The following is a 72,089-nucleotide window of genomic DNA, read 5'->3' on the forward strand; positions in this document are numbered from 1 at the left end:
TTGTTCGATTTTCTCTATTATAAATAACTTTTTTTTCATACAACTGCCTTTAATTTAAATAACCCAAACAATCTTCATTAATAAATATGGAGAAAATCTAACCTTTTTCCATTCTACAACATTATTAAAGTTTATTGTTATTATTGCTTATCAATGGATGCTTATCAATGATTGCTTATCAGTGATAAGCAATAATAATATTTAAAAAATATATTTATAATGTTTTTCTGATAATATCATAAACACATTATAAATATTATTTTTTGCTTATATTTAGCATTTGAAGTTAACTACGAAAAAGTTTTTAAATAAATCAGTTAATATCATGGACAAAATTGTGAAATCCTATGAAAAGGTAAAGTTCCTTAAACACACACACACACACACACACACACACACACACACACACACACACACACACACACACACACACACACACAGATATATATATATATATATATATATATATATATATATATATATATATATGTAAGTTAGTAAAAAACACTTTCCTAACTTTTTTTTTCAACTTAAAGTTTCACCATTGCTGGATCATCAGGAAGAGTTCAGGAAGAGTTGAACTTTTCCTTATAATCCAGAAATGGTGAAACTTCATGTTGAAGAAAAAAGTTAGATAAGTGGTTTTTTAAGAACATTGAGCACTCTATTTGTAAAATACACTAACAGAATTTACATATATATATATATATATATATATATATATATATATATATATATATATATATATATATATATATATATATATATATTTATAAATTATGTGTAGTGTATTCTACAAACAGAGTGCTCAATGTTCTAAAAGAACAGAGCAATAATAAATTAGTAAAAACACTTATCTAATTTTTGATTTCTTCTACACTGTGTTTAACCATCAGTAGGTTCATCAGGAAGATTCTTCTTGATGAACTTATTGATGGTGAAACACAGTGTAAAAGAAATCAAAAGATTGATAATTGTTTTTACTAGTTTATATATATATATATATATATATATATATATATATATATATATATATATATATATATATATATATATATATATATATATATATATATATATATATATATATATATATATATATATATATATATATATATATATATATATATATATATATATATATATATATATATATATATATATATATATATATATATATATATATATATATATATATATATATATATATATATATATATATATATATATATATATATATATATATATATATATATATATATATATATATATATATATATATATATATATATATATATATATATATATACATATAGATATATATATATATATATATATATATATATATATATATACATATATATATATTAAATAATATTACAAACAGATATCAATATCTATTTCAACTAATCTTAAATGTAAAAAACTAAAAACTGAATAGTTTTTACTTTTTTACATTTGAGATTAGTTAAAATAGATATTGATATCTGTATAATATTTAGAGAGGGTCTGAAGTTTCAGCCAAACAAAAGTTAATGTATGCTTGCAAAAGAGATGAATCAGTGCTTTTTAAAAAATTCATTGATAATAAAATTGGTTTGTTTCATTTTTATAATATGTTAATTATTTTATAACAAGCATAATATTTAGTATTTTATATATTTTTTTACATTTATGTTTATTTATCATAACTTGTAAATATCTTAAGTGAACAGATAAAAACAATCCTAGTGTTATCTGAAAATATTTTAAAATGTGTTAAAACATGTCCTTTAACGTGTTATAACATGTTCTTATAACATGTTATAGCATGTCTTTTAACGTTAAAGGACATATTATTTTTCTTTTCAAATACTTTACATATATTTTGAGATGTAATATGTTAGGTTATGGGATTTTTACTAAAGAGATTTTGAAGCTAGGAAGTTTTGTTAGAATATAAAGGTGAAGTTATATCTCGTGTGGAAGCAAAACTGCGTCACAAAAAGCATTTTATGGAAAAAAAAGGTTGTTTTATTTATGATGTAGATTTTGGCTCTGAAATAATGAGGTATGTAATTTTGTTGATAATATAATTTTTTTATAATAATAATTGATGATAATTATTAAAAGGTTCCTTATAATAATCACCTTAATATTTGAGTTAAACTTAATTAAGTTATATGTGATAAATAATTTAACTACTGCTTTTAACAAATTGAAATAATAATTTTATTCGTTGAAGAAAACTCAAGTTCAAGAAGCTGACTTTTATTAAGTTACATTATGTTTAGTAGGCTGTTGAAAAACAACTTTCATAAACTAGTATTATTATGCTTTAATATTAATATTATTGTTATTGGGTGAGAATCTTATCAACATTCGATGTTTCTATGTCTAAAACTCAAATGATTTTTGATATTATAATTTAAATTGAAATTTAGCATTGATGCCCTTTTTCATTGTCTTTTGGACGTTTTATTAACGATTCAGCCGAAAAGTTTTCAAATTGTAGGCCAAAATGTTTTTTGGTGGAAGGAAAGTATCGCCTTATGTTTTTTTCCAAATGTTTCATTCCTTTGAATACTGAGCTGTGATATGATTATGGAGACAAAATCAATCAAAAAAGGAGAGATTCTTAAATCTGTAAATTTTTTGTAGTTTATGCATCTCTTGTTTATTTTCATAAATAGATTTAATCTAAGATAATTAATTTTGTTGCTGAAGATTTTCTAAATCCTAATCAAAAACTTATCATATTTAGAGAGACTATTTAAAACCGTTAATGACTTGAGAAATTCATTACTTGGAAAGGTTAACTCTTTATACTTTTTGTATTTTAACAAACCTAGTTGTTTTCATTCGGTAAATAATTCTTTTAAGAGCGTAAAAGTTAATAAAATTTATTTATTAAGTTTTGTTTCATTTCACTTTCAGCCTCTTAAACAACATTTGACAAAGGTGTCAGGGGTTTGTATATTTGTGCATTTATTATAATTGAATTTTTTATATTTATATATTATTTTTTTTAAACTTTTTAAAATAAAATTGCTTGTAAGGTTTTGTTGTGTTCAAGTTCTAACCAGTTAAAGGTATTTTTATTGTCAGCTTTTTCAAATAATTTAAAATTTATTTGAAAACTATTATGAATAAAATTTAAATAAATCATATTTAGCATTTACTTTATATTTTTTCCCTCAAATGTCTAGATATCAATAAAAACTATTTTTTTTTAATAAGAAAAGAGTTGCAAAAAATTTTCTAGATTTTCCAAAAATCTGGGTTTTTTTTAAACTTTCAATTTTTCCAGATTTCCAAAAAGTTTTATGTGAATACTAATTTAAATATATATTTTTGCAATGTTTTTTGTTTTTTTTTTAGCTTTTTCAGTCTTACCTATATAAAAAATATATTAAATATTTCATAGAAATTAAGAAAGCCATTAGCTTAGAGCTAAATTAAGAAAAAATAAAGGAAATAAATTTTGTTTGTGTGTATATAGACACACAAAAAATATATGTGTGTATATATAAATATATATACACACATATATGTGTGTATATATATTTCAGTTAGATTAAAATTTTTCAGCTTTCTTTAAAGTAATCATTCAGAAATTTTAGGGTTTTATTTATAAAAACTTTATGAAAACATAAACTTATTTTTATAAAATATTTCTGTCTTTCAGGATGTAGGTTTGAAAGAAAGTTCTCTTGGAACAAAGTAACCAAATTTAGTTTCACTTATTTTCTAATTTTTTGTTATAGTTTATTACTTTTTTTTTTAACAAAGCTTGAACTTAATATTGACAGATATCGAAATTTTGTCAGACTTGAGTTAAAAAATACTTTATTTTTTGAATTAAGCCATTTCTAATTTTTGTTAATTCTCCTTTACCTAATTGATTTGCTTTTTCTACTAATTGATCAGTTTTATAGTTTAATGAGTCAATTGCGTCAGCCCCCGGCTGTGTTATTCAAGGAATCAGAAGAAGTATTGGTATTACATCAGTTGTTTTTTTGTTTACAATGTTTTATTCATTTAAATTGCTTAGGATAATTAATTAATCAATGTTAAATAATCAAATTATCTTATGTTATCAATCAATGTTATCAAATTATCAATGTTAAATAATCAAATAATCATTAACTCAAATATTTATGTCTAGTCTTGCAAACTAGAATTAGAGTACGAACAAATGGTTTCTTTATCTGACATTCTTCTTGTAAGGTAAAATTTAAAAATTAGAAATTTTAAAAATTTACCTTAAGAAAAATTTTAAAAAGTTGTTCTTCAATTGTTTTGTGTCACTAACTAATAATAAAAGTGACATTCTTTAGACCCTCTGAAGAAAAAATTGATGAGGTAATTTTGATAATTTTATTTTTGTTTAAAAGGATGCAATAAATATAAATTAAAATGCCAGACTGATTTTATGTGCAGAGTGAAAAGAAAAACCTAAAGATTGATATAAAAGAGATATGAAGATATAAAAGACAATGAAGCAAAAAAAAGCAAACTCCAATAATGTGGTTCAAGAGTAATTTTATTAAGTTCTTTAGTTGCAACCTTTTTACTGAAAATTATTCTATTAACAAGCTAAATAATTTTTAGATCCTTTAAAATCAGTGTTGAGGAGGTAATTAATTTGAGTTTTTATATTTATATGTTTGTATGTGTGTTTATATATATATATCGTCGCCGCAAAGCAAAACAATCTTAAATCCTAAAATGACTTTTTTGGCAATAAGTACTCCTTATATGCATAAAAATCATCTCACAATGTATGGAACCAAAAATGATTAAATTTAAGCCACAATGAGCGAAATTCAATTATCTTATGTCCGAAAAAAATATTTAAAGAGAACTCTTAAACTCTAAAAAAGTATAAAATCTAAAGGACTTATTTAGAATAACATATTAGTAGACATGAAATTTTGAGAAAATTAATGTACAAATTTTATTTTCAATTTTACATGTCTTATGCTGTTAGTTAAAAGATTTTAATATGACTGTGACTTTTAATATATCTGTGACTGTTGCAACAAGTAACTGTATGGATCATGAAGACGAAGGTAATAGTTTGATAGTTCCAAATACGCTAATAGTTAAAAGCAACATTTTAGATTAGTTAAATAAAAAGTTAGTTAAATATATTTTACAGTTTACATTAATTTATTAACTTATAGTAAATATTTACAGAAGCAGGTAATTAATTTAAAGACATAATTTATGCTTTGCAAAAAATTTTCTCTCCTAAAATAATTAGTTGTAAAAAAATTAATATAGATTATTACAATGAGATGACTTTATTATGTTTTATAGGATGCAGTAAATGTTCCAATTTGGCCTATGACCTATGTTCCGTACCAATAAAAATTTTGAAAAAAAACTTAGACAATGGCGAAGATGTCTTCCTGACATACAATGAAAAACGTATTTTTAGTGGAACTTTTGAAGTTACTACGGAATATAAGATGGTTTATCTTGATGTCAGGGGACGTTGGAATTAATTTATTAATTAGAAGCATGCATGAGAATATATATATATATATATATATATATATATATATATATATATATATATATATATATATATATATATATATATATATATATATATATATATATATGTATATATATATATATATATATATATATATATATATATATATATATATATATATATATATATATATATATGTATATATATATATATATATATATATATATATATATATATATATATATATATATATATATATATATATATGTATATAGTAGTGTAGTGGCCTTCTGGGGCTTGGGGAGGTGAATGAACAAATAAAAAAAATCACGGGGCAGATTTTCTAATGATGCTTTTTTTTTTAGACAAGCATTGTGAACATGTTTGAACCTGCTCTTGCAGCCAACCTCCAACCATTATCACATTTTCATAATTTTGCTTCTCTTTTTTTTTTTTTTTACAAATATTATAATTTAGGCTTAGGTTAGTTTATTTTTTCTAAAGTCTATTATAATTTCACATTATTGTTATCGCACTCTTTACTGATTGAAGGAAACCTAAAAACATAGTATTTTATGTTTTTCTGTAATAATCTTCTTGAAACTTTTTAGATTTTCTATCTTTTGGAAAACTTTTATGTTTTTCCTCCATATATCATTATTTTTGCTTAATACTTTTTGAATATATATTTATTTATTTGATTTATGTTTTAGAATTAAATTTATATATAAATCAATAATATAGTTTCAAAACAATTAACGAACTGCAACTATGAATTAAGTTTAACATTTATTTCCAGGTAATATATAGAGGCATTGACCGCTGTTTTACTGCGCAAGCTCTTCAGCCAACTAAAGTTTATAGATTTACAGTAACTACATTTAGATATATGAGAAATTTATTTTTAGTTTTGAAATGTTATTCTGAAGTGAAAATATTAAATTTCAGGTTTCAGCTTGGATGAGTGAGGGTAGATGCGAAAGTTTACCAAGAACACGTCGAATAAGCAAACAATGTAAGTTGCTTCAATATATCCAAATATTAATAATAATACTATTAATATGGCTGAAACAGTAAAAAAAATTTTTACCTTGAAATCAGATTTGAATTTTCTAACTGTTCCTTTACGTGCTTTCATTTAGCAATTCTTCACTTGATTACCTTTTCAACACACTTTTTGGTGTTATTTCTAGTCAAATTAACCAAGTCTTTTTATTCTTTATTCGTTTTCCAATGTTGTTGTTATTGGTGACTTTTATGTTTATCAAACTTATTGGCTTGGCTCTAGACTTTGCTGGCCCTAAATCTAAAAATAAGTTTTATTCAAAACTCATACCCAGAAGAAAGTTGACAACTACAAACTGGAATGAATTTAAAAAGCGTTTATATACCTAAAAGTACCATCTAGAGCAAGGGTGGCCAAAGTCTTTAAAACCAAGATATTTCTTGTTGTTTTTTCTCTCTTCATTTTTAACACTAAAATAAACTAAAATTTAGTTTTTAATAGATATTTATTAAAGACTTGTTTTCATTCTTTTATTTAGCATACCATTTTATCAATTTTTTTAACCTAACTTAAAAATATTAAGCTAGGTTAATGTTAGAAAATGCCCATTACATATATTTGAACTTGAATTAGTATTCGGAAATCTGAAATTAAAGTATTTGAATATTCGATAATCAAATTATTTGAATAAACATTTTGTGAAAAGTTCAATTAAAATATTAAAGATAATCTGGTAACATTTTTTAATTTTGTTGATTCTTGAGTCATGCACTTTTTTTGCAAAGTGTTTCTGTGGCACAAACATTAGAAATAAAGTTTTATGATGGCTTCCATTGATCATTTTTATATGATCATTTTTATTTCCGATCTGTTTCAAGTACAAATTTTGTAGGTTTATCAGGCAAACATTTATATCTTACGTCGCAAACATTCATATCTTACGTCGAGTTTGTAAAAGAATGATAATCTTATGTTGCATTCGGAAATAGTGATCATTTAGCTTAACTTTTTATTAGTTCATAAATCCGACATTTTATGTCGGATTTACTATTAGGTCATAAACCCGACATTATATCGGATTTATTATTCATAAATTCGACATATTATGTCGGATTTATTAATGACTTATTAATTTTTTGTTATTAAAAAAGTACTGGAAATAAGATAAGATAAATTAAAATTTTAATTTTTTTATTATTGTAGCTGCGTCATCGTCTATTTTAAAAAGAAGAATCTCTCTCAAAGAGTAATTTGAATCTCGATTTAATAAAATTATAGTAAAAATAAGAATGACAAAAGTGCAAAATAAAAATGTTTGTTAAATATATGTAAATAATGTTTACAGTTATTTATTTAAAGTTTATGTTTTCACAAAAGTTTTTTTCTTAAGATGGTATATTGCAACCTCAAAATGTCTTAAGGATGGAGATGAAATCCCGAGAAATAAAGAGGTCCGTTCCAAAAAATTCATAAAGCTTATTCGCTATAGACGCAATCCAGCTAAATCAGGAAGATCAGTTGCAAAATAATTTGAAACCAATTCCAAATCCATCAGAAATTTGGTTAAAACAAACTTATGAATGAAAGCTAATAAAAAGATAGTTATCTCAGGGCTGACGACACTGGTTTCAAAGTGGAGGGGCACTATCATCAATTTTTCAAAAAGACATCTATATCTAGAATTTTCTTTGAAAAAAAAAAGGGGGAGGGGCCCGTTGCTCTGTTATCTCTGGTCTGACAATCAGAAATAGGCTTAAGCGTATTAAGAGATGAAAATTGATAAAGAAACGACACCACCGACAACTTTTTCCAATGAAAAGTTATTCCTGCTTAAGCGCTCTGTTAATTGACAAAATGGTTGAGTCAGTTTGAATCCCACGTTATGTAAGAGCTTTCAGAAACGCATCAAAGGTTATATTTTTCGGTGCATTTTCCAAGGGCAAAAAGCGTGCACTAAATTTTTTAATTTATATAATAATTTATTGATAAAGAAGTTGAATTTAAGTAGGAGTTCTATTTTTATATTCTATTTTGTAAAACCTCATACTAATAGAATGTTTGGGGTTCATCTATCAAGTGCATTCAGTAGCAACTACTTTACCTTAAAAGTTTTCATTTGTCAAAAGCCTTCCATATCGTTAATCATAATATACTAGTAAAAAAACTTGAACACTATGGAGTAAAAAATAACAATTTACTTTGGTTCAAAAGTTATTTACCAATAGAAAACAATTTATAGTGTATGAACAAAAACAAATATTCCCGTCTGCCGTAACTTGCGGGGTTTACCTATTAAATTGTATTCTTTCTGCAGATGACTTCAATCTTTTTTATTCCCACAGATATATTAATACACTATTTGAAACAAGAAACGAACAATTATCGAAAGTTAATGAGTGGTTTATAAGTAATAAACTTTCTCTAAATGTGGATAAAACTAAATTTATTTTGTTCCACAAAGTAAATAAATCAAAAATATTCCTATCAAATTGCCTAACCTAAAAATCAATAACACAAACATTAAAGAGAAAACTCAGTAAACTTTCTAGGCGTAATCTTAGATAAACATTTACGTTGGAGTTCACATATAAAAAGTATTGAAAATAAAATATCAAAAAATTTAGCAATGATATATAGAACTAAACCATTTTTAAACAATATTTCTTTAAAAAGTTTATATTTCTCTTTTATTCATTGTTATTTAATTTATTGCAATATTGCATGAGTAAGTACAAACCATGCAAAATTAAAAAATTGTACTGTAAACAAAAACACGCGTGCAAAACAATTTTTGGAGCTGATAGAACTGTACCTTGTGAGCCTCTTCTGCGTTTACTTGGAACATAAAATATATATAAAATCAACTTGCACCAAGTTTTAATGTTCATGTATAAAACAAACACCAATCCTATTTTGACAAAATAGTTCATAAATTTTCAAATAACAACTTTGTTGTCCCAAAATGTAATTTAAAACTAACTTCACATTCAGTTCTTTACCGTGGAAAATGTTTCCCAAGATTGCAAATACACATAAAACTAGTATAGAGCAGTTTAAAAATGAATCAAAACAGGCATTCTTACTTATGGATTTTAATTTATCCGATTTTAAATGTTTTTTTAAATTAAATCTCAATTACAAAAGATAATTCAAAAATTACGTAAAATTAAATTATTTAAATAAATTATTAAAAATTAATTCAAAAATAAAAAAAAATTCAAAAATTACCTTACTGAGTGTATCAACGTTTTTCTTTTTCATTACCTTAATTATGGTATTACCTCTATGGCGTTTGCTAATTTGTTTACGTAATTTCTTTGAAGTATACTAATTTATTTATGTTATTTCTAAATTGTATATTAATTTATTTACTTTTTTATTTTTAAATCTTAATTTAAGTTTTTAAGTTTTAAGAAAATGATAATATCTTATATACTTTTTCTTATTCACCCGCCAATATTTATTTTTATTTATATGCTTCGAAACTGTATATACTATTAAACGGCAAAAAAAAACAATTAAAAAAAAAGTCTACTTTCCAGCAGAATTTAGCGTTCAAAAATAATGCAAAAACCGTTCAAAAAAAAATTTCCCTTGTTTGATTCCTGTATCAGAATGGCCTGCCAACAGTCCAGATTTGAACCTATTGGTTATTGGATGTTTTTCATGTTGGAAAACTAAAAAATGTAAAATGCAATAACTAAAAAGTTCTAAGGATTTACTGGTCAAAATTTGGGATGAAATCCTTGACGGTATCGGTATTGTCATCTGTTATAAATTTTTAAACAGAGTTCATATGTGTATCAAAGAAAAATGAGAAAAATTTGAAATAAATTAATTTTTTATGTTTAATATTAATGTAAATGTCAGAATAATAGTCATTCATTAATCAAAAAAGTGCTCTAATTTAGCAAACACAAAAAGTATGTGACATTTGTAAATATATATGTAAAATATATTGTAAAATACCATAATAATTAAAAAAACATTTTTAGTACTATAAATGGGTTGATATATAATATTGGTATTATTATAAAAAATGTAATTTAACTTAAAAATTTAGTTAATAAAAATTTTTATTTACTAAATTTTTAATTTCTTCGGGTCTGTAGTTTTTCATATTAAATTAAAATGCTTACTTCATTTAATGTGCAAATTTTTTTTTTTTTTTTTTTGTAGTTATTTTAGGTGCTCCCAGAAGTCCTTACGGTCTTTTCACAGAGCACCGCGGGAGAGAATTTAACAGGAAGTTCACGCCTCCTTCCGTACCAATGTCGCTTGTTGGGCTAGAGCTGGCGTCGAACCTAGGACCTCTGGGTTCTGAGCCAGCACTCTAACCACTGCGCCACGGCTGCTCAAAAGAAAAGACTCGAAAATTTTAACTTGTTTTGAAAAACTACTTACTCAAGAGGAAATTTTAAGGAGAAAATAAAAACGAAAATTTAAAGGAGGAAAGAAAATTTGTTATTTTTCGCTAATGTTTGTTTTTTGTTTAGAATAATTGATATAAAATATCAGAAATGATATATGATATCATTTCTGCTAAATCTTCAGCTTTAGTTTTTTTAATTATTGGTTTCGCATAACAAGTAGGTTAGGTATTAGACAGATGCTGAATTTACTTCTTCATGTAGAAATAAACTGGTTAGTAATTTCAGCAATTCCATTTTTATTCTGGAGTTTTAAAAGATTATCTGGTGATTCTGAATCGATTTAAAGTCATCAAGATTATGTAAATAGCATTGTAAGCAAACAATAATATAATTTCTTTTTTTAGTAATTCTCTAAGAAACAACAGTAAACAATTTTTGGCTGATTTTTGAGTTTTTTGTACTCCAAGAGTTAGTAATAAGAACAATTTAATTTTATCATTTTTTGGTTCCAAATATTGGAGTCAAAATTTGGTTTCAAATTTGAGCCAAATGGTTTTAAAAATTTTTGTTTTTTATTAAAATTGGAATTTTTCTACTGTCAAAAATAAACTAATACAAGTTATTTTCTCAATAAATAATATATTCGAGTTCTTTTGATTTCGTTTCTTTTTTATAAGTGTTATCTAAATGTAATTTAAAAAATATATATTTTTTGTTATTGTTTTGTTAAACGGTGTTTTATAATTAAGATACCTTATCTTATTTGTACGTATGTTTTCTAAAACGGTAATTTCATTTCATCTTATATTTTTTTGAAATAATTGGTTTATTATTATTGTATTGTTAAACGGTTCTCGGTGACAGGATCTTATGATCCTCTTCGAGTTTCCATGTTTTCATATATTATATACGCATTTTACTAGAAAATATCCTTAAAATACTTAAATAATTGCTATATATCAAAGTCTTTACAATCATATTTACAATATGATTGTATAAAAAACTGTTTTGTAATTTTGGAGCTTCACAACTTAATTTTACTCCAGAGCCCAAAAGCCAGCTTGACGCGGCCTTGTGTGAAAATTAGAAGTTATTAAGGTGCTTTTAGAAGTCCTTACGGTCTTATTACAGATTACAGGAAAAAGCCAAAATAATGCTAATATGCAAAGAATTTGATAAAACTTTTCGAGTAAACAAAAAATAAGTAATAGTTATAATTAGAGATGTTATACTTCCTAAAATAGCCTATAACTATGTACACTACCACCTGCAAATAATAAAATTTTCTAAGCAAGTTCTGTTAAAATTGACTCTAATTGCAAATTGAATATCATTTGCAATTAGAGTTATTCTTTCTCACATCTTCATATGTACGCATTTTTTCGTAGAGATTAGTTTGATCGTTTTCATTTACGTTTCCTTTTTTTACGAAGTAGAGCTGAATTAACTAGTAATCTGAATCATAATAATTCATTAACGTCTTCTGTTAGTACAGGCCGTCGACAAAAGCTTCGAAAAGGGAGGGGGGATACAGTCGTCAATTTTAAAAAAAAGTCTTTTATATCTAAACTTTTTTTTAAAAAAAGATAAAAAAATAAAATGATCCTTTAGAAAAAAAGTGGGGAGGAGAACGCTCAGCGCCCCCCTCTCTTTCAGTGTTGTCGGCCTTGTAGTATACCCACGATACACACTTCAATTAACCAGGTGGGAACTCTCAACATAGGAAAGTGTCATCAAATATTCGGCAGCTTCGCCCGAGCGTCTGGCCGAATATTATGTGTTTTGGCAAAACCACTATTTTCACTTGCTTCATCAAAGGTCAATTTGCTGTTGCATGCCTCAACAACTCGCCTACTTTGCCGCTAAAACCTAGACTCATTTGGAGTCGAGCAAACTACGCAGCAATATCAGCACATATTGCAGCTGTTGAATGGGAAACAGTATTTACTGGGCTAAATGCAAACGATGAGTACCAGCTTCTAGCAAACGTGTATAATGAAGCCACTAACCTACACATTCCGTCAACTACCACTCCCTTTACAGAAAAACAGGAGCAATGGGTAACACCAGAACTTATTAAGGCGGTCAAAGCTAAACGCACCTCTTGGGCCAAATACATTAATGCAGGTCGAGATACGCACAAATTTCTCAAAATATCGCATCGCACTGCCTGCAAAAAAGTTAAAAAAATTGTCAAAGCTGGCAGGCAGAAGTACAAAGAGCTACTCGTCAGGGATTCCAAAAGCAACCCTAAACGCTTACACGCATATGTAAGAAGCAAGCAGAGCGTCAGTAACAACATTACATCGCTTGAACAGTCAATAGCAACATCACAACCGATACCGACGACATATGCGCATCGTTAAATAACTATTTTCAATCAGTCTTTGTTTTAGAGCCTAGGTTCAATGCAGGCTCTGAAAGTCGTACTGAAGCAGTTTGTGTCATCGATCCAGCAAGTTTCTCTATCGATATAGTACAAAAATGCCTAAACAACCTTGATGAAAGAAAATCAACCGGCTACGATGGATTACATCCAAGGGTCCTTAGTAAATGTTCAGCTACCTTTGCCAAGCCTCTTTCGCTTCTCTATAAGCGCTCGTTTGCAACTGGTGTAGTTCCTGAATTATGGTTAAAATCGAATGTAACACCTATTTTCAAGAAGGGTAGTAGGCTTAAAGCATCCAACTACCGGCCAGTCTCGCTCACTTCCATACCTTGCAAAATTATGGAAGGTATTTTACAAAAAAGAATAATGGAACACTGCGTTGCTAATGGTCTAATTTCTCTAAATCAGCATGGCTTTGTTCATTGTAAGGGATGTGTATCAAACCTTTTAGAAACTTGGGATATCATGACGGAAGCAACTCACTGCAGACATGCAGTAGACGTCATTTACACAGACTTTGCAAAGGCGTTTGACAAAGTACCACATAAACGCCTTCTTCATAAGCTGAGAGCGTACGGTATTCAAGGCGCTCTTCTTGACTGGATCGCAGCTTGGCTAAGCAATCGATGTCAACGAGTGGTTATAAACAGCATTACTTCTGAATGGAAAGCAGTCACTAGTGGAGTGCCTCAAGGCTCAGTCTTGGGCCCATTGCTATTCGTAATCTTTGTAAACGACCTGCCGGACAGTATTACTCATCATATGAAACTGTTTGCCGACGACAGCAAAATAATAGGGATAATTAAAAAGGAGTCGGACAACATCACTCTCCAAGATGACGTTGACAGAGCAGTGAAATGGTCACATATTTGGCTCTTGCATTTCAACGTTGAGAAATGCAAAGTAATGCATGTTGGGCGCGGATGTAACAAGTCAACGTACAAATACTCAATGTCAAACGTCGACGACACCCGTCGTCCTCTCAAAGAAACCGAAGTCGAAAGAGAACTTGGTGTGATGGTCTCGAATGACCTTAACGTTAGACCGCAAATAGAGTCAGCCGTATCAGTAGCGAATAGAGTGCTAGGGCGATTCAAAAAAACATTTCGCAGTCGCAGTTTTTATTTATGGCGCACTCTGTATCTCACTTACATTCGCCCCCATCTTGAGTTTGCTGTACAAGCCTGGTCACCACATTTAAAATCAGACATTGCCATTCTCGAGCAAGTCCAACATCGAGCAACAAAAACAATATCGACTATTAAACACATGACCTATGAAGATCGACTCCAACGGCTCGGTTTAACAACTCTTGAAGAACGCCGCAAAAGAGCAGATCTTATCGAGCAATTCAAAATCACTCGTAAACTCGAGCTTGTTAGTTTTGTTGTCCCGCAAAACATTTCAAAAAGTAAAGATAAGTATATTCTAAGAGGCCATAACCATAAACTAGAACGTCAGATGGTAAAAAACTGCGAGGAGCGGTATGACTTTTTTCAAATAGAATTGTCGCCCCATAGAATGCGCTTTCGCAAGAAGCAGTGAACGCTCAATCCATCAATGCTTTCAAAAACAACATAAGAAAGTAACTTTATAGATACAATTGCTGCTTTGTCTGTAGCTTCTGTATCTCCATGTTCGTCAGCATAGAGGGGCCTGGTGTAGCACCTCTTCATCAAATTATAAATAGATTATTGTATTTGTATTTGATCACTGAATAATAATAATAATTAAATTTTAGTCGATTTAGTTGATGTTGATAACACTATTTAAAACGCGATTAGAGCTGATTAGCTATAATCTTACGCATACGCAACTATGCATACGCAATTGCGTATGCAATATTTATTATACTGGTATAAATATTGCGTGAATAGGAAAAGCCGCACCCGAATGGTTAACGTTCTTTAGGATGATTCAAAATATAATTTTGAAAAAATAACAAAACGCAGACTTACAAAGTTATTGAATTTGTATCGAAAGATAATGAATTAAATAGTCTGTGTTTTATTAAAAAGTCAAAATCTTACTTTGGATCATCCTTAACAACGTGAACATGTTTGAAATGCAACCAAAAGTTAGTAATGTACCATTGCCTCGAACTTATAATAAAAGTTATAAACATTCTGTTAACGCAAATAAAAAAAGGAAGGGGTGTTGAATGAGTGTTTTATATGTATGATAGGAATGTAAGTTTATTGTTATTAATGTTTAGCTTATTATTGTTTAGCCATGCATATTTATTATAATATCTTAAATATAATATTTTAATTAATTTTCAAATAAAGATATTATTTAACATTTTTATTTGAATCCAACAGCTTTAAATTTATAATATAATTTTTTTTTTTTTTCACTTTTATCCGACCTGATATCTCTCAAATATCTTATAATATCTATAATTACTAGCTTATTTATAATAGTCAAGCATATTTATAATATCTTAAATATAATATTTTAATTAATTTTCAAATAAAAATACGAACAGCTTTAAATTTATAATAGAAATTTTTATTTATTTTTTGACATATATCCGACCTGATATCTCAAATTTTTATTCTAAAAATTATAGTAATAGCATTTTATTTTTAAGAGTTGAACTCTATTTATGAATTTTGGTTTTTCTTATTTAATTTTAAGCTAATCAACTATATCAGCTAAAACACATATTTTGGAAACTCTTACTAACTACTTTCTGAAGATAACCATTTTAGAGGATTTTTTTTGTCAATATATTTATATATGGTTAGCATGGTTGTAAAGAGCTTAATAAGACTTTTTTTTTTAATAAATAAACTTTAAAGTTTTTAAATGCTGAGTATTTAGAAATTATGTATAAATGTTAAAAAGCTTCCCCCATTCCATTAGATTCCTTATATCTTTTTAATCTATATGTAAATTTTCAAACAAATTTGATGTGTTTTGGTTCTTAGAAAATCTTACCTTCTAAAACTACTCTTGAAAAAAGGTGTCCTGTGGCAAGTTTTTTCATTTATAGTGGTCTTAATCCTTTTGCCACTGAGTTAACAGCTATATGACTACACGTAAAATTAGCTATATGACTACGCGTAAAATAACGAACTAGGATCATGATGAATTAAAAGAATATAAAATAAAAATTACTTATCAGAATTTTACAAATAAGACCTTGTTTTTTTTTGTCATAGAATTGGCTTTCAGAATATTAAAAACTTTTAATTTTTATTATCTTAGTAACATGATCAAAATATATCATGTTGTAATTAACAAAAATATATAGTTTTTTTGTGTAACCTTAAACAAATAAAGAAGATCAAAATATATCATGTTGTAATTAACAAAAATATATTTTTTTTATGTAACCTTAAACAAATAAAGAAGAAATACATAAACATATCATTTTCAATTTTAAATAAATGAATGATAGATAAAAAATAAGAATGTTAGCTTTATTAATTCCAAACTTATCTAAACATTTTTCAATAATCTTTTTAGTGTAGTCTGCAGTTTGTTTTCCTTTTGTATCAATGGTGCTAAGATTGACAACAATAAATTGATTGTCTTTAAAGTGTAGGGCATTAATACCAAGGTAGTGACACATATATCTTGTAGTTGAATCAACTTTAAATAAATCCATAGTTTATATATGACATTTTTATTTTCTTTGCGATGCTTTATGGCAAGGTTGCAAAGTTGAATACTCATATTATCTCTGTTAAGTGTTAATCCGAACTGTGAAGCCATTTTTACACAAAGTTATGGATTCATGATGAAATGCCTGGAAAAAAAGTATGGATTCATGATGAAATGCCTGGAAAAAAACATTTCAGAATAAATTGACAAACAATTTTGGCAAAACTGTTTTTTTTATTTTATTTAATACTAATTATGACAAAGAAATTTTGAATACGTTTTACAAAATTAAACCAAATAGCAAAGTACAAAAAAAAAAAGTTTAAAAAAAAAAAGTCTTGGAAAATGAATAGAATAAATGTAAGTCTTTTAGTAAATCTTAACCTGCATGCTATAGACTGTGTTTGTAATAAACACACTTCAAATTTTGGAATAATTTATATGACGCAGAGCTTGCCATATGCAGCGCAATTCAGTACATTCAAGCTTTCACTAGTTTAAAATTACGTTGCTGTTGGCTAAACAATTTTAAACTAATAAACTTGTAGAAGCTAATAACGGTTTGTTAGTAAAGGTTTATATGCTGATATAAAATTTAAAATTCCCAAAGTCCGGGACTCCCTAAAATTATAAGGACAGGCAGGACTCCAAATTCCAGGTAAAAACAGGAACTCCTGGACTTTGGACTCCCATTTTTCATCCCTGCATATAACTGAATTAAAAAGACCTGGTATCTTCTTTTACCAGCATAGATAGTTCAGTACAATTAACAATATCTTTTTCAAAAAATTTTTTTACTGTTCTTGAGTCGACATTTTATCACGTCATAAAACCTATTCAATTAATGTGTTCTGTTTGTAACTTCAGCATAGCTGTTCTCCTGTAACAGCATAGGTGTTCTCCTGTAATAGCATAGGTGTTTGGCATAGGTGTTCTTCTTTTAGCATTTTAACTTATCAGCTGCATTTTTCCTATTACTGTACAATTTAAAAGATTATCGTCAACTTTATGATTGTTTTGTTTCTTATATGCTAAGTGACTGGTCTCTGTATACTTTAACAGGAAGAATGTTTCCTCCTGTTGCAAGTTTTATACTTGTGCTATCACCAATAATAGATATTTTTTTAGCTTACAAGAAACAACTCTGTCAGAAGTATTTTGATTTATTGATGTAATTAAGGCATAGCAGTTTTCAGCAGTTGTTTTTTTGTTGCAAGGTTAACAAATACCGTTGCCAACATTTTGACAGCATTCTGAGCAGGATGAATTTTTTTTTTATAATGGAATTATCTCAGATTATCATCAATAATCATCAGATAGATAAATTTAGAAAGATTATGTGAACAACTGATTTTAGTTGTTCTAGTACTGCTTTTAGTACTTTTTTTAGCCTTAGCTCAAACAGCTCAATAGCAATTGTCATCTTTTTTATTTATTTTTAACTTGATGACAGTCATTTATTCAGAAAGTCTCCAAATCTTTACTGACTGCTTTATCTTTCTGTTTTAAAATACAAGTTATGCAGCTTCAGCAAATTCCAGGCAGATAAGATTTTAGACTTAAGGTTCAGACTGAGTTCAGATAGTCTTTGATCAGATAAATCAATAGACTGTTTTCCTCAAATATAGATATTTTTTTGCCTTAATTAACACAACCAAAACAGATTTGACTCTGAATGAAATCTTTTCTGAATGAAATCTTGCTTATTGCTGACTCATTTTGAACCAAAAATGTTTTTGTTTAGTTTTTTCTGTGAAAAAGTGCCAAGAAAGTGTTTGTGCCACTCTACAAGTACAAAATTTAAAATTTTTCAATACAGAATGCATTATCATTGTAAAACTCTTTGTATAAAGAAGGTTGGAAAGGAGAAGAATCTTTTTCATAAATGGTATTTCCTAAATTAATGCTGAGTACAACACTGATAGCATTTATATAAATAATTAACGCATGCAAGCCTAATACAACTTTTTGTATTTCACTTGTTATGCAAAAGTTTATCACAAAGTTTCTACTAATATAACTAAACGCTTTATACAATCAAACAGAAATAATGTTATCAAATGTGATATTTAGAATGTAATTGTGTAAAATTAGAAAATAATTAGGAAGTAAATCTGTTTCTCCAAAAAAATCAAGTTGGTTGCAATGTTTCATGAGAAAAAACAATGTAGTGATTTTTCTTGCAAAATTTTTATCTAAGATGGCAAAACAAAAAACCAAAAAATGTATATAAATGTATATATATTTTCATTCACCTTTACAAAGAAATATAAAGCTTAAAATGAAGAAGCTTGTAAAGGTATAATCACTGTTATTTGATTACATCCAGAAGAATTCTTATCTTGTTTGTATTTCTTTATATTTTTCCTAATCGAAAATGTACATATAAATAAAGAAAAATGTAAAGTATATTGAAATATACACATTTTAGCTGTCTTGACCCATAAAACACAGGTCTGTATAAGTCAATTCTACCATTTCTGTACTTATTTCTTACTTTAATATTTTTTAGTAGGCGTTAAAAAAACTATGCATATTGTCTACCTTTTAAAGTTATGAATAAAAAAATAATTTATAATATAGTTGACTTTTAAATATTTTATACTCTTCTGTAGTTGTTTCACAATCCGTGGTTCAGATATAAGTATCCGAAGCAGTTATTCTAAATAATATTTAAAATACCAGCTTGATATGTATTGATTAATTACAATTGGTATAAAAAATTTAAAGAAATTTTAAAGTTAGACTTGAACGTATATGAATTTGACATGACCCTTATAATATGGGTCATGGTAAGTCTATTTCACACCTACCATATCTAAACTTATTTTTTATATAGTCTTTTTATAGAGCCTTTTTATTTCATTAACTTTTAGTAAGTGGTTGAAAATAAAAATCAGTCAAATCTTTGTTTTGAGTAAACAATTCTTGTTCAATACTACAGAACTTCTATTTGTAAAAATGTAGACCTCTATAAAAAAACGGGTATGAACTTAATTTTTTTCTTTATTAAGTTTCTGTTAAGTTTTTATTAAATTTTTTGTATTGAACAATATTGAATTTAATCTAGGTGAAAGTTTTTTAGTAGTAAAGTCTAATTTGTCAACTATTTATGCCACAATGAATGATGGTAAAACACTAAACACTGTTGTATCCAATATGCTTAAGAAAAGAATTTCATCTCAATTCTGCTATGTTTGTCTTGCAAATTCTAAGGAGATTAATTTGAAACTATTGGGAAAAAAAATAAAAATTTAAGCAAGCAAGTTTTGAAACTTGGAATTTGCAGTCTTTATTTATGGATGCGCTGCATGGAGTTGGTTTTTAATACTGCTTGTAAACTCTTAGCAGTAAAGCAAGGAAGAAATATTCACAAAAGAGTTAAGAATTTATTGAAAGCAAAAAAAAATTCCAGCATTTATTCAAGATACAATTGAAAATATGGGTTTCTTTTGTCAGTAAAGGAAGTGGCACAACCAAAACTGAAAATGTTGCTTGCAAATTTGATAATTATCCGATCGTGACAGGGGGAAATTTAAACTAGGATATCACAATGATTAAGTTGTTTCGAGATTTATTTATTGATATGAATAGCACAACTTCAAGACCAGATATAAATTAACTATTCTAGGAAGTATAAAAAGAAAAAGAAAGACCATGAACTAAATGAAGAACCATACTGATGAGCTGTTCTGCAATGAATTAAAAAATGGCTATTTTCATAGCCACAAGTAAATAAAAACATCTATTAGAATAGAACGTTGAGGAACTTTTAAAAAACCAAAAAGCGAAGAATCAGATCATAGCAGATTTTTTTATTATTTTCAATGACATTTTATTATTAAATTGTGTTTCTGATTTAATTCATAAAATTATATAAATATCGGCGCTTTCGGTTTAATGAAAAAAATTATCCAGACTAATGTAGCTTTAAAGATTAATCTAAAATTAGTCCAGATGAATTGAAAAAAATACGAAAAACTTTTTTTATATAGAAACCTAATATTTTTCTTTTAAATATAAAAATAGAAACAAAAATTCGACGTCATGAAAATCAGTTCAATATGTTGAATCCTTTATTTAAAAGCCTATTTCCTCATTTAGTATTTGAGCAACGCATCGTGAGTTTTTTTGCTTCAAATTGTTTTAATTAAAACTAAAAAAGGTCCTTTTTTGTAAATGATTATAAATAAAAAAAAAAAATCTATAAGTTTCATAAAAAACTAAGTTTTTTTTACTTAAGAATATTTTAAAAAGTTTTTCGCTTAATAAGTAAAAGTAAAGAAAAAATTTATATGCTAGTAGTTGTAGCTATTTTTCTTTCATTTCCTTCACAAATATTTTATTGCCTAAATGTCTTTGCAACAGTTAAAATAATTGCAGTACCAAGCAAAGTCTTCACTTAAGTATAGCATTCAAGAATCTGAAATTTCACAAGTTTGCAAATTAAAGCTAAAGTTACGATTCCATAATATACTGCAGTTATATTATTTAACATGAATTCTCAATAGGTGTATTACAATGTAAATAAATTTTAAAAGATTGCTTGTAGTCCAAAGTAAGATTTTTGGTATTTTCCATTCATAGAGCTAACCACTTCAGCCACTATAGTGTGTTGTTCGATAAAAGTTTTAACACTATTTAATAAATAAAAAATTTTATAAAATGGCAAATAAATGCTATAAATCAAAATAAAGAAGATGTTGCTGCAATGCAATTAATTAATATATATATATATATATATATATATATATATATATATATATATATATATATATATATATATATATATATATATATACATACATGTAAGTATGTATTAATTTTTTTTTTGAGAAACATCAAAATGGCGCAAAATAATACATATGCAAAGAAGTGTGAAAACATTCTTTATAGCCCAGAGTTCATGTTGAGTTTTAGTGAATGCATTGGAGTAAGTTGGAAAACTCTTGGACGTAGGTTAAATATTGAAGAACATTATTTAAGTATGATTGATGAAGATAATCCTAAAACTGACGAAAAGGCGTATTCAATGTTAACTACATGGATGCAAATGAGTGATAATCCAACATTTGAGGAGTTAAAAACAGCTTTAAGAAACATGAAGAGAATAGATTTAATAAGAAAAATTGACAAATTTACAAGTAATTATTTTTTAACTAATAATAATAAACTAATTGATAATTTTTTTGTGTGCAAAATATTTAGATTTTCTACAGAAAAAACTCTTATTCAATGATAGTGATGCTATTAAAGACTATTTAATTCCATGCTATGTTCATGCTACGACAGTCGAATTACAAAATCTATTCAAATAAAACTAAACTAAGTTGGTTATAATATTACGGACTTAAGAGCATTATCTAAACTTCTTGAAAACTTTTCTAATATCTCAACAGTGTTATACTAGTGTTTTGTAAATTATTAAAATGTGATCATGTATCCTAAAATATTCTGAAGTATAGTTTTACAGTGATAACTGTTTCAAACTTAATAAAATATAAAAAACTATAAAACTCAAAAATCCATTGTCATCACCAAGTTCTCTAATATTTGTGGTCTATGAAGTAACTTTTCTTAGCTAAGTCTTATCTCTTTCAAAGTTCAGACTTATTGTTGGTGGTTATTTTCCTTTAATTTGTAAAGACTCAAATAGTCACATGCTTGGTCTGGCCATTTATATTTGCAAGAATTCAACCATTTGTTAGAAAACTAGGTTTGAATTTACAGACTATTCTTTTATGTGCCTTCGTTTAGTACTACTTCACTCTATCACCTTTCTTGTTTTCTATACTGCTCTCTTTTATTTTAAGACTATTATTTTGGATATTATTTCTGATCAAGTTAATCGAGTCCTTTCTTTTTATTCTTAAGCCAATATCATTGTTTTTGGTATTGTTAATGCTTATCACACTAAATGGCTTTGTACTAGTGTTAATGACTTTGCAGAATTCCCCTATCATCATATCTCTTACAACTACCCTTAAGCTGACTTGGGCTCTTGCCATGATTTTCTTTGTTTCTGCTGATAAATTTGCTTATTATGTAACTCCTTGGATTCAGGCTGGCATGGAATCTTTTATTCCCTCTTGACAGTTCCATGTCAGTCTTCACTCTTCTCCATGGTTTTCCTCTTATCGCGCTGCTGCAATTTTCAATTGTAACCATTACTTTCATATTTAACGTGAAAACAATTCTTTAGAAAACAGACATCTGTTTACTATTGCTAGAAACCAATGTAAAAAGGATTAGTCTAAGGCTGAAGCCCGCTATTCTCAGATCACAAAATCTCGTATTTTATCTCAAATGTTATGCTCCTGAGACTTCTGGAGAATCTTTAACAGTGTCTTTAATCTAGGCAAATCTGTTATTCCACCTCTCTTGCATGCTTTATATTTTGCAATCTTGCCTAAAGACGAAGCTGAGTTATTTGCTAACAACTTTTCATCAATCTCATCTCTTGATTCCACTAATCACATTTCCTAACTGATATAGCCAACAAACAGGTCGATCCATTACTTGGCATTCATATCTCTCCAGCTTCTCTATCTAAAAACTCTTCTACAGCTTGTGGCCAATACAACATACTTGCTATAGTCTTGCAGAAGTGTTATTTGAAGCTGTTTTCTATACTTTCAAAACTATTTAACAAGTGCTTATCAGAGTCATGTTTTCCAGCCTGTTGGAAAGTGACGTGTGTTTTCCTTATTTTTGAAAATTCTCGATAGCGAACTCGTCCAACTACCTTCCCATTAGTCTTCTTCCTATCATTAGCAATATTTTTAAGTTTTTAATTAACAAACATTTAATCTCTCATCTTGAATCTAATAAATAATATCATCAATATGGATTTTGATCTTCTTGTTCTTCTGCTGATTTGTTAATGCTAATAACTTATAGGTTTTATCCTGCATTAGATAGATGTTGTGAGGCTAAGGCTCACAACATCTATCTACATTTATAAAGTCTTTATAAGCTCTCTACACTTATAAAGTCTTCGATAAAGTTTGGCATGCTGGTCTTCTCCATAAGCTCTCTTTTTATGGTGTATCAGGTAACATCTTTAAGGTTATTGAAACCTTTCGTACCAATTATAGTATAAAAGTTATTCTCAATAGACAGCACACTTATTCATTTCCTTTAACTTATCCATATCCTTAGCCCTATACTTTTTTAAATTTACATCTAAGGTGGTATTGTATGCTGAACATTTTACCATTTATTCTTGTCTTGATAAGAAGCCAATACTCTCTGATTGCTTTAAGGGGCATTTGAGCTTGAAAAGGATCTCACTTCTGCTCTAGCATAGGGCTCTTAGTGGCTGGTGAACTTTAATTCAGATAAAATTTAAACTAAATTTTTTTTGGCTTATCTTTTTCATAACAATCTAGATCATCCTATAATTATTAATGGATGAATAAATAAATATTTATGAATGGATGAATGAATATTTATGAACCATCTGCTAAGGTTGTATCTCTTTATCATGATGGCCGCTTTCTTCTTCTGGTTTCTATTCTTTATTTCTATATATCTCCTATCCATCCTTGTATTAAATACTGTTACCATATCTGGAGCAGATCTTCAAATGATCTGTATGTTAGTCTTATTTTTTATTCTTCCTGATTTAATTGATAATTGTTATATTGATAAAAAGTAAGTTGTCATTCATTCTGGATCGAATTTTCACCACGAATAATTCAGCAACAGAAAGTTTTTGCTCAGACTCAATACGTGTTAGAGAGATAATCTTCAGTGCGTTGAACAAAGTTTCATGATTGGCCATTTTCTTTTTAGTAACTTCATAGAACAATGCTTTGAATTTATGGTTTGAAATGTGACACTGTTTCTTTCCCCGATGCTGATTTGCATCCTTGAGTCAGAGTTGTTAACAAGGCCAAAAGTAGCACGAATAAGGCCACATGTTGCAAGGCTAAGACCAAAGCCAAGATTTTAGGTCAAGGCCAAAATTAGGAGTTTCAACGCCAAGGCCTACTTAATCATTTTCAAGACCAAAGACTTAAGTTTTTGTCTAACGTTAAGGCCACTTATTAACAAAAAGTAACGATTACTGTGAAAATAAACCAAATAATGTAAAAATAAACTAAGGTTGTGCAAAAAAAAGTTAAAAGTCAATAAGAAAACATACTTGTAGATATGTATAAAGCCGAAAACAAAAATACATGAAAATAAAGAATGAAAACTTTTAATTCTTTAATTTTATGTATTTTTTTTTTTGAAGGCCAAGGCCAAAACAAGGCCAACAGTTGCAAGGCCATTATACTTCTCAAGAAAACAACATACTATGAATTTTTTTTTTTAAAAAAAACATACTATTCATGTTACTCTATTTTTTGATGCCTGTGCTTTTAGAAATTTTTTTCTGCTACTTAATACTTCGTACCCAATTCTTTCTGATATTATTGTTTCTAAAAAAATACCTAATGTTCATTTTTTAATGGTAGATCAGTTTTACTTTTACTTGGTTGTATTAAGTAAAATTGAAAAATGATTGCAAGAAGGTTTTTGAATTTTCATTTTTAAAAATTTAGATCTGCTACAATCTACTTTTGTACACATTGTGTTGTAGGCAATGACATTTAATATTGTGAATATTGTGTTGTAAATATTGTGTTGTAGGCAATGACATTTAACTCTCAATGTTAGGTTAAAATCAGGATTGGTGTCACTACCAAATGCTGAATGTTGGTATTAAATTGATTTTTGTCAGGTTGTTTTGAGACAGTATCTTACGTTTGAAAAAGAGTAGCATTAAATAAAATCAGATTTTATCATTTTTGTCTTTATCAAGAACTTTTAGTTTCCTCCTTTGCATTAAGGTTATGTAGTTTTTAATTTTATTCCAAGCCATCACTTAATTTATTTTTATGTAATATTAGTAAGCATAACCTTAAAAAACCTTATCAAATCTTAAAAATATCAAAGTTATAAATGAAATATTTAAGTGTGTAGAGTAAAGTAATATAAATATTATTTACTAATAAATAAATAAAAAATTTTGATTTGTTGAAAAAGTTTCGCTACGTCATTAGAGGTGCTATAAAATATTGTTACAAAAATAGCGTTGCTTTTTTGAAGTTGGTTTGTTAATAAAGTTTAATTGTTCTTTAAATGAAGATGTTATTGCTTGAAATATGAAATACTTGTAATAGAAGATTGTTATTGCTTGTAATAGAAGATTGTTATTGCTTGTAATAGAACATTGTTATTGCTTGTAATAGAAGATTGTTATTGCTTGTAATAGAAGATTGCTATTGCTTGTAAATAAATCCTAAGCGATTACAGAATACGAAAAAATAGTATATTGACAAAAATGCATGTCAGTTACAAAAACACTAAGTGCTTCATAAGAAACAGTTATAGAATGATTTGGTTAAATTGTCCTTCACTAAAATCCAAAAAGTTTTGTTTATTCTGAAGTTTTATTAAAAACTGAGTTTTTAGTTGTTAAAATTGTGTGCAGACATATTCAAAGTTTTAAATAAAGATCCTTAGTTCAAGCATTTCCAAATTTTTAATTAGCAGAATGTGAATTTTCCAATGTTCTAGCAGTTTTTTTTAACATTTTTATTGTTTACAAAATTAACAGATACATTTTTTGCACGAACTCCAACAGGTTTTGAATAAATGAAAAAATCAAGCTAATGAATATCAATACAAAAAATTTTAGTTTAATTTGTTAAAAATTGTAGGAAAACATGTTTAGTGGCCTTGATTCTCATGATAATGAAAGTGAAAGAAAAAATTCTTGGTTCCTAAGAAAATAACGTAGCTTTTTTTTTGCATTTGAGTTCAAGTTGTAATGTTAATAAAATTTTGAGTAATAAAAAAATTTTTTTGTGGATTTTTTGTTACTCGTAACAAAGTTTACAATAAGAAATTTCATCTCAAGTGTCATTTTTTTAATTCTATGATATGCAAAGGAAGAGCATACATTTTTGAAGAAAGAATTTATATTGCTTGTAAAAGAAGATTTTTATTGCTTGTAATAGAAGATTGTTTAGGACTTTGTTTTTTAGTTTTATTCTTTTGTAAGTTTTGTGTTCTTTTGTGCTCACAAAAAATTTTTTTTTGAAACATTTAAATTTAATCATTTAGAAACTCCAGGTTTACCAGAAGTAACTTCAAGATTTTCTGCAAACAATGGTAATTATGTTTTTTTTTTAATTACTTTACATTTAGTATATTCCAAAATGAATTGTAGTAATCAGGTTTTAATAACCTTGTTTGCTTAAAAAGTAAAGGTAAAGCTTTAAATGTAAGGTAAAAAAAGTGAATGGATCAGTTTTACTTTTATTTGGTTGTTTTAGATAAAATTTAAAAATGATTGCATGGAAGTTTCTGAGTTGTCATTTTTCTAAATTTAGATCTGCTATCATCATATCTATTTTTATAAATATTGTATTTTATATTTTATATATTATATATTTTAGGCAATTACATTCAACTCTCAATGTTAGGTTGAATGCTGAATGTTGGTATTAATTTGGTTTTTATCAGGTTGTTAACTCTGAGACAGTATGTTACGTTTGAAAAAAAATTGCATTAAATAAAATCAGATTTTAACATTTTTGTCTTTATCAAGAACTTTTAGTTTCCTCCTTTGCATTTTGGTTATGTAGGTTTCAATTTTATTCAAAGCCATCACTTAATTTATTTTAAATGTAATAATAGTAAGCATAACCTTAAAAAACCTTATAGAATCTTATAAACATCAAAGTTATAAATGAAATATTTAAGTGTTTGGAGTAAACTAACATTAATATTACTTACTAAAGAACAAAGAAAAATTTTGATTATTTATAAAAGTTTCACTACGTTATTAGCAGTACTACAAAATATTGTTAAAAAAATAGTGTAGCTTTTTTGAAATCGGTTTGTAATTAAAATTTTAATCAATGCTCTTCAAACGAAAATGGCTAATAATATTATCAATATTAGTTAATATAATTATTGTTAATTAATGTTCTTTAAATGAAAATAGAAGATTGTTATTGCTTGTAATAGACGATTGCTTTTGCTTGTAATAGAAGGTTGTTATTGCTTGTAATAGAAGATTGTTATTGCATGTAATAGAAGATTGTTATTGCTTGTAATAGAAGATTGTAATTGCTTGAAATAGAAGGATGTTATTGCTTGTAATAGAAGATTGTTATTGCTTGTAATAGAAGATTGTTTAGAACATTGTTTTTTACTTTTATTCTTTTGTAAGTTTTGTGTTCTCTTGCGCTCACAAAAAAATTTTTTTTTGAAGCTTTTAAATTGAATCGTTTAGAAACTCCACAGAAATAACTTCAAGATTTTCTGCCAAAAAAGGTAATTATATATATTTTTTAAATTACTTTACATTAAGTATATTCCAAAATGATTTGTAGTCATAAGGTTTTAATATCCTTTTGTTTGATTAAAAAGTAGAGGTAAAGCTTAAAATGTAAAGAGGTAAAAAAAGTGACCAATTTTAGTTATTTTGGTGGTTTTTTGTTGTAAGTATAAATTGTATTACAGTGTTGTAATACCAGAAGTTATCCTTGATTTTTTTGAAAATGAAAATTTGGACCAAGACCCAATTATATCACTAGTAATACTTTGCTCAATATGTTTATTTGTGCAGTGGTCTTGTTTGAGTTTCTTGAGTTTGTGTTTTAGACCTATAGTTTTAAGAGAGGGAATTGCATCAACAAAAAAATATATATATTTAAAAAAATTATATGGAGAGAATTTGTTTTAAAAATACATATCTATATAAAAAAAAAAAACTTGTTAAAAATTCATAAAAAAAACTAAAAAAAACATGATAAGCAAAACTAAAGTTATCCTTGGTTTCAAAGTACTAAGAAAGATTTCAGATTTTTTGAGAGCAAAAGAATCTGCAATCAGAGGAAATTTTTCAATCTAGACATTAGACCAGATCTCAGCTATAATTTTGTCAACAAACTAAAAATTATAACATATCTGCATTGTATTTTGTGTTAAAAAATATCTGTTTTTAATATCATGTGTTTGCTCACTGCATAGTTTTTTTAACGATTAAGTTTACATAATTAGCTTATATTTTCTCTTTTATATTTTGTCTGTGTTGGTTATAAAAAAAACATTTGCATTCCATTAAGCGCTTCAGTTTATGTCACAACTAGAGACTTTTAACAACATGAAAGTTGTAATTAAACAATGGATGCAGTTGTAATTAATCAATGGATGCTTGGGTTTCAAAAAATGTTTTATTAACAGTTTTATTAAAAACTGAATTTTTGTTGTTAAAATTATGTGCAGACATATTTAAAGTTTTAAGTAAATATGTTTAGTTTGTGTATAGTGTACTAACACATTCAAATTTTTAATTTGCGAAATGTGAATTTTCAAAAGTTTTTGGCATTTTTTCTTAACATTTTTGTTGTTTACAAAGTTAACACTTACATTTTTTACCGTAACTCCATCAGGGTTAGAATGAAAAAATTTAGCTAACAAAAAATTTTACTTTAATTAAAAATTAGAAAAATAGGAAAATACTTTGAGGCCTTGATTTTCATAAAATTGAATAAAAATTAAAACAATACGTATTAGTTTATTTGTTATACAACTTTGAATTGAAACATTAGGAAGCGTGCTCACAAACAACAAAAGAAAAAATGTTACATCACTAGTTTCACAACGTACTTCTTAAAATAAATGTCAGTATATAAGTTATTTATGTATTATATTTATATATATACTTACAATAATATATATTATATTAGTATAAGTCTATAATATATTTATTAAGTATATAATCAAGTATATAAAGTATTATTCACTTGATAATAATTAAATGGTGCATTCATTTTAAATTAGAAAGCAGTTTTCTTTTCTGTACAAAAAATGAATGAAAAGTTATGAAGTCATTACTGCTACTGATAGAAGGGAATGTTTACTATTTTCAAAACGTTTCATCCCAATGAGAACAGAAAATTTTAATTAAAAAATTGAAAATTGATTGAATTTTAAAAAATCAAAAGTTTTAATCTACAAGATTTAGTAAAAATATAAGATTCTTTTGCTTTATTGTTTTATTTTTCACACATCTTTTGTAAATAAAAGAAATATTCTTAATCTTTTTATTTTTTAAACTATTATTTATCTATGATTCAAATTAAAAACGTTTCTGTTGTTTAGAATGTCGGCAATCAGGCTTTTTCATCCAAAAGGGTTATAAAGTTATGTAGTCATCTTTTAGTTTAAATGGCAGTATTTCATTGTTTTTATTTAATATCAAAGTTGCAGTGACATATTTTCCAGTAGATAGACAAATACAATTACTAAAAAACCAAAGCTTTTTTGTCTGATTTCCAGGACTTCACATTAAAAAAATTCAAACAAAAAATTGTCCACCCTTTTCCTTGTACGCACTGGTAGGCTTTTGAGTGACCCCCTTCCTGTACTTGCATACGTAATTTGTAGATGACCCCATAGTAACCAATTTCCAATTCTGAATATCGCTCTCAAAGACTTAATGGCGAGCACGCATAATGGAGCTTGTTGATAACGTATTTCAGTAATACGAGCGCAAAATATAACGCTGGGCAATTTTATTCATCACATGCACTGATATATATATATATATATATATATATATATATATATATATATATATATATATATATATATATATATATATATATATATATATATATATATATATATATATATATATATATATATATGTATATATGTATGTATGTATATATATGTATATATATATATACACTACCGTTCATAATTATCTAATGGCATTAACTTTTTTTTAAAAAGGTTTTTTATTTAACAATTATTTTTTTGCTCATTTTTAAAATGTACAATGAATGTTCAGATGGTGCGTCTAGGACACATTCTAAGCTGTTTCTAGATTTGACGCTCAAAGACATCTTTTCAGGACGTTCTAAAGACGTCATAAAAAGACTTAAGACTTTCCGTTCAAGTGCAGTTATACAAAACTGGTCTTGAAAATATTTTTAAACGTTTAAAATATGTTCTGTATTTTGAACGTTTAATTCACAAACTTTCTAGACCAGATTTTGAGCAATAATAACCCTCGGAGTTTTCATCAGTTTTATTTTTTTTATAAGTTATTACTATTTTGAAAAAAAAGCACAACTACGTTTTCAGAGGCAACTGCTCCTATGATGGTTATGTTATGGACGGGTTAGGATCAAGGGTAACTTGATGATTTCATTTAACCTTAGAGTCTTACCTCAGAAAAGCTAGAAATTATCCGGAACCATCCTAATTTACCATTTCATGCTACATAGCAGCATTGTAAAGTTTCGCGCATGAGCATAGGATATATTGCGTTTTATGTATTTTTTAGACCAAAAGAAAAACTTTTGGAGCAACCCTTTCCTTGTACTTTACTTAAAAATAAGTTTTCCCAATTTATCAATATTGCAACACACCCAACTTGTTAGTATGTCATCATGATAAGAAGTCATCATTTTCATTAAAACAAGATGTGTCTGTATTGTTCAAAATATAAAATTAAAGTAAGTATTCTACTAAACGCACAAAACTTGGATATAAAAACCATGAAAATTCCCTTTCTGCACAGTTAATAATAATATCACAATCTAAGATATATGAAGGGAATAAAACTACAACAGATCATCCTAAAATCGATTTTTGTTGATTATAAAAACAATATTTGTGCCCAAGGGACGTATTTTTACTAAAACTATTTCAAAGTCAGTATTGTCATGTAGGTCTAATCACTTTTTCACCAATTTTTATGGAAATATGACCAGTATGCCATCATAGGCGCCTTCCCTCTATATATATATATATATATATATATATATATATATATATATATATATATATATATATATATATATATATATATATATATATGTATATATATGTATGTATATATGTATGTATGTATATATATATATATGTATATATATATATATATATATATATATATATATATATATATATATATATAAATATATATATATAAATATATATATATATATTTATATATATATATATATATATATATATATATATATATTTATATATATATATATATATATATATATATATATATATATATATATATATATATATATATATATATATATATATATATATATATATATATATATATATATATATATATAACATATATATATATATATACATACATATATACATATATATATATATATATATATTAGTATTGATGTATATATATATATATATATATATATATATATATATATATATATATATATATGTATATATATATATTTGTATATATATATATATATATACATACAATCGGCAATAAACTACTAATATTTCTTGCAGGGGATCTAAATGGCTGCCCTACTGACTTTATTTGTCGTTTTCTCATTTATCTCAATACAAACTCCACCAGAAAAACATCTATTCTTGACATCATCTTGAGTAACGCCCCTAAATGCTATGTGTCAAGTACCCTTCCTAGTTTTGGTAATTCAGATCACCTTGTTGTAGTTAGTCAACCTCCTCTAAATCTCTATAAATCTACTTGCCCGGTTCCCCACAAGGTTGCTTACCGGTCAGGTAGAATTGCTGACACTGTTGCACTGATACGATCTACCAATATTGAAATCTTAGTTGATTCACCGTATGAAATACAAGTTGCTTGCAACAACTTTTATCATTCTATACTCTCTGCCCAAGACATCTGCCAACCTCTAAAATCAACAACACTCGTTAACCCTTAGCCTTGGATGACACCACTTATTCAAGGCCGTATAAAAGAGCGTCAAAAACTCTTTTTCTCCGGGTACTACAAAGAGTGGAAAGCACTTGCAAATCGAATTAGTAAACTACTTACCAAAAGAAAGAGAATCTATAACAGGCGTTTCACTACTAGAAAAACAGATTTTTGGCGTGAAATCAGTCTTGCTGATAAAGGTCAAATCGCAACCCCTATCTCTGAGACACGAGCAAACCAATTAAATGATCATTTTCAAAGTGTTTGGACTGGAAAGAAACAACCCAGCCTCTCATGCTTCATTAACCGAGAGGCACCTGCCTACTACCCCCTACAACCTGCCTACTACCCCCATTTTTACCTTTAATAACATTATCAACCAACTCAGCAAACTCAAACCAGGTTTCTCAGGACCAGATGATCTCTCTCCGTTTTTACTCAAACCTGCTCGCTTTGAAATTGCCTCATCACTGCATCCTATTCAACCGCCTCATAGAAAACAGTTACCTACCTGACCAATGGAAATCAGCAAACATAACACCGATTCCAAAAATTTCTAACCCACAATTGTCTAATGACTATCGACCAATTGCCATTACATCCGCATTATGTAAAGTTTTTGAACGTATTATTACCATATTCATTGTCCATCACACCAAGCACCTATGGGTCTCAAACAAACAGTTTGGTTTCCTTCCAGGCCGAAGTACGATGGACGCTATTATTAAAATTATAGAGGGCTGGAGTCATGCAAAAGATAACAACAAATCAATTTATGCAATATTCTTTGATTTCGAAAAAGCTTTTGATCTTGTCAGTCATGACAAGTTACTGTTAAAGTTAGTGAACATTCTACCTAGCTGGCTCACCTCTTGGATCGCAGCTTACTTATCTAACCGTCAACAAAGAATTAAAACAAATGATCACGCCACTGACTGGAAATGTAGCGAAGCAGGTGTACTTCAGGGTAGTGTTCTAGGTCCAATCCTGTTCATTCTATTTATTTCCGACATTAACGTCTATCTTCCACTTGAAACCATCCTCGAAAAATATGCTGATGACATACTGACCTATATAATTAATGATAAAGTTCCTACCAACCTGCCTCAATCCATTGTTGATGGCGTCGTTCTTTGGTCTTAGGTAAACGAAATGAAACTTAATGGCCCGAAATGTAAAATCATAAGAATTATTCCCAGATGCTCTGAAATTCAAGCTTTACCATCCATTGTACTCAATAATAATATGAACTTGAAATAGTGAGCAGCCACAAATATCTTGGAATCATGCTCAATGAGAATATTGATTGGAATGAACAATGGACAAAAGTTCACTACAGTATAAAATCAGTACCATATCTGCTCAAACGTCTTAAGCAAATTGGACACACTCAGCCAAACCTTTTACAGGTCTACCGATCTTACGCTATTAGTCACTTGATATATAGTGCTCCTATTCTCACTTCGTGCAGTGCTGCTGCAAAAAGACAGATCCAACATTTTCATAAAAATGCCCTACAAATTATTGGAATTGATGTAACCAATTCAAGCAGCTTCAATATTATTTTTGACATTGAAGAGTTACTTGACAGGATCTGTATTAATACACTCAAAAAGATCCTTGCAGACCCATGCCATCCTATAACTACTAAATTAACCAACAGCGGAAACCCTAATAGATTCCCGTATGCTCTTAACACTGCAAAAACAACTACTTACCAAAAAACTTTTATTTAAAAATACCTCCAAATCCTTCTTGATTACGTTAGTGACCTCTACCTCCCTAGCAATATTGGAAGCTCTACTGCTTTTTCAATGCATAAATAATATGTTCCTCCCCTGTATTCTTGGCAAAATATTAATATTAAAGGACAGATAAAATTGTACAATTCATTACTTGTAATGCTAATCAATTTTAAATAAAGATTTATAAAATAAAAAATAAATAAAAAAATCCATGTATGTATATATATATATATATATATATATATATATATATATATATATATATATATATATATATATATATATATATATATATATATATATATATATATATATATTGCTGTTGTATGATTTAGTAATAAAAATACTAAACTCTTGATTGTTGTAAAGTGCTCAATATTTAAGAAAATATATATTTTTTCAACAACAAATTTTGTACTTCATGGCTGATGATTGCCAATAGGCATGAAACTTTAAGTTCCATTAAAAGTTGTTTTTTCTAAAATTTAATTTTATATATATATATCCTTATCTCAAAGTCGAAAGAGACTTTTAATGTAAAAAAAGGTCTCTTTTAACAACAATTTTACTACCTCAACACTCCCTTGTAGCAGCAGGCTATCTTATAGCCTGCTGCTACAAGGGAGTGTTGCTACATCGACTATCTTATAGCCTGCTGCTACAAGGGAGTGTTGCTACATCGACTATCTTATAGCCTGACTCGCCTTGGAGTGTTGCTACATCAACTATCTTATAGCGTGACTCACAACGCAGTGCTGCTACATTGACTGACAAATAGCTTGACTCACAACAGAGTGCTGCTACATGAACTGAAAAATAGCCTGACTTGCAACAGAGTGCTGCGACATTGACTGAGGATTTGGTTGGGGCAGGCAGTCTATCAAATAACTAAAAAAAATTTTATTTTGGTCTTCAAAATAAAAAGAAACCTAAAACTGATATTTTATGGTAAAAACTTGAAGATGATAATATTTACAAACTTTGCTAAGCAAATAAGCTAAAAACTTTTAAGTCTAGCAAAAATTTTAAAGCTAAAATTGCTAGTATCAATAATCTAGCGAAAATTTCTTAAATAAAATAAAAAAATTAGTATTGAGAATTTGTATTTATTGATGTTCATATATTAAATTTATTCAACTCTCATACAAGTTGTCGTCATTTAAATATATATATATATATATATATATGTATATATATATATATATATATATATATATATATATATATATATATATATATATATATATATATATATATGTATATATATATATATATATATATATATATATATATATATATATATATATATATATGTATATATATATATATATATGTATATATATATATATATATATATATGTATATATACATATACATATACTATGTGGTCGATTCCACAAAAAACTTTTTTTTTTGGTAATAAATTCACCCCTTTTTTGCTAGACTTTAAAGTTTTTAGCTTATTTGCTTAGCAAAGTTTGTTATTAAAATCGTTATTGTTTGTTATTGGTAAAAATTTTATTTTAAGGTTATTAAATTTTATTAAATTAAATTTTATTTATTTAAATTAAATTAAATTTTATAAAATTAAATTAAGTTTTTATTTATTAAATTTTATTAAATTTCATTTTAAAATTATTAATTATTGTTAAAAATTGTTTGTTAGCAAAATTGGAAAAATAAGCAAGAAAATCTTAGACATTACTAACACATACTTTAGGAATAGCCTAAAAGTAAACCAATGGAAAAATACCACCGACGTTTTTAATTGGTTCAACGGCATAGAAGACAAAAATAGTTGTTTCTTCATCCAATTCGACATAATTGAATTTTATCCATCTATAACTACAGAAATATTTAATAAAGCCGTTTCCTTTGCAAAACAACACACCGCAATAACAGATGACCAACTTAGAATTATAATACATAGCCAAAAATCCCTCCTCTACTACAACAATAACACATGGATAAAAAAATTGAATCATGAAAGTTTTGATGTAACAATGGGCAGCTACGATAGCGCTGAAATTTGCGCACTTGTAGGGATCTACATTCTCAACGAATTATCTAATATAATTATAAAAACCGACATAGGGTTTTACCGTGATGATGGCTTGTTGATAATACACAATTCTAACGGCCAAGAAATGGAGCAAATGCAAAGAAATATAATCCAAAAGTTTAAAGACGTTGGATTTCAAATAGACATAAAAGCAAATCTTAAATCAGTTAATTTTCTATGTAACTTTATGTAACTTTCAATTTAGCCCAAAACGCCCATAAGCCTTTCAAAAAACCCAACGATAATCTTCAATATATCCACATATCTTATAATCACCCACCACAAATTATTAAACACTTACCTACTTCAATATCAAACAGGCTATCGCAAAATTCCTCCAGCAAAGTTATATTTAATCAATCTAAAAACAAATATGAACAAGCACTAAAAAATAGCGGATACAAAAACTACTCCCTCTAATATCAGATCAAACAAAAAACACCCCAGAAAATCGTAAACGCAATATCATATGGTTCAACCCCCCATTTAATAAAAACATCTCCACAAATGTTGCAAAAATGTTCTTGTATTTGCTAGAAAAAAACTTACCTAAGACACGCAAACTTCACAAAATATTAAACAGAAACACAGTAAAGGTAAAGTACAGTTGCACTGAAAATATAGAAAAAATTATAAAAAACCACAACAAAAAAATTATCTTTCCAAAAATTGAAAATAATGATCCAAAATGCAACTGTCAAAACAAAGCAGAATGCCCCCTGAATGGTTAGTGCAAATCCACAAATATTATATATAAATGCATCATTGCAGCAAAAAACCAACCCAGCAAAGTTTATATCGGATTAACGGAAGGTGAGTCGAAAACCAGATACAGCAACCACAAATCATCATTCAATAATATTAAATACAAAAGTTCTACCACCCTATGAAACTATGTCTGGAATATAAAAAATAATTTTAATGAAATCCCTATGCTAACATGGTCTATTCTCAAGTCAGTACCCCCCTACTCAAATATTTCTAAAAGATTTTAAAAAATTGTACCATGTACTATTTTATGTTAGCTAATAAAAACTATTGATTACAGATGATTATTATTTTTGAAAATTACTTTAGCAACACTTATAGCTGCAACAGCATAAGTGATATTACTCTTAACGTCACGTCTGTGGTAAAGTTGTCACGTCTGTGGAATACGCTATAAGTTTTTAATTTTTTTTAGTAAACTGACATTTAATGAGTTGTGTGGATACTTTCAAATGATTAAATATACTCAAAGCTATAACCACAAAAAAATTTGGTTTAAAAAATTTAATATTTAATTTTTATAAAATTAACTATTGAAAATGTTACTTTTCAGGAGAATGACCCATATACTATATATATATATATATATATATATATATATATATATATATATATATATATATATATATATATATATATATATATATATATATATATATATATATATATATATATATATATATATATATATATATATATATATATATATATATATATATATATATATATATATAATTAGTAAAAAACACTTATCTAACTTTTATCTAAATAAAAGATAAAGGATAAAAGTTAGATAAGTGTTTTTTACTAATTAATTATTGCTCTGTTCTTTAAGAACATTGAGCACTCTATTTGTAAAATACACTAACATAATTTACATATATATATATATATATATATATATATATATATATATATATATATATATATATATATATATATATATATATATATATATATATATATATATATACAAACTTTGCTAAGCAAATAAGCTAAAAACTTTTGAGTCTAGTAAAAAGAGGGTGAATTTATTACCAAAAAAAAAGTTTTTCGTGGAATTGACCACATATAGTATATGTATGTGTGTGTGTATATATATATATATATATATATATATATATATATATATATATATATATATATATATTTATATATTTATATATATATATTATATAGGTAGAGCATGCGCGAGGGTACTGATGCATCAAGTCGTTCTTATCCAAAGTATATTTATAAAATGCTAATTCGCAAATCATTTTTATGGAAAAGATGATCGATCACTAAGACCATCTTGCACAAAAAGGAATATATCCAATATGCATCAAAATGTAAAAAAGCCATATCCAAACAACATAAAAATATGGAACTAAAACTGGTCAAAGAAAAAAACTAAAATAAGTTTTTTAGTTACGTAAATAAAAATCTAAACAACCCCAAAAAAATATATCCTCTTAAAACCAATAGCAACTTTACTACTAGCAATATTGAAATTGCGGAAGTGTTTAACAAACACTTTGGAAGTGTTTTTACGGTAGATAACGGAAATTTGCCTAAAATTAATGCTTTTGTTAATGAACATATTAAGATGGATTGCGTAGATTTTTCAACAAAGATAGTTCATCAAAAACTAAAAAATCTAAAACCTAGCACATCATTTGGACCTGACGGTACACCAAATATACTTTTAAAACAGTTAGCACATATAATATGTATTCCGCTTTCATATATATAGTAGAATCAAGTTTTACGTCTAGCTCGTTACCAAAACAGTGGTTTCGCCTATTTTTAAAAAAGGATCTACTTCAGATGCTAACAGTTATAGACCTATATCCCTCACATGTACTAGCTGTCGAGTAATGGAAAGTATTGTTAGTTCATGTATCACTGATTATCCTAATATAAATAATCTAATAACACCTAATCAACACCGCTTTTTATCTAAAAAATCACTGCACAAATCTTCTAGAGTCAACTAATGACTGGAATAAAGCTTTAGACAGCAATTTAACTACTGATGTGGTGTACATTGATTTTCAAAAAGCATTTGACTCTGTACCTCATCCAAAACTTTTGAAAAAACTTGCAATGTACGGCATAATAGATAAGCTGCTTCATTGGATATCAGCATTTCTTTCCAACAGATATCAAAACGTTCTGGTTGGAAATTCACTATTCAATCCGACCAGCATCCTTAGTGGAGCTCCACAGGGTAGCGTTTTGGGTCCAACGTTATTCTTGTTATATATTAAATATCTACCCTCTATAACAAATGATCTTAATTGCTCTCTAATGTTATATGCTGACGATATCATTCATTTAAGGATGCTGATTACAGTCACGATCTTGCTGTTGCCATTTATAAAGTTTATCTCTGGTCAAAAAAATGGCAGTTAAAAGTAGCCAATAATTAGAGCTTTACTCATAGAATAGCGCCTACTTTATTTTGTAAAGAAATAAATTACAACTATCGATTAGGAGATCATAATTGAACCTGGTCTACAAACCCAAAAGATCTCCAAAAGAGGCTGTTTTGGTTGGAATGCCACTAGTGACTTTGTAAAAATAGAGGAAGTACTGACAAAAAGTACTGTACACCTAAAAAATGATTTAGCTTCCCTAATCACAAAATCTCTCTCCTATTGGATTTTTAAGTTAGGAATTTAAAGTAATGTCAAAAACTAACGTCTAATGATGCATAAGATGTGGAAAAAACTTATTAATTAGTGTCATCAATTGACTTTGACAAATTGGATTAGTTGTTATTGTTCAAGAATATGTATGTTGTTATTGTCGCTAAAGGTGATTAAAAAGCAAGTAAATTATAAACTAATCTAATGGGACCTAATATTGATTTTTTTGTAAACCTAATAAATAGGAAGATAACATATAATTCTGTTAGACTTTGCTTTAATTTTCTCTCCCAATAGTAAGTAAAGCTTTGCTATCTTATTTCGAAAAGTACAACCATTCAAATAATTATGTTAGTGTATATGTGTGTGTGCGTGTGTGTGTATGATTTTTCAGCAAGTATATATATATATATATATATATATATATATATATATATATATATATATATATATATATATATATATATATATATATATATATATATATGTATATATATATATATATATATATATATATATATATATATATATATATATTTCTCATGATTTAAAAAAACTTTTTATATTAAAAGCCTTTGAGAAGTTTATTAAAAAGGTTTTTAAAGACACAGCGGATTTAAGAGATGAAGTTGTGAGATACTGGATCGCAATATTGGAGGTTGAATGCAGCCTACTAATTATAAATTATTGGACAATTTTTTGAATTAAAAGAGTTTGCAATTCTACTTACGATTGTAAAAATGGTTGAGACATTGGACACTATATAAGTTTGAAGAATTATACGGAATATTTTTAGGAGTCAAACAACTCAACCATTTACTGAAAACACTACAACTACTAAGTATAAAAAAATAAAATAGTGTGAGGCATCAAAGGGCCAAACAGGTTTAGTTCATTTTAACTTTTTTGCAAAGATTATGGTTTTAGGGAAGATCATGCTACAATGCAAGCTAACAGAAGAAATAAATCAAAAAAATAAAAAGAAGTTTTGATTACTATAATTTTAATAATATATATTTGTTGTTGAACTTAAAGGTCTTTTTTTAAAATGATATTAACTATAACGTCATATATATTCAATTATGTCATATTTGTCAATTATGTCAATATTTTATCTTGTTTCTTTAAATCCAATTCAAATAAAAATTATTAATTAAAATTTATTTCAAAAGTCAAAATCAAGCTTCTATCAAGCTTCTATGGTAAATTTAACTCATAACTTAATTAAAAAATATTTTTTTAAGTAATTTCTATAAATAATGCTAGATGTTTTCTACTGGAATACAAGAATTTAAGATTTAAGGTAAAGTGATGTAAGGTAAACATTGGTGTAAGGTAAACATTAAGGTGTAAGGTTAACATTGACACATCTTTGTAAAATATTTTTTTTAGCTGTGACAAACTAAATTTGGTATGCAATATTTTTATGTGTTTACCAATGATAATGCTGCCATAAACTGATGAAGAATTTAATCAGTTATCTATTATAGATAATTAATGTTGTTTTTGGGGTTCAACTAGTAATGTTACCCTTATATGTGTAAAATTGACAGTATTATGTTATATGCTTTAAACGTTAAAGTTTCATCATGAGGGGTAACATTATCATTGGAATATTGACAAACAAAATAGAGAAAACATTTTTAATGTATAGTATTAAAATTGCAATGAAAATGTAATGTTGTATTATTTTTTGAATGATATCAATTAGTTGCTGCTCTGATAGTGCCTACTTAATAATATAAAAAAGTATGTTAATTTATGTTTAAAATTTTTTCCTCTAAAAATTGTCAAATTATTAAATTCTACATCACATTAATGACTCAATAACTGATTATGATGAAATTCTGCAGTGCTGTAATTTTTCTTGGATTTCTTCGTTACAAATTTTTAAGTATTTGGTTTAATTTCAGAAATAACATACATTTTTAGATGTTGACATTTAATGTATTGGTACATTTCTTTTCTTTTTTTTAAGAATTACTCTTTTAATTTAGGGTTTGTTTGATTCCATTTCATGTAACCACCAACTTTCGCTTGATTCATGGCCTATGGGATGACTTAAGCATTTCTGTCAATCAAAACTGAAATATAGGTTTAAAATAAAAATGCAACAAAAAAAATTTAAAATCCTTAGTATTTTGAAACAACATAAAAACACATGTAAAAAAATTATGCCTTCCGTATTGTGTTGTTGTTTACGCTTACTATTATGTGGATAAAAATAGTTATATTTGTTAATTTAACATCTTTTAAATGAACATCTGGCTTCAACATCTGTTAAATTAATTTAAACAAAAAATTAACGAGTGACTGATAAAAATATTTAATCTAATACATGTGGATTTTACCCACATGTCAAAGTAACCCTTAACCTAATAAGTAATCTTGTTTATTTAAAAAATAAACAAGGAGAATTACTAGTTCTAAGAGAATTATATCATAAGTTACTTTGAGCTTTATTTAATTTTTTTTTTCCTGTTACTAGAGTTTGCAGCTTTAGTTTTGGTCTTTTTTTTACTGAAGGCTTATTGTATTTAGATGCCTAAAAATAATGACTAATAATTCTTTAAATGAAATGAATTGAATTAAAAAAACAATGCTTATATTTATCTCCAATAACAGAAATCAGGATACCATTTTTGAAGCATTTTACTACGTTTGCGATACTCATAATTTGACTACTGTTTTAAACTGTTTCTTCAAGTAAACAAAAAGTTTTTTTTTAAATTACCAAAGAAGAGTTACCCTAAAACTATCTTTGATAATTTTAAAAATAAAAAATAAACACGTAGAAAATTGTGATTTAAAACTTTGCTTCCAAACTTTTTTTCTTCTCAAACCATGAAGCTTCTTTTAGAAAAAAAGACGAAACTTCTTTTAGAAAAAAATCTTCATTAGCAATAATAACATTAAGAAATTTATGATGTTTATTTTAATAATAATATTTTAATAATTTAATAACAATAAGAAATTTAAGAGTATATTTTAATATAAGTGTTAAGAAGGTAGAATAAATTATTTTTCAGAATATTATTGTCAATGACCCTGTAAGAAAATTGCTGAATGTTACCAAACTGTATGTCAATGATACAAAAAAGCTTTTACAACTATCCTCAAAACTATACCATACTTAATTCAAATTACTTAAATCAGATCTTAACTTTATCTTAACTTCTGCAATATAACATATCAAAATGTGTAGTTGTGCATTATGACCATAACAACAAAGAGTATTTCATATTAAAAAAACAGTATGCAGTTGAAAGAGTCAGTTACAGAATGGGAAGTGTTTTTTAGTGCAAATTTAAATTATAAAAATCAAGTTTTTATTGCTTCTAACAAAACAGGTCAAATGTTTGGTTGAATCAAGAAAGACTTGGACTGCTTTATATAACTTTTATTTGTTACTACAGTTTGCAATTTCAGTTTCTATCTCCATTTTGTATTTACTTAACAGTCATTAGCTGATTAATCATTACTTTCCGGAAATTGCTGGATTGATGTTCAAATTGTCAAAATATGATCAGATTAAAACTTAATTTTAAAAATTTACCATCAAAGTTATACAAATTTAAAAGCATTCTTGTTTAAAGGCTTAAAGCGTATATGTACTTATATAAAAATTGTGCTTTAAAGTTTTTAAAAAGGCAAAAATACGTTTTTAAAGTTAAGGAATCTCATATTCAACTTTGAGAATGAGATTCCTTAACCTTTCCTTTAAATTAATTAACCATACCTTTAAATAAATATGTTAGATAAGAAGATAACAATAGTAAATAAACTTAAATGAGAAGTTTTTCAAGGTTAGTGTAATAATGAATAAAATCACAGCATTCAAACATATGGTTGGTGTAATAATGAATAAATCACAACATTCAAACATATGGTTGGTGTAATAATGAATAAAATCACAACATTCAAACATATGGTTGGTGTAATAATGAACAAAATCACAACATTCAAACATATGGTTGGTGTAATAATGAATAAAATCACAACATTCAAACATATGGTTGGTGTAACAATGAATAAAATCACAAAATTCAAACATATGGTTGGTGTAATAATGAATAAAATCACAACATTCAAACATATGGTTGGTGTAATAATGAACAAAATCACAACATTCAAACATATGGTTGGTGTAATAATGAATAAAATCACAATATTCAAACATATGGTTGGTGTAATAATGAATAAAATCACAACATTCAAACATATGGTTGGTGTAATAATGAACAAAATCACAACATTCAAACATATGGTTGGTGTAATAATGAATAAAATCACAACATTCAAACATATGGTTGGTGTAATAATGAATAAAATCACAACATTCAAACATATGGTTGGTGTAATAATGAATAAAATCACAACATTCAAACATATGGTTGGTGTAATAATGAACAAAATCACAACATTCAAACATATGGTTGGTGTAATAATGAATAAAATCACAACATTCAAACATATGGTTGGTGTAATAATGAATAAAATCACAACATTCAAACATATGGTTGGTGTAATAATGAATAAAATCACAACATTCAAACATATGGTTGGTGTAATAATGAGTAACATCACAACATTCAAACATATGGTTGGTGTAACAATGAATAAAATCACAAAATTCAAACATATGGTTGGTGTAATAATGAGTGATAAGAGTTATATGGAAAATAAAATTATTTGAAAAAGAATCTAAAAAACCACAAGTATTTTTTACTCAATTATTTTACTAGAATAATTGTCACAAAATGTACTGAAAATGTAAATGTAACTCACTCGGACATAACAATGTAAAATAAAGTGTAATGATTTTTTTTTTGGATTGATTTTTTTATCATGTTGCTTTTTTTGTAGTGTTTTGACATTAAAAGAAATGTTATCATAAACAGAGTTCTGTTTAAGCAAGAAGCAATAAAAAGGCTATTTAGCCTTTTTATTGCTTCTTGCTTAAACAGAACTCTGGGTTATGAATTCAAATTAATTGTAAATTCAAATTTCAGAATTAATGTAAAATTTGTTATATATTTTTTCTGAATTTAAAACTATGATACCTGTGCCTACTATTTAATACATATATATATACTATATACATATTTAAGATGCGATGATGATGATGATGATGATGATGATGATGATGATGATGATGATGATGATGATGATGATGATGATGATGATGATGATGATGATGATGATGATGATGATGATGATGATGATGATGATGACAATGACGATCAATTGTTTATATTTAGATACATCAGAGGTGTGCACAGCACTGAAAAATTATTATCGTAAAAACTATGGGAAAATAAATGAAGTACGACCACCATTGAAAGTACCTGCAAATGTTGATTTGATAAATAGTTTTGTTGATCTATGTATTGTTGATGCAGTTAATACCCAAATGGATATTGTTTTTAATTTTGAACGAAAAAATTTTTTTGAAAAGCAAATGAACTATAAACCTATTCCATATAATGAAATTTTTATGGAAGAAAAGTCTGTAATATTAATATCTGGAGTAGCTGGTATTGGAAAAACATGGTTGCTTCGAAAATGTTTGCTTGATTGGTCAAACGATTTAATTTGGAGAAATGTTGAACTTGTGTTTTATTTGGAATGCAGAAAGCTTAATCAATATCAAAATATTTCTAATATTAATGAATTACTAAATGTTTTCTACAAAGATATTATAAATGATTTCAAAATTAGTAATCATCCTGCACTGTTTATAATTGATGGATTAGATGAGTTTAAATTTCTAAATGAATTGATAAATCGCAGTTTAAGTTGTAACAATCCAATCGTTAATGCTTTAACAGAAATTCAAAAATACAAATATGTAGTTGCTGGTAGAGTTTATGCAATTGATCAATACCAAAGTATATCTACAGAGCATCGAAATAAGTTAACCATTCAAATAATGGGGTTTAACCAAAAAGGAATACATAATTATATCGAAAAAAAAGTTAGTGATGAAAAAAAAGATGTTGTGAAAGAAACTTTAAACAGCTCTCCAATTGCAAAAGCCATGGCATCTGTTCCGTTTTATTTATGTTCCATGTGTAAAATTATTTGTGATTCAAAAGAAATAAATAAAATTTCTTTCTTAACAATGACAAATTTATATGCAAGTATTTTTTTATACTTTTTTCAAAATCACATCATAAAAACGAATAAATTAATGAATAAGATAATTGAAGACGATTCCAATAAAAAATATATTTTAAATATTTGTAAAATTGCATATGAATTGTTTGTTAAAAATAAAGTAATTTTTTCAGAAGAAGAAATTCAAACTTTTATCATTGATTTTGATAACAATGAAAGTAATCTTTTTGGATTTATAGAAAAGATTGAAACAAATCTGGAATGTCATTATCAATTTGCACACTTAACAATAATGGAGTTTTGTGCATCTGTATATGCATATAATTGTTTAAGTAGTGAAGAGATTATAGCCAATAAAAAGCTGAAGAGTTGTTTATCGATGATTTGTGGATTAACTAATAAATGTCAAAATAGTTTAATAAAGTTTCTTGTTAACTTAAATCCTTCAAAAAATGGTTCTGAAGAACTTTTGTATTCTATTTTAGGTAAGTTCTATTATGCAAAAAGATATGAAAAATATATGAATTTTTACCTTATTTTTCTAAAAAATAATATTTTTGTTAATGCAAATTATTTTGGGGATAAGTAGAGTAATTCTGTCATTTCTAAATTTTTTCTTGTTTTATAATGTTATCATGTATATAATTTATATTTATTTAATTTTATACTATCACAAAAACTTGATTAAAATCAATTAATTTGTTTTTAAAACAAAAGAAAAACAAAAAATGGTTTTAAAATAAATATTGAATTATTTATCAAATTTTTAAGCTTTTTAACTTCATGACAAGTGTTTTTACTGAACTAAAAATAAGCTAAAATTGTCATCAGTAATTATAGTTAACAATAATCAAAGATTATCAACAAAAAAATATATGTCAATCTGATGACAGATTGCATAATAATAATATTAAACCATTTTTAATATTAGCGATTTTAAATTTTAACCAGAGTCAGTTCATAGCAAGCGTTGTTTTTTTTACCTAAATTCTCAAGTCTTGTTTTATAGGTAAATATATTGTTTTTTAATTTGTTATGTGAGTTATTTTTTAGTTCATTTTGTTTCTTAATAGGTATTACTATGGTAAACTAATAATAATATACTAAGTTATTTTTTTTTAGTAGTCCACTTAGTAACTCACATATTTCATTTTTCTTCAAGTGACGTCAATTAAAGATAATATAAACGAAAATCGCAATTATTTTTTTATTACAATTTTTATTTTATTTTTCTATAATATTTTTTACAGAAACTTATTTGTTTATGTTCTCTAGCACAGTTTTAAAGAAATTAAAAATCACATTTTCAAGCCTTAATCTTGATTTATAGTCATAAAATGTGATCAAAAAAATCTCGAAAATTTACTTTTGTTCCGCAATTCGCTAGATTCTCATTTTATAAAAATTGTCGCGATAGTTACGATACGTTTAACTATTAGCAAAACGGTTGTTTACAATTTGATTATAATTTTGTTCGAATTTTCTGAAAGATTTTTTGAAGTTCGATGATCGAGTTTTTGATATTTAAAATCTCACAATTTTTTTTTCTTAAAATGTTTTAAGGAATCATTTTGTCACCATCGTTTATTCAAATTAACACTGATAGCTAAACTTTTTAAATTTAGTAAGTTGTAAGTATACTTCAGTTTTAATTGTCGTAGTTAATTAATATTTTAAAAAATCTTGTTTTGAAACTAAATTCAAGTTGTTACAAGACCATAGCTTGAAACAATTTTTTTTTTTATAGAGCATTTTTTTTTTTTTTGATACATTAAATTATTTCATAAAAATTTAAGAGTAAACAGATCTTTTGATTTAGTTTAATTAGAGTGAACAGTATAATTTCTTAGAGAAAACTAAACGTTTGATATCAATTAAACATTTTTGAAGTATTATTGATTTTTATTTAACGCTCATTTTTTTAAATATAAACATCAAAATCAAGCTTGTCGTACTAATTTTTAAACATTTTGAGATCTTAATCGATTGTAATTTTAATTGATTTTCTTTCCAATCTATTTAGTTACTATATATTTCCACGATTTTGCACTTTTTTTTTGTTAATTAACAGTCGGTCCAAGTTTTAATCGTTCAATATTACTTACTGGAATAATGATATAATTCCTGTAATTAATTTTTCTGCTTACAACGTATGTTTAATTATCGCCGAGAACGTCTGTAACTTTAGCTCAAAAAGAATACAGAGAAATATCAAATATATAAAGTAAAAGAATATATATATAAAATGATTGTGTGAAATTAGGATTTTAACGACTTTTAATATTTGTTTTTTAAATATTTCAAAAACAAAAATTTTTCCATTTTATTAGCGAAAAACATTTTGTTAGAAAGCAATAGATTCGTTGTTAGTTTTTATTTTTATTTTTTAACATTAAATTGATTTAAAAATTTGTTTTTAAGTGATATTTTTTCAATTCATTCTTCTATTTACCATTTTATCTGGTTTGCCTTAAAAAGTTATTGGTATTTTTTTTAACCTAAAGTATGAATATTTGTGTTCGGTTTGAAAATGCCACTTATATATACTTTTATTTGAATTTTTATTTGGGAATCTAGAATTAACGTATTTAATAAAATGTTTTTGATGCCAACCCTGGTAGTTATGCTTCAACAACTCTGGTAGTAATGAAATTATTTTTAACTATGATTTTGACTATTATTTTGCAATAAGTTTTAATAATCTTTTGTTTAAAAAATTTTTTAAAAAGTTATAAAAATCTTTTGTTTTTCGTGACCTGTTCTCATTTCTTTTTATAAGTATTTCTTATTTCTCTGTGAAATTTTATTGTTTATTCTAATTAAAATGCATCACATAATATATTTCATATTATAAAATATACAAGTTATAAACAGATTATATTTTGTATTATAAAACATAAATTCTCTGTGAAGATTATATTTTGTATTATAAAACATAAATTCTCTTTTTTTTTTTTTTTTTTTTGAGTTTTATATCAACGTCGAAATCGAATATTTAAACTCTCACTCTTTGAGTTTTTTATGGTTTTATATATATTCAACATATTTCAAAAAAAGATAGTCGAAGGAGATTTTCGATTTTATATTTCTAAATTTTATTTTTTATTACGAATTCGATTTTTAAACTTTTATTTAAAATCTGTGTTTGAATGATGAACGATTTCCTTGTGTATTATTAAAACAACTGAACGATGTTATTTTTGTAAATTTAAATTAATTTCTACGTTGGTTTGAAATGAATTACGAAGTACTTTTTTTTTGTTCATATGAATTAATTTGTTTTATATTTTTTTAAGCATCTTACATTTATAATAAAATAAAGTTATTTTGTATATTTAATAAAATTTAACTTTAATTTTAATTTAATTTATTTATGTATTAATATGTAGAATATCATAATTTCGATTATTATTTTAACTTTTTTTTATTTGTTATTTTATTTTTTCTTTAGATCGTCTACTTGAATCAAAAACTTTTTACGATGTTTTAGATTATGAAACTTATTACGTTAATTTATTCATTGAATGTTTTTATGAAAGTCAATCATCATTTAATGATAAAATAAAATTATTCGTTGATAAACGAGAGTGGACGATTTCGATTGACGATGGAAAAACTTCTTACAAAACTTCTTGTGAAAATTATTTCGTAAATCATTACATTAAATCTGGAAGAAAGTTATCGAGGTTAGATGTTGATAAAAATATTTTAAGTGATGAAGAAAAAAATCTTATAATTCAATGTTCAACAAATGTTAGCCATGTTCGCCATTTTTATTGTCCAATTAAATTCGAAGGATGGAAACCGAAAGATAAGATTGAAGTGTTGTCGATAGTCACCTCACGTTATTTAATAACAAAAAAAGATTTTGAAGATAGTTTTCTTCCGTGGATTAATCTTTGTGAAGCATTACATCTTTACCTTCACGACGACATCGATTTCATTGAAGAGATTTGTGAATGGATTTATTGTTCGAATGTCAAGTGGTTGTGGATCAAGTACCGTACGATCGAGGAAAAGTACCGTAGAAAAGATTTTTGTAACCTCGATGAATTAAAAAACTTTATTACACAGAAAAATGTTTAATATCTTAAGTAAAATATAAACTATAATTATAAAGTAATAAATGAAATATTTAATATATTATTTTATAATTAAAATATACGAATTAGTTTTAATAATTTTGTTTTGTTAATGTTTTAGTTTTATATTTTTAATGTTTAAAAATTTAAATTTATAAAATAAAATTAATTTTATTTTTAAATATTAGTAATAGTAAAATAATCAATTATTTTATATATTATTATTGTTGTTATTATTACTATTATTATTATTATTATTATTATTATTATTATTATTATTATTATGCAACATAATTATTTCTTTCAATATATATTTAAAGTAAAGCAACGTACTAAAAAGTTTTTACACTTTTTCAGCAACCTCTTAAATGAATGTTTAAAATTTTAGTTTAATTAGCATTAATTATAATTTTTATTAAATGAATATAATAAGATATATAGTTATAAATAAATAATTAAAAACTTTAAATTCATTTAATAAAAAATTTTTATTAAATGAATATATAGTTATAAATAAAAACTAGAATTATTTTCGTTTTCTTTTTTGATAAATTGATTTTAAATAACATAGACGTAGAGTAAAATTTTTTTGAGGTTTTAAAAAATTTGAAAATATTAATAACGTTATGTGGAAATCTTTTGTTTAATATTTAATATATTTAACATTTTTGTTGAATATGTTTATTATTTATTTTTTAAATAAAATATTAAATATATTTTATAATATTGAAAAAAGTGAATTATTTTAATTTTCGATTTACTAAATATATTTATGAGCCGTTTTTTCTAAGAATCAGGCAAATTCCTGAAACTGTGGAAGTGACCTCCTCCAAATTGCTTGAATTTTTTATATATTGATCAGAATATAGAAAAAACCTGTTGGGGAAAAAAAAAAATTTCAAAAATGTTTCGTTCACTCGGAATCTGGGCTTAAATTTTTGAGATTTTTTTAAAAATTTTTAGAAATTTAGTTTTTGCCACCTTTGAACCCATTTTTTTGGCAAGGCAAAAAGTTGCACATAGCTTTTGTAGTTAATATCAGACGTAACCCAAAAGCTCTCTCCAAAAAATATAAAAAAGTTGCGTGACACTGTGCGGTTGGCTAATTATCATAGTTCAAAAGTACAAAATCAATCAGTTTTGTCAACTTTTAATCGGAGTTAATTCTAGCGGCGAAGTGTTGCACACAATTTTTCTTTTAGGATTTGAAAATATCAAAGGTATTGAGTCTAAAAATGCAAAGAAAGTTATGTGATACCTAAGGCCTATTAATATATTAAGGCTTGAAATTGGAAAAAAATGTTTTAGTATACTTACAAAATGAACTATTACGGCAGAGGCGCTTAGTTTTGTAAAAATGTAAACATATCCAACTGTCAATACAAAAAGGTCCTAACATAATAATAAAAAAAATTCGTGTGATTTTGTCACACGCATGATATAACATGAATTAAAAACTGAACAAAAATCTAACATCAAGATAACTATATTGCTAATTAAATAAAACATAAATCAAACATTTAAATGTTTTTCCATTTAAAAAGTAGTTTTTCATTTATTAATAGAGTCATTTACACACATTATCCACCACATCACACATAATTTCTACTCTGCTGCAGTAAGTTTCTCTAAGAATAATGATATGACTGTATTATAGTCTTCTTCGGATAATGAATAATCGCCGCAACCATTGATTAGAAAAGGAGCATTTACTAAACAGATAATTTTATCAGTTTGGTTATTTATCTCCTCGGTAGTAACCGGCCAGCGAAAAGTATTCTTCTCTTGCCCGTTAATCATACAATTAACTCTGATCCCAGTTATAGATACCTAAAAGTATTAGCGCAACATTTAAAATAATATAATAAAGAGTTTATGATTTGTTTAATTTTGCTTACATTCAATAAAACTTGTAAAGTCTTATATAATGTCATTCTGAAATTATTTTTACATTTTATTTATATTCCTTTTATTTTAGAGCACTGTTTTGTAAAACAAAATAAAAACTTGAAACTAATATATACTTTGAATAATATTACCTCCATCATATATCCAATATTCCATTGTTTTTCATATGCAACAGCAACCCAATCATTCACTTTCCATACAAGAAAAAATTTCTTTTGCAAGATTGGCGATGTCTTCCTCATATTTATTATCATCTTCATTGTCTCCTGCCAGATTAAAGTCATCGTTTTCGCCATAAACTTCTTTGTTATCGTTAACCTGACTATTTTCATTATTTTCTGTTGTCGGTTCTACCAACTTACCTTTTCTTTTCAGGTTACTAAATCTATAACAATATCAATTGTACATATTTTTAAACATATGTAAACAAACACACAAAATTATAACTTTCACCTAAATTTTAATTTCATATTTGTAAAAGAACTATTTAACAGTCAGAAACATAATCTAATTTGCAAAAGTTTTGATAGCAACAATGCTTACTTTGAAAATAAAGATCTTATCTGTTGGCTAGTTACATATTGATCAGGCGGAAGTTCTCTCCTCAGCTGCATGTGAACCTGCTCAGGGCTCATTTTATTACCTGATTCTTCTCCACGAATAAAGTATTTATACAACAGTTCTTTCTGCTGATTTGAAAATCTAAAAGAACTTCGAACTGGTAATGCCCAACCTTGCAATAGAAAAATGTTCATGCAATGTGGTTTGTCTTTTACGGAAGCACTGTTAGAGGATGAAGAAATTGGCATATTTAGTTGTGAAGTAATTTTCATCTTATGAACAAACGAGTTGCGAACTTTATCCAATGATGTTAATGATTTCGGAACTGTATGAAGACCGGATAGCATGTGTTCTTCTAACTCAGCATCGCTTTCAAATGATAAAGTACAATTCATTTCAGTGCAAAATCTTAATGAATATAATTGCCTGTCACTTCTTTTCTGTTTTTCCTTAAGTGACTTGTTACGCTTAATTGAATTATCTGTTTTGCTATATGGCAACAACAACTTAATCGAGGGTTGAATTTTAAGATTTCCATACTCTTGTTCAATTCCCTCACCGATATTGAAATAACGCCACATCTTCATACTTTTCTCACCAAACTCAAATGAGTGATAGTTGCTAATGTTCTTAATGTTTGGTCCAGTAACTACAGTTTTATCATTGCTAATTTGAGCAACTGCTACTTTTGCATCTTTAGCGCCAAAACTATAATGCATAGCCTTGTGTATATCTTCAGCAGTCAAAAGATTATTACCAGAGTCAACGTAACTCCTTAAAATTGTCTTTACTACTGCACTCTCCCTGTCACATTGATCTTTTCCACAACAGGGTTCATTATAATCGTATCTCAGCAACTTTATATCTCTCTCTTTGCATACATTGTAGATTGCTTCAGCTGAAAGATTTCCCTGATAGCAGCCGGCATTATCAGATTTGGTAAACATTTTCTTGATATGCGGTTGATCAATTCTGAATTGGTCTAAAACTGCAGTGGCTAACGAAACAACATCACCTATTCCCTGATCACACTTATACATTGAAGTAAAGTAAACACGTTTGAATAACTTTCCTGCTATTTTTATGAAGAATATATCCACATGTAAACTCATTCCTTTCTTGCCAAAATACTCTCTTTGGCCCTCACTGTATCGAACCGGAAGAATTTTTTGACAAAAATCTTTAGGCCAGAAAGCAGTTTCATCGTTTAATTGTTTAAAAGCTTCGATTTTTGCCTTTTTCTGTTGAGAATCTCTCATCAGGTGTTTTATGTAGTTGAATACATCCTTTACAGCAATTTCCAAATCATAAATAGAATCAGCATCGTCAGAATTTTGAAATGTTAGTTCTTTGATCATCTCGATAGCTTTGCACAAATCATAGCAATCGGCACATACCACTTCTGATATCTCTGTGTTGGATTGAAGATTTTTTTCAGATGGATCTGATAAGGCATGTTTTGAGCTATGAGAAGAAATGTTTGAGTCATTGACACTACAATTGGTTTGATAACTTGTTTTCAAATACCTTTTTCCTTTTTCAAGGGCAGCTTCGAGAGATTTAGAACTAAATCTTTGTGCCAATTTTTGTAATGTTTGAAAACCATTCATGCCTGAAGCAGTAACATCATCTAATCCAGCTAAGCTTTTTCGACTTGAAGGTTTTATTGCATGCAATACTTTCCACAAACTTGAATCAGATAATGGTATATAATTGTTTTCACTACAACTTTTTCGATAGAACATGATAGCGTGGCTATATTTTGTCGTCAGTATTGCATGCACTATCTTTTGTTCTTCACCGCTGTCGTATTTTAATTTGGTTATTCCATAAGCAACATCATGCAAAATACCGCTTGTAAATATAAAGTCTAAGAAATGTTCACACTTTGTTTGATCAAGGCTAGATCGGATGAATACTTTCTTCTCTGGAAATGCCAACCCTTTATGAGATGCATGCCATTTTCTTGCTGTTTCTATACGATGTTTGGTACACTCAAATGTGTTCATTATAAACTTTTTGGTATACTTGGTATGGTCTAATAATGAGAGGATAACTAACTTTCCCATGGAATCACTTTGCTTATATACTTTCTGAGCACGAATAATTTCAATTGGGAGAGAGCTATTTATTTCATCAACATTTTTACTGTTAAGAAAATCTATAAGTATTTCCTCTTGTCCAGGAGCAACAGCTTCCGCAACTTTTTTCTTTAATAAGTTTTCTAGGCGAACATACTTGCGTTTTAACTTATCTTTAGTAGTATCTTCCAGATATTCGAACTTCCTTTTTAATCTAAATTTTATTGGACTTGCATTAAGAACCTCAGTTACACTCTCACGGCTTCTTAGAGATTCGTCCAAAATCTCCTGTGAAACATTAATTTCACCGGGATCAAATTCTTCATCTGGAGTAGCAGGTGTCATATATGTTTGTTCTTGTTGTGTTTGTGTTTCTGTACATAAATTGGTGTTTTCGTTGACTCTAGATAAAGCAGTTTCTTGTTTTAAATGGGTAAAACACAGCATTGCACCAACTGAAAATACTTCATTGTATCGCTTTGACATTAATATGACGACATGTATTGGTGACGCCCTTAAAGCGGGAGATTTTTTTCCTTTAATATTTAGATGGTGAGGATGAAAGCATGTTTTTGGAGGACTCCATGCGATACCAAACGTGTACCGGTGAAAAGCACATATTTGTTCATCCTTTTCAAGATTTCTTTTAAGTCTATTTGCAATAAGTCCATTTTCTTCCCAAATATTATTATCGTTTAATCGCATGACCTAAAAACAGTTTTTTAAACAATTATTAAGTGTGTCATTTAAAGCATTGTTTATAATCTGACTCTTCACGAAAAATGTTTACAAGTTTGAAATATATTATTATTAAAATACAATATTGCAAGAGTGTGATTAATTTAGTGATTATTTATTAAAAGAGTGAGGAATTAATTAAAAGAGCTATTTTTTTGTTTAAAGAACTTTGTCTCAAAATCTTATTGCAGAGAAGTTATAAAGTATGTAATTATAAAAATTATATTACAGTCTGCGTAAATTTAAAATACATAATTACCTTTAAGTTGATGAGGTGTTTCTTAACATCAACATCTCCCAGCTGATGAATGTAGAACATTTTGTTTATAATTTTATGTTTTTTGAATGATCCACAATTTCCTTTTGAAAAGCAACAACAGTTTTCATAAAAATATTTGTTTTGTTTCATACTCAACTAAAAACAAGTTCTATTTATGCAGTACCTATTTCTCAATAGCAATGATAAAATATCTACTCTATTTATGCAAATTTTAAAGATCGTTAAAATAAAGTTAAGACATTTTTATGGTAAAGTAAACAACCGCCCACTAACTTGTTTCTCCACAATCGTGATATCAGCGATTCTTCTTCCATTCGATCACCACAAGTTATTTGGTTATGATGTAAATTTAAATAATTCACTTCTGATCATGTATTGTTTTTTATTATTATTTATTTCAATTGTTATGATTTCTATATCATAGTCAGAAACGCTTAAATTTTTTCTTAACATTACGTGCAATGTTTTGTGTAATGCTAAATGCTAATTTTGAATGATAGAAATTTTATTGTGAGCGAAAACCTCATCTGTGTGTCCAAAAAAATATCTCTTCGTACTTAATCGTTTTTAACAATTTGTACCTTTATTTTTAACTTAATATCTAAAGATCACACGAATTTTTTTTATTAATATGTTAGGACCTTTTTGTATTGACAGTTGGATATGTTTACATTTTTACAAAACTAAGCGCCTCTGCCGTAATGGTTCATTTTGTAAGTATACTAAAACATTTTTTTCCAATTTCAAGCCTTAATATATTAATAGGCCTTAGGTATCACATAACTTTCTTTGCATTTTTAGACTCAATACCTTTGATAATTTCAAATCCTAAAAGAAAAATTGTGTGCAACACTTCGCCGCTAGAATTAACTCCGATTAAAAATTGACAAAAGTGATTGATTTTGTACTTTTGAACTATGATAATTAGCCAACCGCACAGTGTCACGCAACTTTTTTATATTTTTTGGAGAGAGCTTTTGGGTTACGTCTGATATTAACTACAAAAGCTATGTGCAACTTTTTGCCTTGCCAAAAAAATGGGTTCAAAGGTGGCAAAAACTAAATTTCTAAAAATTTTTAAAAAAATCTCAAAAATTTAAGCCCAGATTCCGAGTGAACGAAACATTTTTGAAATTTTTTTTTTTCCCCAACAGGTTTTTTCTATATTCTGATCAATATATAAAAAATTCAAGCAATTTGGAGGAGGTCACTTCCATTGACTGCCTGATTCTTACAAAAAATGTCTCTTATGTTCATGAACAACTATTTTAAAAATTTAAGGATTTCGCCATTTGTTTCTTCAAACGATTTTTGTTGTCAAAATAAAAAAGTTCGAAAGTTTTGTAGAATTTTTATTCGAAGTTTTTTTGTTCGGAAATAAAAGTTTCATTTAAGTTACAAATAACGTTGTTTACTTAATTGTAAATTAATAGTTAGATATTATTTTAAAAATATTAACATCTTAAAAAAGTTTCTTTTGTAATAAAATTAAATTAAACATGTTAATTGAAGAAAACTGTTTCTTAACTAAATAAATTATAAAAAATTCTCTAAGAGATAAATAATGATGTACCATGTTTTGTTTTAATCATGAATAGTAAAACTTGGTGTATATTAAGTTTATAAAGAATAAGGGCATTAAGTTTCCTAAAAAGAGATTCGTAATTAACCATTTTGTAAACGCCAAATAAAATCCTGGGGACATTTTTTTGCTTACTGTCTATTTTTTTGATTTCTTTAGTTAACTGAAATAAGTAGTTTCTCAAGCAATATTGCAGTAGGTAAGACAACCATTAATAAATAAAAAGTATACATTTCATATTATATAAGTTTTAGTATTAAAAAATGGTCACTATTTATAGCATAAAAATAAAAAGTATACTTTTTAAAGACTTTGTTTTAACAATTAGTCACTACATTTAGCATAGAAAAGATTTTTGAGTATTTATTTCTAATAGAGTTTGTATGAAATTTCCATGGTACAGTTTATGGGGGGAGGTGGGGTTACTCAAAAACGTACTAGAGGCGGTTTACCGGCGCTTGTTTTTTTATTTCTCCTTAAACTTGATTTTTTTTATTTTAACGAAAGCAATAAAATTCACGAGTTAAAGAAAAATCATCATTATGTTATGTAAAAGAATGTTTTATTAGCCAAATTCATTTCAGAGGCCTGGTCTCGAAATTAGTTCGATATAGGGAAAAAAGTAAAGATGGTAAGTTTGTTATTAAAAAAAAATTTGTTATTAAAAAAAAATAACCTTGTTATTAAAAAAAAATTAACTAAACAATACCGTTGCTGCTGCTATTAGTTTCTAATTCATTATGATTAAAAACGTAAATGATTTGATACTTTCGAGGAATTGCGAAACAATTGCAAATGTATTTATGTTATTTAAAGCTAAAAGTTAAACTAAAGCCTAATAGGCTATTTAATATTGTTATTGAATAGCAAACCTGTATTTTCAATGCAGTCTCCCATTAAAAATACCTAAAATTAAAGCTGAATGGTCATCAAACAAGATATTTTACGATAAGAAAATTAGTGAAGATGTCATTTACAGATATTGTGACCATAAAAAGGAAGGACTTCCTGAAAAAGCATAAAGAATGCTACGAAGTGAAAATTAAATCATTAAATCTAAGAGTATAAAATTATATAGTCGCTATTTGAGATTAGTTGACTTTTTGATTGATTTAATCCTGAAATAGAACATTGCAGTTGTCCTGTTAGTTCAAGTAAGTTGTGTACTTTCGCTTACTTTCACTTTTGTGTTTTTTAAAACACAATAATGATAAAATACTAACTGCAATGAAAACTATAAAAGAAAAGATTCACTCTATCTTGCACAGAACAGTTACAAAGTGCAACCATATTTTAAAATTAACAGAGTCCTTAAATAATAATAAAAAAAGAGATGACATAATTGCTATATCAGCAGATCCAGAACTAAACTATTTTTAAAAAGATGTATCATTAATTGTTTTAAAATTGAAATAGCACTTAAAAAAAGTGGCTGTTTATCTGTAACGTGTTTATTTTGTACTAATTAAATTGAAATTTAAACGCAAATCATCTGTCTGTCAACATTTACATTATAAATAGTTACAAAGAACTGCCTTTGTTTTATCAGATTGTATTTGTTTTAGTACCTAATTATTTGATTTAATTATACTTCACAATAGATAACACTAAATTTGAAAACATTGACCTCTATATCAATAAACTCACAGAAGATTCAAATAATAGTGATATTTTAAGAAAAATTACACTTTTAAAAATAATACTAAAAGTGTCACTAATATCATTTTAAATAACACTGAAAATACTCATGTACAAAGCACTTGTAACGGTTTAAAAGGCATATTTCTCATTTATAGAGAGCGTTTTGACACTGGTATTGTAAATATTGATCTTAGTAACCGCATGGCTCCAAAACGAGCCATGCAGTTACTAAGGTCGATAAACTTAGAACAAAACACAAAATAGTAGCATGATTTTAGAAAACATAAAATTACAGCTGACTGCCAACTGTACAGCTATTGACTTTCTAATTTAATTGGTTTTTTTGACCAGCAAAAACAGGTTTCACGCCGGCCAATATTGTGGGCAGGGAGCAAAATAACCCAAGTTGAAATTTTTATATGGTGTTTATATAGAGTAGAAGAGTGTTTTAAGTTGAACAGAATTTTTTTTTACAAATATAAAATTAGGTATTTTGAAGTCAAAGTCCAATATTCAATAATGTGGTACTAAAACAGCATAAACAGCAGGTGTAAAAAAAAAAAAAAAAACTATTCAACTTAAAACACTCTATACCAGTTAATAAACAACCACTGAAAATTTTAGAAACGGCTCTTGAATGGTTGGCGAGCAATGTTGGCCGGCGTCTTAAATACTATATACTGAGAAAAAAGCAAATTAACATTTTTTAATTAAATAACACCAAAGAATGTATAAAAAAGCAATCATTAACTTCATTAAATCTAAAAAACAGTATTTAAAATCCTCCTGGTTCATAAGTTATACCCTCTTTTTCCAAATTATTGTCATTTTTTAAAATTCTTTTTGCTCTATTTAACTGTCGCCTCAACTTATTCTTTTCATTCATTCTATATTTAGATTGTTTTATTCTTTTATTGTTTATTTTATTGGAACCTTTAACCATGAAAGCACCTGGTAACATATTTAATTGTTCAAAAACTAACACTGAAGCTTTCATACCAATATTAAAATTTGCTACCGCATCGTATACACCAAATTTCAAATTAGCGAGTGACACATATCTGGTCTTCGGTAATCGGTCCCAAATCATACTGTTGAACGATTCATTTGCGTTTTGAGTTTTCCCAAGTAAACATTTTTTTAGTTCTGAATCTTTGCTAAGATCCTCAAAAATAGGTCTAATTTTCAAAATTATGTTCATTGGAAGACCTGGACCCGGTTTGTAAGTGTTGGTTTTATTTGCTTTATCAAAGTTGAACTTGCACCAACTATTGATGCCGGTAGGACAGTGAGGAAAATGCAAGTTATTTGTTTTGGAAGATGCAACATGAAATAATGTAGCCAATACGCTTGCCTTCATACCTGCTAAGTTTCCAGCATTTTGCCTAATAGCAACGCCAAAGAAATTTTGCAGACGATCGATTACTGCATCAGTAAGACAACCACGCCCACCGAGACCTTTTTCTCTTTTCTTTAAATTTCGTAGTCGTGTACCAACACGTTTTTGATAGTGTCCCACACATTCTAACTTATTAACTTGAATGCCAGGGTAAGTATCTATGACATTAATGAAACTTTTGCTGTCCTCGTCTCCTAAAAAATTCACTTATCGCAGTTTGAACTTGTCAATAGATCTTAAAAACACACGTTTTGCACCAGTGGTCTCCATACCGCTTGCAGATCCTTTGTAATTGTTTTTACAAATGTGCGAGTTCCTCCATTGAGCATAGGCTGTAGGGTTTGTTTTTAAAAGATCTTTCTTTAAAAAGCAACCTTTGCAGAACCTGCACATTGGTTCGACATCCAAAACCTTTCCAGTGTCCATTGATAATGCAGAAAAGACACCGTTTAATGATGAAAAGCCTCTTCTCTGCCAAGTACCATCACACGACACACCAAGATCAAAAACTTCATCATTAGCAACATGTTTACGCAATTCTGCTACTGCATCAAACATGGTATCTTCAGAAACTTTTTGTGTGACAGCACCTATTTTCACAGCTAACTTATCATAATTATTTTGAGTCATTGGTTGTAGCATATTCATTAAAGTGGTGAATATTTTTATACCAGAATGTCCCTGTCCAAGTGCATGCATTGCGTATACTGTTCTACAATTAATATCATATCCTCTGTTACATTGTTTTGAAGTATAAAACTCATTTTCATATTTGCAGTTAAAGCACTTGATTAGTAACTTAGAGGCAAGTCCTTTTTTGTCTTGCATTTTTTCGGACAATGACAAGGATGAACACTCGCCACATTGAGGGCATGCTAAAGCACTAAATATATCAGATAATATAGAGCAATCTATAATCCTATATCCAGATACTTTCATTCTTGTAAAAGCTCTGGAACATTCAATTGGCTTTACCTTCTTCGCAGATACAGATGTAGAAAATAAATTTAATCCAGATTCGTTATTTACAGAGTTATTATTGACAGTTGTATTATTTGAATCAATCAAAGTTGTTATAGAAGGATTATCATTTAACTCCATTTCAATATTTTCTTTGTCAAGACTATTAAATTTCTTCCATAAGAAACCTCTCCTCCTTTTATTAATTATTGTTCTTGATTTTATTCTACACGCTTTACCCATTTTTTTAAAAAATTAAGAAAATTGACAACTTTAAAAGCTTCAGAATAACAGAAAACTGTACTTGATAAACCAGACTTTTTTCGCTCGGTGGATAAGTAAAGAAGCCTAACCAAGCATTTTACTGCAGCTATTTAAAAACACACATAAGTTATTAGGATTTTTAATGAGGTGCTACACCGTTGCCATGGGCGTTGCTATGGTATAAATTTTAAGGTACCTTAAAAAAATGCTAAATTTGAAGGATTTAATAATTAAAATCAGTAAATAAACAAATAATTTTGAATTCTGCATACATTAAAATAAATAAATAAAAATATTTTTTATAAAATTTGGGTAAGTTTAGAGGAGGTTTCCCCTTAACCTAATGAACAATAAATATTAGTTGTATAAATAAATAATTATATATATGAATGTTGTATAAATAAACAACAAATATTAGTTGTAATAAATATTAGTTGTAGCTCTGATAAAGATATGTAACCCTGATTGAAGTTTGTTAGACTAGAAAACTCAAAGCTGCGTGATTGTGTTGGGCCATGAACAACAAGTAGAAAATTTCCCTCAATGTTATGTTTCATGCCAGCTACAGATTGAGTGTGCAGATACAAAACTTTATGTTTTTTAATCATACCTGCTAGAGACCAATACATCAAACGTTTTTAAATTTAACAAATAATACTTTATTAGCCATTGTTGAAGAAACAGAAAATTCATTACATGGTTGGAAGAAAATGAAAAACTGAAATTATCTTGAAATCAAGTTTTGCAATCTAATTTCGCTATGTTAAAAATCAAATTTGGCAATTTGGTTTTGTTATGTTAAAACCATTAAGAAAATTTATAAAAAACTCAAAGTTTGTTCCCATTGTAATTTTTTTGAGATAAAAGCAATTTAAATGTTCTGAAAATTTTATTTTTGAACTTGTATATATGAAGGGTTCCTTTTATAATTTTTGTAACTATAATTTTCTTTTTGCTGAATTGTCTTTTTCTTAGCTAATCTTTTTCCATATTGTTTAACTGGAATAATAATGTCTGGCAAAATGTTTGTATTTTATCTCTTTTTATAAACTTGTAAACAAGAGTATTTTGAGTAGACCATTAGAATCTTTTGAATTAAAACTTTTATAGAGCATAAAGCAGAAGAACAAATCAATTGAAGCGTTTTAAAAATCTAGCCAGAAAAAGTATAAATATTAGGATGTAGGATACTTGTTTTTAATTTTTTATCAAACTGAGAAGCTACCATTTTTTTTCCCCATACATCGTAAACATAAGTGTGCGGACTGCGTCAAATGAATTTGGCTAATGAAACGTGGAGTTGATTACAGTATTTGTTTTAAATGTTTCAAAAAACTTTCGCGTCGGGTTTAAAAAGACGTTATTTTGTAATTAATAATACGTAAGTACGCAGAGGAAAAGGGGGTTAAAAAGATGCAGTGGTAAGGGGGTTCTAAATCAGTGATTTTACTGCGTGCGTACTTTATGGATGCCCCCTAACATCGCATAAAATAACAGAACAACTTAAACTTAGAAAACTTAGAGTTACAAGATGAAGATTTTTCAGAAAAAATTAAAACAGACTTTTTTAATAGTAATAGACTTTTCGTCGAAATTTTGTTATTAAAAATGTTTTTCAAAATCTGAGATTATTTGATAGTTGATATTGTTAACTTTTGTTAAACTTTTTTCGTTACATCTGTGCATATGACAGAATAGGGCATTATGAGCACCTTAAGCGAAAATTGAAATTTTTAAAAAAATAATTATGATGGATCCAAAATTTTTGCGAATAAACAAATTTTAGGGATCACTACTTATCGTCTACATAAATATTTGGGTACCCGATTTTTTTTCTTAAAAATTTAAATTTTGAAGAAAAAAAATCGGGTACCCAAGTAATTTAAGGCATTCTTTAAGTGTTGTTAGACCCAGCTGTTGGAGCCGAATTTTATAAGATAGGTGTTTAATATATGATATTGCTTTTGTTGCTCGATGTTTTGCTCGAGGATAGCAATGTCAGACTTTATGCGGCCACCAGGCTTGTACTGCAAACTCAAAGTTTAAATAAGAAAATATTTGGTTCTTACGTTTATGTGTATTACTTTACTTTCATTAGGCTGAACTTTTAAAATGCTGAAAAATATTTATATTTCAATCTTTTAAAATATTTTTGACGAAAAAACTGCCATCACAGTTTAGGAGGGAGAGGGGTTAAGGTATATGTGATTGTTTGTGACAGGAAGGAAGGGCTTAAGAGTTGACAAATATAAGGTAACGTGCTTTATGGATGACCCATAATTGCATTTACAAACGATTTCTTTTACTAAAACAAAAAAAAAAGATTTTAACTGATTTTTTTTATATTAGGAGAATAGGAAATAAATCTTTTTTCTTTTTTAATGCCTAAATACAAATATTTATATAACTCTTATTTTTATTAAATATGTGTATTTATGTCAACTAAAATAAGAAGGCATATACAAATAAAAAAGAAATGTTATAAATAATTTCAATAAACTTAAAAAAAAATTTAAAAACTTTCTTCTATGTTCTCCGAACCAACGCGACGAAAAAAAAATTACTTAATGACGTAAATCAAAACTTTAGTAAATGCTTTTAGTTTTAACTAACGTCACACAAATTAAAAATTAAAATGTGCTTTAACTAAGCATCGTTATTTAAAACTTTAAATGTTAAAACGTTACATTTAATATTCTTTTGCATATATTACTAAAAAACTTAAGTTTTTTGACTAAATTTTAGAAAAAACAAATTTTTATCATGTCTTTGTTAACTTACGGTAACTAAAGGTATATTTTAAATAAACATTTTAATGTGTCTACATCAATATTCATTTGCTAAAAGTTGACGAAAAAGAGAATAAAAGTTTACTACTTTTTCATTTTCAGCCGTGGAATTGCCCATATATTTTCTAATTACATTTTTTCGAAAAGAATGGTCCTCTAAAGACCTTCCCAATCTATTAAAAGCAAATCTTACACGATATCAGGTTAACTCTATTAACAAAAGGAAAAGCAAAAACCCAACCATTTGCGATGTCGTTGTAATACCTAAGAAAAAGATATCGGAAGATGTTGGTTTTCAAATAAAAAGTATTACTCCGTCTTATTGCAAGCCTAATACAGAAAATGATTTTACTGGAAGTAGTCAAATTAAAGTTAAAAGTAATAGTACTTTGGACCATCATTATGGTTCCTTAGCTTTAGGTACTTCAAATAATTTTACTGTTAAAACATGTGTCTACTCAAACCATTTATAATAAATATCTACTTGCAGCTAAATTCTCCTACTGGAATAGTTCAAGAAAAGTTAAAAACTCTACTAATTAATTTATGTTATCAATAAAAGAACAGTTCTTTGTTGCATTATTAAGACTTCGTAGAATGTTTAATATATTTACTCTTGCTCATATGTAATGTGAGTTTGTTTTAAATACGTCTCATATTCACAACTTAGATAATATATATGTTTCATCATTTTGAATGTCTTGAAAATAAAATGTTTCCAGAACGTGAAGTTTTCAAAAGAACGTTGCCTAAAATATTTCGAACATTCAAAAATATTCGTGCTACTAATGATTGCACAGAGTTTAGATGTGTGTGAAAAAATATTTTTCAAGTGGAAAAATATGTAAATGGAAAAAATTTTCTACTCCACTAGAATCAAGCATTAGAATTGAAAATCATCTTAATTGCAAATAACTTTGAAACTAAATATTCCACGAAAAGCTTACAAAAAAATAATGGACGGGAAGATTTAAATTGTTAGCTCTCTGTACTCTCAATACATGTTCTTTTTATTCCCATTTTTTTAGATTATGACACTCCAGCCACCTTTTAAGCTCATTTACATTGTATTCCACAGGAATTTTAAACACTTTAGCACCAGGAATTTTATCATCAGTCAGAGAAATACAAGTTTCACATTTTACAGTCATTATTTCATTTGTTTGTCCGCATCGGAGTCTTGGCATTAGTTAAGATAACTTTTTGTGACGTATTCAAAAGCATACGCTTTTAGAATGTTTTTTGTTCGTTCATTAATAATCTCAGTTGTTAATATTTCTCCATCGCCGTCAGGAACCCAAAGATCATTTTTACTACAATAGGCCGGGTGAATAAAAAAAAGCAATCGCTTTTCCTCAATAATTGGTCAGCTTTACGTGAATAAAAACTTCAGCAATTTTGCTTAAGTTATTCACGTATAGCTTAAGAGTTATTCACGTAAAGCTGAACAATTACTGAGTAAATTGCTTAACCTTACGTGAATAAAAATTTGTGCAAAACTGCTAAAGTTTCTATTCACGTAAAACTGACGAATTACTGAGTAAAAGCAATTGCTTGTTTTTAATCACCCGGCCTAATGCCTTATATGAACGTAAACTAAAACTCTACCACCGCGCGTATGTAGAATTCTAATTTGATCGTTGCTTTCCTTGTTAACATTAAATTAACATAGAAAAAAGTTACTGAAAAATGCAAAATAAATAAAATGTACCACAGTTGATTAAAGGTAAATAAGCCATCATTAATATATTTCAATATTAGTGGATGCTCTCTTTAATCGGTCAGAAGAATGCCTAGTTACTCTAACAATAAGTTGCATGGCATCCATTTTGGTTAAGTTTTTCCTTGACTTTAAAGCGGCATCTAATAAAAACAACAACACATAGTTCAATAAGATCATAAAATAAAATATACTTAATACATGTCATGTTCCATAACCAAAGAAAATAAAAAAAAAATTTTAATTTTCTTAAAATTAAAACATTGTTGTTAATTTTAAAATTTAATCATAGACAATAAAAAGCTAATGAGAATACCACTGATAGCGTTACATAGATTTGTCAACTCTTTAAACTTTTTCTTCTTCTTTCGACCGTTCATGAATAAATATTACACAAATAACACACAAGGCTAAATTTATTTGAAAAAAAGGAGTAGGAGATGTTAACCTTTTTTACGCGGCGATTTTAAATTAACTTAATAGACTGTTTTGATTTTTTATGACTTGAGGCTCTGCGAGAGAAAACTTATAACCTTTTTTGTTTTGTTTATTGGTGAAATTTAGAGTTGCATAATTTATTGGCGATCCACAGTCGGGCAGAATTGCTTCAAAATTGGGCAATTGGCGAAAATAAAATAAGGCGTTATGATAACTTTTTTAGTAGTAATGCATAAAAGAGTCTCTGCTTCATCTTATCTACGTCTTTGTTTTAGGTTTGGACTGACCTTTAACCCTGTGGAACCCATATTTTAGTCGTAATCTTTTGTCTAAAAAATGACTCGCTTGCGCGAGTTAAAAGTACCACTTTGTTTATATAGTGCTTATGAGAAGTGTGTTAAAAGTTATAAATTTTTTTTTCAAGTATTCTTTAATTTTAGCCTTGTAGCTATCTTGTGGTAATAATAAAATATTATTTAAGTTGCACTATATATTATTATGCTTTTACAAAAATAGCGTTTTAAATATTTCATTTTTATGTAATTTTTTTAAACAAAGCACTTTTTGTTTAGGTTTTCACCTAGATACTCCTGAGATTTTTTTTTATGGAATGGCTCATGATCAGATTGTAAACTTTTTTTATTTTTGCACGTTTTGAGCGTTTTTTTGTGTAATAGAGGAAATGTGTCACTTACATCAGTAGAAACCAGGTAACGAAACCAGGTCATTAACGCATCAAATTAATGACGTTCTTTTCCATTGCATTTTAGAGCATGTTTTGGTTGTTTTTTAGGTTACTCTTAAAACTTTTTATATGATTTCGATTTAGAGTAATAACATTATGTTTTTTTGTGTAATAGAGAAGTAAACTTGTGGCTATAAGAGAGATTCTGAGTTTGTTATAATGAACAAACAATTTCATTTTTTGAATGAAGAAATTAAAAATCTTACAGAATGCGAAGAAAAATATTTAAATGCGTCAAGTCAATCACTGTCTTTATTTATGTCACAGTATAAATCTCGTTGGATAAAATCACACAGGATATATAAAGTTTTTCAAAAAAATAATAAGTTTGGTTAAACAGTTCCATTTGTTTAAATCAGCATATAGTGAGCAAAACTTGCAGCAACGAAAAGAAGTATAATACTTCAAATTTTTGTGAACGAACAATCCGAAGGAAATTAAAAGTTTTAAGCGAGACTCATTCTCTATCTGTTTTGACTTGTGCTACTCAAATAAGATTAAAAACTGAAGGAATATTACATGCATCAAAACTATTGAAAGAAGCTACAGAAAGTCCCAAACGTGCAAATAAATATAGAGAAGCATATTAGAAAATACTTGAACCACAAAAACAAATGTCACGTAAAGATGCTTTAAGTGTTTTGGTGGAAGCAAAACTATCTAGATATCATAATGATGTTTTAAGAAAAATTGTACCTGAAAGATTTCCCTCATACAAAAAGGTTCAAGAAGCCAAGAAATTATGTTATCCTATTGATATTCATGTATCAGAAACCTATGCTTTGGTTTCTTTGCAATCTTTACTGAGCCACACAATACTGCGCTTATTTTTAGCTGTGGAGCCTGTTATTAGGACTCTTCAGAATGAAGAATTAAATCAGCTTCAATTAATTTTGAAATGGGGGTATGATGGCTCTTCAGGCCTATAAACTACAACAGGTTCCTATAAACAAGCATTTTGTGATTCCAAAGCCAGTGATTCAGCTGTTTTTCTAACATGCATCGTCTCTCTTCGTCTTGTTGCTGGTAGAAAAATTATTTGGTCGAATCCACACCCTGCATCCACAAAATATTGTAGGCCTTTAAAAATCGATTTTATAAAAGAGTCTAAGAAGAATCAACTGCTGAGAAGAATAGAGTAGATGAGCAAATAAAAAGAAATGTTAAGAAAAAGTGCCTAATTGAAGAAAGACAAGCAGCAGGGTTTGGCTTATTTGTGCTACATGGGTGGATTCAAATGTTCAAATGCATTTTGCACTTGGCTTATAAACTACCAATCAAGAAGTGGCAAGCTCGTGGAAATGATAAAGAAATTGTCGCAAACGATAAAGCTCGAATTCAGAAAGAATTTCGAGAACAGTGTGGTTTGATTATTGACAAACCAAAACCAGGATTTGGCAATACGAATGATGGAAATAGAGCTAGACGCTTCTTTGCCAAGGCAGAAATTTCAGTTGCTATAACAAATAAAGATATAGTTTTGATTAAAAAAATGCTTACAATTATGATAGCAGTGGCGAGTGAATATGATAGTGATGTAAATAAATTTATATTATTTCCTCTTGACACAGAAAGATACTTTGTTGAAAATTATCCATGGTACAGCATGCCCCCTACATTGCATTTAACTTTTAAGTTAAAATCTTATATTTTTCACTTTAGGGACAGTCTTACTGACTGCATAAACAATAGTATTCATGATGGTAAATTCCTGTCATTATCTAAAAATGGCTAATGCTATACCGTGTTTTAAGAAGAATGACCCAACTGATAAGTCAAATTATCGTCCGATTGGGTTATAATACTCAGCACGCCCTTTTTTCGTTACATAATAAATGGCATGATTGTTTTAATAATGGAGGTGTTGTTGGATCAATATTATTAGACCTCACAAAAGCGTACGACTATATCCCGCATGACTTACTAATTGCTTAACTAGACGCCGATGGTTTTTCGAAAGAAAGTCTTAATCTCTTGCTATCCTATATTTGTAGCCATAAACAAAGGGTAAAAATAGGTTCTTCTGCCTCAAATTGGGTGGATATATTATCTGCAGTTTCTCAAAGGTCAATCCTTGGACCTATTATGTTCAATATCTTTATAAATGATTTATTTTTATTTATGAAAGATACGGAATTTTGTAATTTTGCTGATGATAACACTATTTATGCTTGTGATTAGGTTATTTTTCGTTTGCAAAAAGAAGCAACCAATACCATCAATTGGTTTCAGTTAAACTCGATGGTTGCTAACCCAGATAAGTTTCAATTACTTTTAGTTGGCTTAAAAAATACAAAAAATTCATCGCTAAAAATAGGTAATATAAGGGTTTTTGCCTCCGATAAGATGAAACTACTCGGGATAACAATTGATAAAGATCTAAAGTTTGGGGAACATGTTAAAGAGTTATACATTAAAGCTAATGATAAATGTTTTCACCTTTCACGCATAAGAAGTTTTTTATCCCGTGATAAATCTATTTTGCTGTTTAATGCTTTTACTTTGTCTAACTTTTCTTATCGTCCTCTAATTTGGAAGTTTTCTTTTAAAAAAGAGATGACAAACTAGTTAAAAGAATCATAAAAAAGCTCTAAGTATAGCCAATAAAAGATTTCATTTCTCTCTGGATGAATTATTAAATTTTGATAATAGGCCAAGAATCCATCTAAGAAATTTGAGACTTCTAATGATGGAAACTTTAAAGTCTATTAATTGTCTAAATCCATTAATTATGAAAAATCTTTTTACTATAAAAAAAGTCTTACGTTTAAACGCCGTTGAAACAAAAAACTCATTCTACTTCCTAAAGGCTCCATATATAATGATTTATGCTGTACGTTATATAGAGCCACCTTGCCTTGGAATACTCTAAATAATGAGACCATGTCCACAAAAAGTCTCAAGGTATTCAAAAAACATATCAAGAATTGGTATGGCAATAACTGCGTTTGCAAGATTTACAGTTTTAGGGGCCCTAGGCCAAAAAAAACCTACGGCCTCATGTTAAAAAATAGAATGATAATTTTAAAAAATGCGTTCTTAATTTAAAGTAGCTCAAGGTTTTATTTCAATTTTTCTTAAATGTTGTTTAAAATCTACATAATCTTTTTTATGTATTTTTCATTAACAAACTCGTTATTCAATTAATCTATATTAATTGAACTCATTTTGTCTGCGTTACTTCATAATAATGCAAAATTGTTTAACGTTTATTGTAACATAGTTGATCGCAAATCATTTTTTGTTAATTTTAATTTTGAAAATGGTCTTTCTCCAGAGCAGTTAGATATCATGAAACATGAAAATCCTTAAAATGATATTAGTATTTGGAAATGAATCCTCTATTTATTTTTCCTTTATAAGTTTGAACAAAACTAAATGGGACAATTCAGGAACTTGATTATTAAAATGTTCCTTCAAATACAGGTGAAGATGTTCAATTTCTGCAGATAAACTATAATCTATGTCTTCTGTGTAGTCTTCCACCAGACGATTAACACAAGTCTTATCTTTATTGAATCTCGTGTCTAATAAAATACAAATTTGTGATTCAATTCCTGATAGCATTGAGCTTTTTTTTTTAAATTTCTAGTAAGATTATTGATGGTTTTTAAAAAAACTCTTCGCATGAACTTAATTGAGGTTTTTCTGATCAGTATTCACCTGAAAGTGCTTTCTTATTACGTCACTTTTGTAAATAATGTCTGGTAACAGAAGTTTCGCATCTTGTACTATTAAATCGAATAAGTTAATTAATCCTAGAAGATAATCACCAAGAGATTATTAAACTTCAGCACATGTATCTAGAGTAATAGTTGCACTTTGCAATGATTTGGAAACAGCATTCATTCGTTGCAAAATTTGATCCCATAATATTTTTTGTAATGCAAATTCAAAAGTTTCCATTTTCGATAGTAAATTTCCGGCTGCAGCTTTTGCTTTCGTTTCAAAACTTTCACTCTCATTGATTTTGATTAACCCTTCCATTAATTTATTATAGTTCTGGTGAATGGTTTTGACCACGTAAGCATGTGCGCTACACCGAGTATTTGATAGTGATTTCAATAAACTACATGCAAACTGTTCCAAAACATCCATAACTTTGTAGAAGCAGAGAACAAATTGTACAGTTCTTGAACAATACCAAAAAATTGATTCCCTTGATGCAGTCAACTAAAGCAGCCTCTCCAAGTTAAGAGAATGACTTGAACATGGTGAGAATTTTGACAGCTTATTGAACTCCAAAATTCTAGTTTTCATGTCTTTATATTTTCCAGTCATTTGCTTGAGTTATCATAAGACTGGCTTCAGCAGTTGTTGATTTCCTTGTTCAATTTTATGTCTAAAAATTCTACAGTTGCATTGGCTAAATTTTTCCTGGTGTGATTATCAATGTGGATGAAGTTGACAAGTCTTTCACTTGGCCAATTAGAAATTTGATCAATGTACTTCAAGATCAAATAGTTGATCTTTTTGACTCACATCAGGTGTTGAATATATTAATAATCCAAAATACTTAGATTTTAAAACATCGCCGTTGATTGATTGCAAAACTTTTCTTGCCATCAATATGATTAATTCATCACATGTATTCTTTGAGAGGAAGTTTGTTTTTCCAGAACCGCTGTCACTATAAATTTTTGATGTGCCTGGCCAATAAAGAATCAAAATCCGCAATCGACCATGGCCTATTCTGCCTGTCTGTAAATCCTCTGGGGGGGATCCTCGGACTGTCTGTAAATTCTCTAAAGTCTCTGTATATATTTATATATATATATATATATATATATATATATATATATATCCTCTGGGGGGATCCTCGGACTGTCTGTAAATTCTCTAAAGGCTCTGTATATATGTATATATATATATATATATATATATATATATATATATATATATATATGTATGTATGTATATATATATATATATATGTATGTATATATATATA

At 27.3% G+C, this 72,089-nt stretch overlaps 1 protein-coding gene across 1 annotated transcript; it reads left to right on the top strand.

Moving 5' to 3' along the window:
• The first annotated feature begins 21,711 nt into the window (after window positions 1-21,711).
• Window positions 21,712-50,210, top strand: LOC136075800 (NACHT, LRR and PYD domains-containing protein 3-like). Its single transcript, XM_065789238.1, has 6 exons — window positions 21,712-22,009; window positions 26,985-27,032; window positions 27,320-27,341; window positions 28,162-28,202; window positions 45,092-46,435; window positions 49,402-50,210. The coding sequence occupies exons 1-6, from the start codon at window positions 21,712-21,714 to the stop codon at window positions 50,034-50,036; spliced, it is 2,388 nt and encodes a 795-aa protein (XP_065645310.1). The 3' UTR covers window positions 50,037-50,210.
• Window positions 50,211-72,089: the final 21,879 nt, after the last annotated feature.

Source organism: Hydra vulgaris, chromosome 02 (genome assembly GCF_038396675.1).
Source record: "Hydra vulgaris chromosome 02, alternate assembly HydraT2T_AEP".
NCBI classification, from domain to species: Eukaryota; Metazoa; Cnidaria; class Hydrozoa; order Anthoathecata; family Hydridae; genus Hydra; species Hydra vulgaris.

Coding starts and splice junctions, on each gene's coding strand:
- LOC136075800 (XM_065789238.1), top strand. CDS start 21,712: ATGGCGCAAAATAATACATATGCAAAGAAGTGTGAAAACATTCTTTAT. Junction 27,033..27,319: donor AAGATTTTCTGCAAACAATG/GTAATTATGTTT, acceptor TATATATTTTAG/GCAATTACATTCAACTCTCA. Junction 28,203..45,091: donor AAGATTTTCTGCCAAAAAAG/GTAATTATATAT, acceptor GTTTATATTTAG/ATACATCAGAGGTGTGCACA.